This window comes from Haliotis rufescens, unplaced genomic scaffold (assembly GCF_023055435.1).
Source record: "Haliotis rufescens isolate VD_foot unplaced genomic scaffold, xgHalRufe1.0.p SCAF_5, whole genome shotgun sequence".
NCBI lineage: Eukaryota > Metazoa > Mollusca > Gastropoda > Lepetellida > Haliotidae > Haliotis > Haliotis rufescens.
The window spans coordinates 55,115,198-55,176,145 of record NW_025964223.1 but is presented as its reverse complement, the minus strand read 5'-3'; the positions used below and the strand labels follow the sequence as shown (position 1 = coordinate 55,176,145).

General features: G+C 39.5%; 3 protein-coding genes across 8 annotated transcripts; 1 reads left to right on the top strand and 2 right to left on the bottom strand.

The window, feature by feature from the left end:
* Positions 1-710: 710 nt before the first annotated feature.
* LOC124127624 lies at positions 711-17,965 on the bottom strand. 3 transcript variants are annotated; one of them, XM_048384108.1, is made up of 6 exons: positions 17,913-17,965; positions 11,606-11,921; positions 11,213-11,335; positions 8,572-8,604; positions 1,807-8,226; positions 711-1,707 (listed from the first exon to the last, which is right to left on the bottom strand). In XM_048384108.1, the coding sequence occupies exons 2-6, from the start codon at positions 11,907-11,909 to the stop codon at positions 1,217-1,219; spliced, it is 7,371 nt and encodes a 2,456-aa protein (XP_048240065.1). In that variant the 5' UTR covers positions 11,910-11,921; positions 17,913-17,965; the 3' UTR covers positions 711-1,216. The 3 variants fall into 3 exon arrangements, with proteins under 3 accessions (XP_048240065.1, XP_048240063.1, XP_048240064.1); XM_048384106.1 differs by having other exon boundaries at positions 711-8,226; XM_048384107.1 differs by having other exon boundaries at positions 711-8,226; positions 11,213-11,332.
* A 3,683-nt stretch (positions 17,966-21,648) lies between these two features.
* LOC124125780 lies at positions 21,649-40,028 on the top strand. Of its 4 annotated transcripts, none has more exons than XM_048384112.1 (5): positions 21,649-21,712; positions 23,117-23,266; positions 23,600-23,695; positions 32,603-32,626; positions 35,292-40,028. In XM_048384112.1, the coding sequence occupies exons 2-5, from the start codon at positions 23,140-23,142 to the stop codon at positions 38,225-38,227; spliced, it is 3,183 nt and encodes a 1,060-aa protein (XP_048240069.1). In that variant the 5' UTR covers positions 21,649-21,712; positions 23,117-23,139; the 3' UTR covers positions 38,228-40,028. The 4 variants fall into 4 exon arrangements, with proteins under 4 accessions (XP_048240069.1, XP_048240067.1, XP_048240068.1 ...); XM_048384110.1 differs by having other exon boundaries at positions 32,603-32,644; XM_048384111.1 differs by having other exon boundaries at positions 32,600-32,626.
* An 11,348-nt stretch (positions 40,029-51,376) lies between these two features.
* Positions 51,377-53,178, bottom strand: LOC124125803. Its single transcript, XM_048384114.1, has 4 exons — positions 53,121-53,178; positions 52,835-52,912; positions 52,526-52,610; positions 51,377-52,027 (listed from the first exon to the last, which is right to left on the bottom strand). Exons 2-4 carry the CDS (start codon positions 52,894-52,896, stop codon positions 51,821-51,823), a joined length of 354 nt encoding a protein of 117 aa, XP_048240071.1. The 5' UTR covers positions 52,897-52,912; positions 53,121-53,178; the 3' UTR covers positions 51,377-51,820.
* Between the last annotated feature and the right edge of the window lie 7,770 nt (positions 53,179-60,948).

The window sequence follows — 60,948 nt, the reverse complement described above, 5'->3', positions numbered from 1 at the left end:
GTGTAATTTGAATTCAAAGTTTTATAATAATTTGCTTGAGTTCAATCACATGACTCGAAAGCGTGCACAAGTGCATTGTAGCGTCGAGCTAAGAACTGTAAACATAGCCGACGTCCGTTATTGTTAGTTGAAGTGTTTTCTGTCATAAAAGTTGCAACCCTTTTTCCACAACTAATATTAGATGCCTGCGGTTCTGAAATAGTGTGCTCACTGAGTTGGTTGCACGTTAGGATAGCGCGTAACCGTCGTGAATCGACGACCTGGGGCGTGATATGGCGGCGCCGTGGGACGAACATGGCAACACTGAGCAACATGACTGGTGTACATGTGGTCATAAAACTCTTCAGGAATTGTTCATGCCTGTGCGAACAGACAGCCATAATTCCTTGGACATCAACGCCCGCCTCGGACAACTTTGTGTTTTCGGGAGTGTGTGTGTGTGTGTGTGTGTGTGTGTGTGTGTGTGTGTGTGTGTGTTAATTTGAACAGCACCATTACGTCAGTTAATTATGACGTACCTAAAAAGTATATTTTATGGCAGGATTAAGTACTTGCTTGCTTGTTTGTTGTTTAACGCTGCACTCAGCAATATTCCAGCTATATGACGGCGGTCTGTAAATAATCGAGTCTGGCCAAAACAATCCAGGGATTGACATCAGGAGCATCGATCCACGCAATTTGGATACGACGACGTGTATCAACCAAGTCAGCGAGTCTGACCACCCGATCCCGTTAGTCGCCTCTTACGGCAAGCATAGTCGACTCTAACGGCAACCATGGGTTGCTGAAGACCTATTCTACCCTTGATCTTCACGGGTCGCAGGATTAAGTCTGGGAAGACAATAACGTTGCCGATACTGTGGCTTATCTTTCTCAGATATGGAATGCCATTTTCCAGGCCTTCAACATCTTTAACGTTTACTGCCCCCATGAGGGCCTGAAACAAAACACAAGGTGGACACACTCGCTACTGACTGTGTGAAAGTGCCCCTGAACCCCATGTGTAGTCGCCATATTGCTGAAATAATGCCGATGGGATGTTAAATGTTAACATTGCTCTGTCCTTGGGATATATTTTCATCAAAATATTTTGACCGATGTTCTTTGCATTTTCATTCTATTTCAAAGATAAAACTGTTTTGGGTGTTCGATGTGACTTGTCTTTTTCAGTCAGATAACTGACAATGTAGATATTGCCAAGTTATCTGAAATTGTCCTATGTGATTTTTACAGGAACACCTTTTTGATGAAGATACTTGACAATCTCAATATGCCCTTTTTCAGCTGCAATGCACATTAGTGATTTGCCATGGCTATCTGCCATATTAACATCAGCACCACTCTCAACAAGATACTTGAAAACCTCAGTGTGTCCATTGGCAACTACAGTGCACACAAGTATATTCCAGCAACTGTCTTTCATATTCACATTAACACCTCTTTTAGCGAGATACTGAAGAATATGAAGGTGTAGATTTGCAACTTCTGTGCAAAGAGGGAAGTTACCATATGTATTCATTATCTCAAGGTAAACCCCATAGTCTAAAAGATACTTGACTATCTCAATGTTGTCATTTTCTGCTGCAGTGTGCAGAAGGACAAGGACATACCGAATCTCAACAAGAAAACGGACAATATCAATGTGTCCATTAACGGCTGCACTGCAAAGAGGTGTGTGCCCATGTTTACCTGTATTTACATCAACACCTTTCTCCACAAGGAGTCTGACCATCTCCGTGTTACCGAGTTTAGCTGCACTCTGCAAAACTGATGTCCAGAATGTATCTGTTATGTTTACATCAAAACCTTTCTCCACAAGGAATCTGACCATCTCAGTGTTACAGCGTTTAGCTGCCCTCTGCAAAACTAATGTCCAGAATGTATCTGGTATATTTACATCAACACATTTCTCCATAAGGAATCTGACCATCTCAGTGTTTCCACGTTCAGCTGCCCTCTGCAAAACTGATGTCCAGAATGTATCTGGTATATTTACATCAACACATTTCTCCATAAGGAATCTGACCATCTCGGTGTTTCCACGTTCAGCTGCCGTCCGCAAAACTGATGTCCAGAATGTATCTGTTATATTTACATCAAAACCTTTCTCCACAAGGAATCTGACCATCTCAGTGTTACCGAGTTCAGCTGCCCTCTGCAAAACTGATGTCCAGAATGTATCTGGTATATTTAAATCAACACATTTCTCCACAAGGCATCTGACCATCTCAGTGTTTCCACGTTCAGCTGCCCTCTGCAAAACTGATGTCCAGAATGTATCTGGTATATTTAAATCAACACATTTCTCCACAAGGCATCTGACCATCTCAGTGTTTCCACGTTCAGCTGCCCTCTGCAAAACTAATGTCCAGAATGTATCTGTTATGTTTACATCAACACCTTTCTCCACAAGGAATCTGACCATCTCAGTGTTTCCACGTTCAGCTGCTCTCTGCAAAACTGATGTCCAGAATGTATCTGTTATGCTTACATCAACACCTTTCTCCACAAGGAATCTGACCATCACAGTGTTACATCGTTCAGCTGCTCTCTGCAAAACTGATGTCCAGAATGTATCTGGTATATGTACATCAACAGCTTTCTCCACAAGGAATCTGACCATCTCAGTATCACAACAGTCAGCTGCCGTCCGCAAAACTGATGTCCAGAATGTATCTGGTATGTTTACATCAACACCTTTCTCAACAAGGAATCTGACCATCTCAGTGTTACCGAGTTCAGCTGCCCTCTGCAAAACTGATGTCCAGAATGTATCTGGTATATTTAAATCAACACCTTTCTCCACAAGGCATCTGACCATCTCAGTGTTACATCGTTCAGCTGCTCTCTGCAAAACTGATGTCCAGAATGTATCTGGTATATTTAAATCAACACATTTCTCCACAAGGCATCTGACCATCTCAGTGTCACTACAGTCAGCTGCACTCTGCAAAACTGATGTCCAGAATGTATCTGTTATTTTTACATCAACACCTTTTTCCACAAGGAATCTGACCATCTCAGTGTTACTGCGTTTAGCTGCCCTCTGCAAAACTGATGTCCAGAATGTATCTGGTATATTTACATAAACACCTTTCTCCAGAAGGAATCTGACCATCTCAGTGTTACTGCGTTTAGCTGCCCTCTGCAAAACTGATGTCCAGAACGTATCTGGTATGTTTACATCAACACCTTTCTCCACAAGGAATCTGATCATCTCAGTGTTTCCACGTGCAGCTGCCCTCTGCAAAACTGATTTCCAGAGTGTATCTGTTATGTTTACATCAAAACCTTTCTCCACAAGGAATCTGACCATCTCAGTGTTACCGAGTTCAGCTGCTCTCTGCAAAACTGATGTCCAGAATGTATCTGGTATATTTAAATCAACACATTTCTCCACAAGGCATCTGACCATCTCAGTGTCACTACAGTCAGCTGCCGTCCGCAAAACTGATGTCCAGAATGTATCTGTTATGTTTACATCAACACATATCTCCACAAGGAGTCTGACCATCTCAGTGTTACCACGTTCAGCTGCCCTCTGCAAAAATGATATCCAGAATGTATCTGTTATGCTTATATCAACACCTTTCTTCACAAGGAGCGTGATCACCTCAGTTTTACCACGTTCAGCTGCCCCCTGCAAAAATAATGTCCAGAATGTAGCTGTTATGTTTACATCAACACCTTTCTCCACAAGGAATCTGACCAGCTCAGTGTTACCACGTTCAGCTGCCCTCTGCAAAAATAATGTCCAGAATGTATCTGTTATGTTTACATCAACACCTTTCTCCACAAGGAATCTGACCATCTCAGTGTTACCGTGTTCAGCTGCCCTCTGCAAAACTGATTTCCAGAACGTATCTGTTATGCATACATCAACACCTTTCTCCACAAAGAATCTGACCATCTCAGTGTTACCGTGTTCAGCTGCACTTTGCAAAACTGATGTCCAGAACGTATCTGGTATGCTTACATCAACACCTTTCTCCACAAGGAATCTGATCATCTCAGTGTTTCCACGTTCAGCTGCCCTCTGCAAAACTGATGTCCAGAATGTATCTGGTATGTTTACATCAACACCTTTCTCCACAAGGAGTCTGACCATCTCAGTGTTACCGTGTTCAGCTGCACTCTGCAAAACTGATATCCAGAATGTATCTGGTATGCTTACATCAACACCTTTCTCCATAAGGAATCTGACCATCTCAGTGTTTCCACGTTCAGCTGCCCTCTGCAAAACTGATGTCCAGAATGTATCTGGTATGTTTACATCAACACCTTTCTCCACCAGGAATCTGACCATCTCAGTGTTATGACGTTCCACTTCCGTCCGCAAAAATGATGTCCAGAATGTATCTGTTATGCTTTCATCAACGCCTTTCTCCACAAGGAGCGTGACCATCTTAGTGTTACCACATTCAGCTGCCCTCTGCAAAACTGATGTCCAGAATGTATCTGTTATGTTTACATTAACACCTTTCTCCACAAAGAATCTGACCATCTCAGTGTTACCGAGTTCAGCTGCTCTCTGCAAAACTGATGTCCAGAATGTATCTGTTATGTTTACATCAACACATTTCTCCACCAGGAATCTGACCATCTCAGTGTTTCCACGTTCCACTTCCGTCCGCAAAAATGATGTCCAGAATGTATATGTTATGCTTTCATCAACGCCTTTCTCAACAAGGAATCTGACCATCTCAGTGTTTCCACGTTCAGCTGCCCTCTGCAAAACTGATGTCCAGAATGTATCTGGTATGTTTACATCAACACCTTTCTCCACAAGGAATCTGATCATCTCAGTGTTTCCACGTTCAGCTGCCCTCTGCAAAACTGATGTCCAGAATGTATCTGGTATGTTTACATCAACACCTTTCTCCACAAGGAATCTGATCATCTCAGTGTTTCCACGTTCAGCTGCCCTCTGCAAAACTGATGTCCAGAATGTATCTGTCATGTTTACATCAACACCTTTCTCCACAAGTAGCCTGATAATCTCATCGTTTCCACTGTCAGCTGCCTTACACAGGAGTTGGGTCCCATATGCCTCTGCCTCATGCACACTGGCACCTTTTTCTACCAAGTATTGAACAATTTCAATGTGACCATTTCTAGCCGCACACCAGAGGGGTTCGATCCCATATGTATCCATAATATTCACATCAACAACTTCCTCTCCCAAAGACTTCTCACTTTTAGTCTCTCTATTTTCAGCTGTAATGCAGGTATGTGAGTTCCAATATTCATCTGTAATAGTCACATCAGCACCTGTCTCTGCTAAATACTGGACAATGTCAGTGTGGCCATTTCGAGCAGCACAAAACAGGGGTGAGTGTCTGTTTTCATCTGTCACATTCACATCAGCACCTACCTCTACCAAAAACTTAACGATCTTCAAATGACCATTTTTAGCTGCAATGCACAGAGGCGACTCACAATTTTCATCATTTATATTCATATCCTCACCCTTCTCCACAAAGTACTGGACAATGTTGAGGTGACCTTTCTCAGCTGCATTACACAGAGCGGACTTCACAAAGTCCTCTACGTGGTTATCAGTTTGGAAAGATATGTTTTCAAAGAAATATCTGAAAACTTTCAGATGACCATGCTCAGCAGCACAGTAAATAAGGGACTTCAAACTGTCAATGGTAACATGTACTTCCGTATCTCGAATAACACATTTGTTTACGTTGGAAAATTGTAGTAAATATGTCAATAAATCTACGGTGCCTGATTTCACAATCATTTGTAGAGAGGTTGTGTTTTTGTTATTTACATCCAGTAACGAATATCCATGGTGCTGCAACACTGCTATCATCTTAGCTTTGTTGTGTTGATCTATGGCAACATCTGTGGTGGTATGACATCTTTGTAGTGTACAGATCAGAGCAGACACGGCAACGTGCATTGGATATTCGCATTGTAAACCCTGTTCTTTGATTGCCATTATTAACCTGTCTATAGGGGGAATATTTTCTGCTTCTACAGCCAGTGTCAGGGCTGATTTTCCAGTTAGCGTTTTGTCAGTTATATTTGACTTCCACATCAGTGCAATGTGCACTTTTTCGGAACTGTGAAACGAGGATAGTGCCGCATAATGCAGAGGTGTAAAGCCATATGTATCTCCAGGAGAGGGATTTCCACAAAGCCGATACAGGAAATCCAAAGTTTGCTCGGATCCAAACTTTGCTGCAAGATGAAGTGGTGTCTGCTGACATTTATTTTTGCAGTGAGCGTTACCTCCATGGTGAAAAGCAGCCTCCAAAGCTGAGGTATCATTACATCCTGCAGATAGGAGAACACAGTCATCGGTAACATCTCCCATTTCCACATCATTCAGCAATATCAATATGTCCTTTAAATTGAACTGTTCATCTTGTCCATTCGTTGTTAGAAGAAATGTAGGAATTGCATTATGAAATTGCAACAGTATTTGTCTAAACGTCCATTGCATTCTTTTTGGTTCCAATATCATTCTGATTAATCTCTTGAAAAAGTTGAATTGTTGGCGTTCTATGCACAGTGATAACATATTTTGTAGGGTGTCCATGTCTGAATCAGTTTCGTTCATGCAACCAAGAGCCAGATCAAAGAGTCCTTCATGTGCTTTCTCAGCTGCACATGCCGCTATAAAGCATTCTGTTGTTAGCCCAGCATCTTGTTCAATTAGAACTGCCACCTTTTCAGAGTTTGATTTATAAAATGAACAGACAAACATACTGTTTCTTGTCTTTTCATAATGGTCAGTGTCCGTTGCCTTTTGTGAATTGAGCAAATGAAGTGCCAAATCATATGCTCCAGCCATAGTGAGATATGAAGTGATGGATTCATATTCAAATAACTTGAAAGTGGTTTGCTGCAATGGTAGGACCCCCTGGGTGTCCTGGGTGAATATGTTGGTCAGGACTTCCATTGTTTCTTCTGTGAAGTATATGGTTGCAGTAACTACCTGTTTCTCTACTGGGTGTGCTGCTATTCGGGCTTTTATTTCCACATCCCAGTAGGATTTTGTCAGAAAGGAAATGAAGTCAGTATCCTTCAAACATGGGTGAGCAGTTACCAACTGACAGTTGTCAGACAAAAGTTCTTTTGTAATCCTCTCAGCAAGAATATCAAACATATCTTCTGAAACTATTACAATCCAATCACTACGATACCTTTTGTCAGCTGCAGGTTTTGTTCTGACATATTCGAGCAGAGTACTTGTGGAACACATTTGAATTCCCTGTGACAAGCTGTCTTTGCAAAATTCAAGGAATATGACATCATAAATGCAGCGATGTAGGAATGTAAAGTGTTTGTTACTTGCATTCCAGGATAGGTATACTGAACACAAACTGCGTGCTACTTCTTCTATTTTGCGAAGAGTTGGTGTTTGATTCACTGTGCATATTTGAACTACATTATCCAGAATGTATTCATCCACAGTTTGCCTTCGAAAAGGGTCAAAAACTTTTCTTGGCAATACCCCGTCATAAAACATCACGAGTAATAAAACTAGGTATGACAGAGGGTCTTTGTCACGCATGATCCTTACAGAGTCTGCCAAGTACATCATTGGTTCAGTAAAGAAAGCAACACTTTCAGAATGTTTCAGTTTGCTGGTGGCGTACAGATAGCAACATTGTGGGAATCCTAACAGTTGGTCTGTTTGTATGATCTGATTCTTCTGTTCTGCAGTAAGCGTAAGGTCTTTTGCAAAAGTGTTGATATGATTTTCTAAAACACGAAGCTTCTCTTCTTCTGAAAAACCCAAAGTAAATTCTCTTGCAGAATAGTTCTTGAACATTGTATACGTTAAGAGATGGGATTTACAAAGTTGAAAGATATTTGTTCTGGAAACTATAATAAGAGACACAATTCCTGCTTCTACCAGCGGCATCATCATGGGAAACTTTTTCTCCCACCTGGTCTGAAGATCCTGTACCAGATTTGTCTGTCCAAATATGTCATCAATGAGTACAACATACTTCTGTTTCGATTTACGAGATGCAGGAATAAGATCCCACTGACCAGGGTCCGTCAATATCAGTGGTGTGTGGGAATGTTTCGATGAAAAAACCTTCAGCAGAAACAAAGATGCTGTTGTCTTCCCTTCACCGGATCGTCCAGTGATTATCATCCTTCCATGACGCAGCAAGTGATTCTGAAGCTGACTGATTGCATCAGTTTTGACAAGTAGTCGCTCGTCAATGTCGAGAAGTCTGAGTTTGCTCTGGTCTGAAAAATGCAAATTACATGAATAGACAAATTACAAAAATACGATATATGTATAATATCTGACATCATATGTTTTGGTATGATTTATTTGTTGTTAAACGTCATGCTCAGCAATGTCCCAGCTCTATTGTAAATAATCATGTCTGGACCAGACAGTTCAGTGATTCACAACATGAGGATTGTTCCAAGCAATTTGGGCACGATGACATAGAATGAACATTGTCACAATTCGATTAATTTATTTCGTCACCTTTTACAACAGGTATAGGTTGCTGGGGACCTTTATCCTTACCCGGAATCCCCACAGGTTAGTAATAATAATAGCATCAGATGAATAAAACTCACCTATGATTGAGTCCAACACAGATGTGTCCCCTCCTGAATAATAAGTTAGAAATCATGTATCAAACATAAACGTACTCAGATTCGTACACAGATTCTAATGAGCTCACTCACTCCCAAAACGAAAGGAAGAAACACACACAATTCACAAGGCAAATACAGGATTTAGAAATATATAAAATCAAATAGATATGTTAACAATAGTGCTACGGCACTGAAGCTCACCTGGATATGTCAACAGTATACATGTCAACGAATAGAGAGTCTCACCTCTTGTCTTTTGATATCAAATATATCAACTCGTGTGGAAAAACTCTGAAGCATGCCGAGGAGTTTTCCCACTTTTATCAACTTTTTTCAGTTTGTAGACAGTAATAAGCTCTGTCTTAAGTGTAAAACATTACTGGTAACAGCTTAAGTAGCAGAGCCATTTGTGAAGTAACTTCACCAATGACGTCACAGTGGTCTGCAAAGAATTGTGATGGAATTTCATTGCATCAATATCTACAAATGTAGATATAGCTTGAACTTACCCAAGCTATATCTCCCGGGAGCCAGTTATGGATGATAAAGACAATTAAAAGACATTTAATAATATTCCCCCCAAAATAGTATTTAAAATTGGAACGTATGTGTTGAACCATACATATGCCAAATTTACTTACATTTTGAACAAACAAGATTGAGTAATAGAAGTTTCAGCTTGCAGGATGGTCAAAGTGCAAAGGTAAAATATACAGAAAAAATGTTAAGCGCACCCTAATGTATTTCTTTACCGTTTGGTCCCAATTTTTGTAACAGTCATGAAACATAAAATTACGGGAAGAATTATGTTTTCTCGAGATGTTGTAGTCAGTCATGCGTGACGAAAGCTCACGTGCCATGCATGGTATGCTCGTGCAGCATGCTACCTTCGAGTATCTCATGACACGAAGGCGTTTATCAAACGACACAAGATGGCAAATAGTCGGCATAACGCAGGAATGTATTGTAATGCCATTGGTCGGAATTTGGGGTATTATCACTGTCGTAAGCCGTTTGGTCGAGAAACATCCTCATACCGGCGATGTACAGGACCTTTACGCCGAGAACCCTTTTAACAAGTACTCGTCTGAAACAGCTGTGGTTGCCCAATCGTCGGTTCAGAACCAGAACCGTCAGGAACCGGCTGAAAGCAGCAGGACTGAGGGCTAGATGAATCATACAGCGTCCCTTGAGATCACCACCGCTCGTTAAGCATGAGCCGCTCGTTTAGCATGGTTTATTGCGTGACAGAACAGGAATCGGAGACTTTGGAGACGGATCCATTGGTCAGACGAAAGTCGCTTCCTGCTCCACGTTACTGATGGAGGAACGAGAGTTTGGAGGCACCGGAATATGGCCTACATCCCCAGGATCATTAAACCGACTGTTGCATACGGCGGGGGCTCGGTAATGGTTTGGGGGTTTATCTCTCGTGATTGCAGGTTGGATTTGGTCCCCACAAGGGGCAACTTAAGAGGGGCTCAGTACATCCGGGACGTTTTGAGGCCAGTCGTCGCTCCTCATTTTGACAACCACCCTCTTGCAACTCGACCTCAGTACATGGATGACAATGCCAGGCCTCATCGTTAGCATGCAGTCGTGGTTTACATGAGGGCCAATTCAATAACCCTGGCCAGCAATGAGCCAAGATTTGAACCCCCTTGAACATGTTTGGGGTATTCTGGGCCGGCACATACAGGCACGAGATCATCCTGTACACAATTAACGCCCATTGGAAGCAGCATTGCATCAGGAGTGGTTGTTGTTGACCCATCAACAGATCCAACGTCTGACTGGAGGCATGAGACGTAGGGTAGAATGCGTCATCCGGGCACGTGGCGGTTATATACGCTAATAATCTGTTTCACATGTCATGTCATGTAGAGACTTTAAGAAACATTTTAACATGAAACGTAACTCATTTAAATAATCCTGCAGCTCCATACTTTTTTCGAGGTATTGGCTAAGTTAAAAAAAAGTATCTGTGTTACCATGATGTTTTTGTCAGTAAATTTTAATCACAATTCACTAATATATAATCTTTATTTGTTGTCAAATGTTTGTTCTATCCGATGAAATTGGTATTGCCCAGCTCCTGTGGTCAGTCATCCCTTGCCATGATTTTTGCCATTTGTCATGGTTCAGAAATAGGGGTGTGCTTAACCTTTTTCTTTGTGTATATTTTAAAGCGTAAAATATCGCAAAGGTAGAGCACATATATCGTACCATACTACTAACTACACGTGCAAAATTTTATTCCATTTTGAAAACAAAATGCTGTGCAATAGCCTATTTGAACCTTCATAATTTGTCATCATGTGTCGTCATTAGTGGAAACACATCAAAGTAGTTTCAGCTTCATTGGTCTTGTGATTTCTGAGAAGCAGTTCACGACGTACAAATAGGCCACGACAAAAGCTTACTTGACTTTTAGACAGGTATATGGTATTCAAAGTAGACGTCTACCATGTCATTTTAAAATGCTACATTCTGACTGATCCACTAGCAGTATCGAATCTACGTAAGACAATGACTGACTGCGGAAGTAAAACATCTCTAGGATGTTCCTGATCTGAAGAAATACTAACGTGGATTATAATTACAAAATAATGTTGCTGACCTTTGTTTTCCTTGAATGTGACATTCACGCCAGTATTTCCACTGAGATTGAAAACATTGTGAGAGTTCCCTCCCTTGGTGTTAAAGACAGTGTCCTCTGGAATCTGCACATCACAATCCTCTTCTTGAGGAAGTAAAACAACAGTGATTATTTGATTGGTACATTGTGTACAATTAAGGTACAACTGCCACATGAACATTTTGTCAAGAACAGTGATTTTCTGTATGATGAATCACATTTCCGAATATACTGATTATAACATCAGGCTTCATAACCAATAACAATGGAATACGATAAGACAACCTGTTTAAAGATTTCTGTTATACATAAGGTGCCACAATACATTGTGATTTTATTAAGTTTTATGGTCCTGGCGACATTGTGAGTACTTACTTCCAAAGTGCAAGACTCTTCCATCAAGGGCATTTCCACCAACTGTCAACAACCTGCGACCTTCACATAGTTGATTTGTTGGCAGATTCCGGGGAGGAGTATGGACAATGTCTAAAGACACTGCAGCTTCTCCACTGTCAGAGTCACTGCGTGTCTCACAGGCGGAGGTTTCATCATCCTTCACAGGGACTGTTTTGTCTCCACTTTCAGGCTGACTTTCTACTGACATATCACTGTCGTCCTTTTCATCATCATCTTCCTCAGATAGGACGACATCAGGGTCTTCATACCATTCAGGATCCATGGAAAGGACTTCCTGATGACATACAATCTAACATTAATTTGTTACAAGAATAGGTTGTTGTTTTCTGTTAGATCTGTCATTCCTTCTCAATTTTTTTCGCAAAGACAATATCTTGGCTCTTTGGAGTTTTGCTTGTTTGTTCTTTCAAGCCAAACTCTATATTTCAACTAAATAAGAGTGGTCTGTAAATAATGGAGTCGCCTCTTACGACAAGCCTAGAATTTGACTTTCTCTTTCTTGCGTCCACACTAACTAATCATGATGGCTCATTGTCATAGCTAAGTACATGCAGAATTAGTGTATTATGTATTGTTCTAGACATAGTTGCTGAATTTACAATGCCGACAGAGTATTTTCGTTAGTCGCTATGTTCTAGCATTAAATTATTATAGGTTTATCCTGATGTTATTACGATTTAAAATAATTATTTCTCCCTATTTAAGAGTTTTTTTCACTTCCGTTTATGAAATTCAACACGACCAAGTGCAACTGTACGCCAGCGAAGACGATGTGCATTTTGTCAAGAGTTCAAATGTCTTTTCTACAGCGTGAAGAGTTACACCTCATGATTGTATGTACTATACATAATGTGACGAAGAACATTTCGTATATGTCAGTCATTATTTTCTAGTGAAAGTTCATTTTATTAATTAAGCTGTGATATACAGACTGGTTCATTATTGCAGCGCATTATTTTGTTTCTCCCATAACAAGGCTTGATCTTCAATCGCCAGCAGTGGTTTATTCGCAGTGGTTTATTTTTTTCACCCAATCTGATTGGCTGGCTGAGAGTGGAGAGTTGTGTCATCGCGTTTTGATTGGCTGGCTAAAAATAATTGACGGCAGTATTTTCGGATCGTGGGTTACCCGAGGTCGTCTAGTACAGGAAATCCCCAGCTGGCAAAACATTACCGTAGTGACAATGTTTCCATCTCCGAAAGTTGGTGACCGAGAGAAAATTTGTGGGGGTAGAAGGGGTGTGATATGTGGAGATATATCAGAGAATTTCAGCTTCCCAATATACCAGATTCAGTTGCAGAATGAGAAGACGGTAACCGAAGCGAGATACCGCATCGATACTACGGGACCAGGTGAGCAACTACGGTACATTCTTTCCTGGGTGTTTTCAAAGCTAATATAAAAGCTTATGAAACAGTTAATTAATTCATGTAAAAATACCGATGAAATAGTGAAACAAACCACATTGTTTGGTATTTTTTTTAAAAATAACTATCAACCACATAATATATGTGACGTTATAACGAAGTGTTGATCTACAGCCGATCGATCAAAACCATATTTCATGGTTATATTAAAATAATCGAGACTTATATTTCATATTTTAAGAAAATAAACACTCAGATAATTTGGATCTAAAGCAATACTCAATTTTAATGCAGGAAGCGATCAATCTTTGCCGGACGGACCGTACATCTCACGACCAAGATGTTTTGCAACCACAGCAGTTGTTTCCCCTTTCAACAGGTGGAGTTTATCCAGATCAATATCAATCTCATTAAAATCAGATCTTAGTTTTCTTTAGTTCCCGCTATCGCTAAACAAAGCTTTGTTTAGCGATAGCGAGAACTAAGATCTGATTTTAATGAGATTGGATCAAGATAATTAATGTATTTTGGCCTATAATTATTTGGTATTTTTTAAACATGAAGACTTCAATTATTTAAACATACTATCTCAGGACAATTAAGAAACTCATTATGAAAAAACAACATTACCCCGTTCAAACTTGAATGTATTAAGTCTTACCTAAATCTAAATAAACTTTTCTTAACTATTTTGATTTAGCATAGGGAGCAGACAAAATTATGAAGATAAAGATGGTGGGCACCAATCAACCTTATTATGTATTTTTTTCAAAAACATATTTTTTCAACAATGATGTACATTTATGCATCTTAAAATATATTTTGTATTTTAGATAGGATGAAACAATCTCAAAATTAATATCATATCATTAGTTTTAGGTAGACGCTCTAGATCACAGTTAATTATTTTCAGAATTAACACACAATACAGAGTATTAAGACATGTAGAAATAGGTTTGTCTGAAGTATATTCTTTAAACCAAAGATTTATTATTTACCATGATTACTGAAAAAAACACTTCTTTAATAATGCAATTGTTATATTATCATAGCCGATAAGGACCCCAATATGCATAGCTAGCTTAATTTTAATGATAATTATTAAGCATTTCTTGGGATGATATACTGGACATATGACAAAATAAGAAATGTATTTTTATTTCTTATTCTCCCATAACAAAGTTTACAGTGGTTTATTTTTTTCACATCATCTAATTGGGGGCCTGGGAGTGGAAAGCTGTGTCGCTATTTTAATCAGAGACCTTAAATTATTCTAATGTGTAAATTTTCAGGACATGGTAAGTAAAGAAAAACTCAAATCTATGGGTGCTGAAGAAATTACCAACAAGAGGTCATCTTATAACATTTTACCATAAACCTCATTTCTTTACATCAGCTATGTCTAATTTTAATTTTAATACTTTTTACTAAAAACATCACATATGAACAGGTCACTAAATACATGTTTATTATAATGTCTTGTTTTCATGAAGTTAAAAGAAGAACATGTTAATTTTAAATTACATATCATCAGTAAATCTTAACTTCTAATCTCATAAAATAACAAAAGACTAAAGTTTTGAGGTAACTGTTGCAGTAAAATAACAATGTAAACTTACAAGGGTATTAAAATGCAAATATTTGTAGAACTGCTGAAACGATAATTTATTGTTTACATATATCCTATGTATTTATGTTTCACACACAATAAATTATTGTGCTTGTCAAATTCACACTGTTTCTTGTCATTCACAAATATGGGGAAATTAGATGACTCATTTAGTAACACTTTTGGTGTCATGATGTTAAAATATTATGTTCAAAAGAATAACTGTCCACTGAATAAGTTTTTTTTATACAATAAAAACACATGTGCTCACCATGTTCAGGAACAAAAAAAAAGAAAAGATGACATGAATAATAATCATTTTACATATTAAATTATTCACTGTAAAATAAGTTTAAAAGAGGAAGATTACAACCCATTGATGAATTTGAGAAGATGTAATCAGCTGATTAGTTGCCTGAGTTGGTGTTTATAGAATCTTGCCTGATCAATCCTCCTGACAGTTCCTTTGGGCCCTTGTTTTTTGTTAACAATATTTCACAATATATAAAACAATATTTAATTTCCTCTTAATTGGGTTTATAACATTTGTTTCTAGCGAACAAATAAATGAATAACGTATTTACATACACTAAAACGGTGGTCCTATTTAGTGTCGCGTATTGAGAATGACAGTCACGGCGAGACGAATGCAAATAAAGTTATGGGCCGAGTAATCCAAAACCATTAACAAATATCAAATCACATTACTAATTCTCAAAACGTTACTCCCATCAGCTTTTAATAGTTAACAAAAAACATAACATGAATGCTAACAAGTGGCTTACCTGTCACGGAAAACTCGGGTGAGTTGTCTTCGCTAGATCCTTTTTACCTGTTTATGGTGCAGTTGTCTTACTGAGCATATTCGAAAACGAGGCTGGGGGGAATCCCGAGTGGTTACTTAACACGGGAACTCTTCAACTACGAGCTCGACTTTTTATGGCGTAGTGTTATGGGAGAAATAGGCTTAACCACTGTGTTCGGTTGTTACCGAAACATCTACACTCGTGATTAATCTGCCACAATTAGAACTCGACAAAGCCTCATTCTAATCGTGACAGATTAATCACTCATATGTAGATTTTTCGGTAACAACCGAACCCAACGGTTAATCCTCCATATAAACATCTCATTCATTTGGAATTATGTAATATATCACTGCGATAAGAGATGGTGTACTATCAGGAAGTATCATACGCTTCTGATAGTGAAATTCTATTTGTAACCTGTTACCCCTTTCCCTGATAATGGACAGGACTGCAGTGACTTGACTGCCTTGTGTCTGTAGTGTTTGAGAAATCATATTTTACAAGCGCTTGATGTCAGTTTCTTTTCTGTAGGAAAACGCAGGGTCATGAGAGCAATACTTTACAGGCGCTTCAGAGAATGTATAGATTTAGCCAACGTGAAATATGACATATAAAATGTGATAAGACAGAGATTTATTAAAGCTAGTGTTGCTGTTGTCGAAGTAAATACGAAGATCAACATGTGAAAAGATTAAATGTATAGCAGATGTTGATTATTTGTATTATACAGATATGGTATATGGTCTCTGAGTATACGAAGTCATCACTGTTGTACCATTGTTGACCGATCATGAGCATCACTACAAACACAAGACCACTGTTATGTATTGATCTCTTTGGACGTCAGCACGAACGTACACCACGTTCACCAATTGCAATTGTTTGATTGAATGGTTAATAAGTTTGTGTATCTAAACTGGAAAACAGTCAATCCTTCTGAAAAGTAAATTTCATCAGTGAAATATTTTTCATGAATTTTTTTTTTATCATAGCACCAAAAAGTCAAAATGGCATGGATATCCAGGAAACAAAGGCGCACATACATTTCTTCAATATTAAAATAGATGAACATCTGCTTGCCATTAAAGGGACTGAGGCATGGCTTTATGAATGAGGTGCGGGATACTGTAGGCTGCCCATACGTGTAATGTAATATGATAGGTGGCTCTCTGACAGTGATTATCTTTATCATACCAAAGTGGCAAGTAGACAAGAGAAATAGACTTTCACAAGTCTCTAAGGCAGCAATCAACCTTTTAAATAATAATTCCTAGATTAAATAAATAATAATAAGTTGTCCTGTAAAAGACTTGCATCCTCATACTGACCGATTATCTAGACTTGCCTATTATAAGGATAGAACAACCTACACCCATGGACTTATCATTCAATACTAGGAGCAAGGCTAACAGCAGACAGTGGGGTAGACTAACATTTAGTCTCTGAAACTTATATAAAAAATATCCTTCTTTAAAATAAAAATCCCCTATGCTGTGGAATAGAGCTACCTGGAGCTGGCTAGACTTGCTTTTGTATGCGTTTCTAGATTATTATTTTTTCCATAAAATAAATATATTCCACAGTCATGGTGCAGGACTAACAGTGGGGAGATGCTTGAGATTGGGAGACAGGCAGCAGAAGCAAGCTCCCACTGTGTATAAACAAAGAGGTCATTCCAGCCATCATAGTCCCCTCGCCCTTATCAGTAGATTCCAAATCTCATGTCTGCCTGTCACTTACATTTTGATAAACTATTAGCAACAACTTGAAGCAAATTCCACCGTTCTCGGTCTTTAAAGAACTATTATGCTTGGTGTTTGTCGGAACTTGACCCTCCGAAAGCAGCAAGGCACGATGGCAAAGTGACGATTCTAAGATTCCGTCTGACCACATCTGTCCAATTATCGTTATGTAGCTGCATTTGTTACGTGACGAATAGATTGTTGTGTTTTTGGAGAGAGAGATATCCCGAACCATTTAGCGCGGGATACCAAGCAATAGTTTTTGCGTTTGTATTTCCATTATCCTAAGCAAATTATGCCATGCATACTTCACGGTTTAATAAGCAGTCGGTGAAGTTATTATTGTTACCTATTCATTTATAAGAACTGACTATTGGCACATAAATGTTTAATGTTGGATTTGTGTAAAGATGTAAACAAAGGCAATTTCTATTCAGAGACCATATACCACACTAAAGTATGACCGCCACTGTTGCTATTCTGAAATGCGTCCGACTCGTAAATCACGCAAGGCGACATTGTCGTAAAACATGTACCCGCACACAACAATCTTTTGATCGGTGTCCATTTCACCCAGGTGTAGTGTTTAGTCCCTTAGCCGGTTTTTGAGTTGGTTATTCTTGGTCCTATCAGTGACCATATACCGATATGGTCTCTGGTCATATTTGTAAATATCACCACACAAAATCTTCATTACTTTAGACAAAACACAGAGAACCAAGTTTATAACAACTTACCTCCGTGCTCAACAGTGTGAGCCTAGTTCGACGACAGATATACAGCAGCCATATTTGAGGAAAAGAAAGCAGCCCTACGATAGTTACCGCCCTTTGATACCTGAATTTAGCTCTTTGTAATATACTTACACACTATTATATAACATATGTTACATATACACAATTATATTAATAACAGACGAGAATTTACATTTAAATTTATAAACTGTTACAGTGTTTAATTATAAAGTGTGTTTTGAACTTCGAAAATACGTTTCCACTGAAAATATGAAATGTGTTATTCAGGTTGTCCTAATCTTCACAACTCCAACTAGCTAAACAGGCCGAAGTATTGTTCGTTTTGAAACGTCGGTCACAGTGACTTGGGAGTTATTATTGTATTTTGTCAGCCACTCACCATATACAAGTTATTGTGTATGAGCGGAGCATTTAATACATTGTAATATATATGACCAACCATGAGATGAGGGGGGTCATGGGTGAAAAGTAACTTTTTGACTTTTCATTCTATTTTAAAACTACAGTATCTCAGGGACACAAAAGTACAATTCACAAGCTTCAATTCATACTTAAAACAGAGTTACATGTCATCAAAAAAGTCCCATTTTATGTAATAATAGCAGTTTTAATTATTATGTCGGATTAACTGAACGTAGACATGAATGCTGACATGTATTGCTAATGTTTCTATTTCATTACGAACGAAAGAAAAATATAATATTTTGTACAGTCTGAACGCATGGCCATTTTAAGGGAATTTTTCAGGGAATTAAGTTGATAAAATGTCTTCCTCTATGGCGTCACATCACACTTGTATCCTAACACCCATAAGGTCCCTTTTCGACTGGTGGGTCACATATATTTCAGTGTTTTCAGAGATGAAAGATAGGGCAACATAAAACAGTACATCAGTAACGCTGCGTTCAAAATTATACACTTATACAGCGACATGCATGCATGAATGCGTGTGTGTGTGTGTGTGTGTGTGTGTGTGTGTGTGTGTGTGTGTGTGTGTGTGTGTGTGTGTGTGCAGGCAGGGTAACAGCGAGTACCGTCTTTTAATGTCTGTTGGTATGACGCGGGCGGGTATCGAACCCCAGAACTAATTCGGATCCCCATATAGTGGACAATTGCTAGGAAAAAAATAAATTATGAGTTTGGAGTCTTTTAAAAATTCAGTCAGCCCGAACATACAGCTTAAAAACTCAAAGGAACAAATTGAACTTTTAAAGTCTGTGCTTTTAACTTTCGGACGGATAAATAAGAAGACAATCTCAATTACTTTGCCTTTAAGTATATTTATTTATAAATTCATTAAGATTTTAGAAATTCAGTGACAGTTCTCAATTGAAATACATACATACACATTCAAAGTTTGAGGTCGTCATAAACTACCAAATTCTAAAAATATCAATCTAAAACTTCAAGGAAAGTACTGTCAATTTCAGTAGACAAACGTGTTGACCATACATCAGGTAGACCATTACTCTATATACAGGTAGGATTGTCTTTGTTGAAGCCGGGGCGGTCGGGTAGGCTAGTGGTTAAAGCGTTCGCTCGTCAAGCCGAAAACCCGGGTTCGATTCCCGACATGGGTACAATGTGTGAAGCCCATTTCTGGTGTCCCCCGCCGTGATATTGCTGGAATATTGCTAAAAGTGGTGTAACACCATGCTCACTCACTCACTTTGTTGAAGCCGACCTCATGGAAGCGGAAGTTTAGCCTTTGGTCTGTACATACTGGAGGTCGTCGTTAGCAGACAATGCTTTCCCCAGCAAAGTAATGTCACCGAAGTCCTAGACTAACATATAGTCTCTGAAATGAACATATCGTACAGAAAAAAACAGTTGTTCAGTTATCTTAATAAAAATCTAATAAAAAGGGAGCCCAGTGATTCTCTTCATTTTCACTGCAGTAATATAGACTTGCCAAACATTATAGACTTGCATGGGCTGTAGTTGATATAAATGTATCAGGGTCTGTAAGACAGACTAACCGAAGTCCCTTAAGTGCAGCTTGTACTGATCGTTAGAGTGTAAATATGGACACTTCAAACTACTTGAAACTAATCTTGGTATATTGAGGTCATAAACACGTGAAGCTTCGTGGCAACTTTTATCATTGTGAAATGGAGATAAACCATTGGCTAAGGGAAGAGCGCGTCGGTAGGAGTTAAAAAAGGAGGCAGCCCTGTCGTGTAATATTTCAAGCAGTGGTGCAATACATGTCAGCTGGGAAATACCCTCGCAATAACCATAACAAAGTCTTCCGTCTCCCGGAGTAGTTGACACAGAGTAAAGCTTGAGTAAACATAATGTGAAACCAGCTCGCACGGCTAGACTGCCCAGTTAGGTTAAGCAAGCTGAGGATTTTCTTTCATAATTATTTGTAAAACAATCTTTGAAGTAAGCAAATAGTATAAATATGTAGACATTTATTGATGCTGAGGGATGGAGGGCGTATTTGTCTGGTATTTATTTTAATCTAAAACAGATAGCCTCCTTCTCAGGACCCACTAAACTATCATTTTGTCAAGAAGGAGGACAAATTTGATATCGGATTACACCACATTAAAAAGGGTCTTGCTTCACAAGACGCCTATTCGCTTCAGAGGCCTTTGAGGTCTAAGTTCAAGCACAACAGATTGGTGGCTACAGGTTTGAATGCTCGGTGGGATATAGACTTAGCAGACGTGTCTAACATAGCTTCGGACAATGATGGTGTCACGTACTTGTTAATAGCAATCAATATTTTTTCAAGATATGTATGGGTGGAACCCATGAAAAACAAGACCCCAGACTCTGTGGTCAAAACCATGAGGAAAAATATTTGCAACCGCACCTCTGCCCAAGATCATAAGGGCGGATAAAGGCCGTGAATGCAACAACAGAAAAGTGAAAAGTAAAGGTAGTTTAAATACTTCCCCTGCCATCCCTGACAGGAAACTGTATTGGCAGGTACTCCATGCTGGTTTGGAATGCTCAATTCCACTGGCCACAACACTCTTAATAATTTACATGGTGATTTGATGAAGTTTGACATTTCAATAATCGAGTTACCAAAATATTTATTTGTGACTGAGTGATTTGTGTTTTACACCGCTTAGGACCCAAGCGAATACAAATTTATATAGCACTATATATATTATTCAGACAAACGTAGGATTCTAACCCACAACATGACACCATATTAACATGTGATTACCTAACATCCATAAATGAGTGAAATGTATATTCATTTGTCTCATGTTGCCCTATATTTCATCTCCCAATGACACTGGTTGCGCTATATTTCATCTCCAAATGACACTGGTTGCCCTATATTTCATCTCCCAATGACACTGTGTATAACATATGTTACAATGTATTAAATGCTCTCCTCGGTTACTTGTATATGGCGGAGACTATCTGGTATCAACTGGTATGACTTTGTATATGCTGACATCTAACACCACGCAATAGTTATTCACAGGTCACTGTGACCGACGGTTCAATACGAGCAATACGTCAATCGTTTTCGCAATTGACGGAAAGAACAAATGGCAGTCACATGAATACAACCTGAATAACACTTTTCATATTTTCACAGCTTAATGGAAACTTTAGATTTAAGTCTTAGACCGTTTCGGGTTTAACAACATTTTAATATGTTTGTGAGTGTAAATGCACATTCTCGGCTGTTACATAAGAACGTGTACATATATTATTACAAGCAAAACTCAGGTGTCAAAGGGAGGTAACTACAGAAGGGCTGTCTGTTCTATTCTTATATATAATGGAGTATGATCACACCATGTCAGGTATGTGTTGTTGATATACATACGGGTCTTTGTGTATTGTCTAACGTAATGAAGACTTGTTTGAGTAATATTTACGAATATGACAAAATATTAACTAACTGAAGCCCAGTAGCCACACCTATTGTCGCTTTGAATGTTGTTAATACAATGCTGCGAGATATTGCGCATGAATAGTATCGATCGTGTTTTCGAAATCGCTATTCATTACGTCAATTGTTGCTCTCCTTTTTAAAAATGGGAGGCTTTTCCTACTTTCAATATATTGTTGGTTGCTAGGCGGAGTGGACTGAATTTTGCTTGAGGTTGTTGTTACAAAAATAAACATACGGGTTGAAGCTACAACCAGGATAGGGTGGGTGTGGAAACAAGATACTTTCACATATTGGCTTCACGCTGGTCACTTGCATCTGTTGTCACTATTTTCCACGTTTGTTTACTTAAATTGTATCCTCAGATTGTAATCACATTTCGATGTGATTGATTAGCCATTCTGATTTGTGAAACGTAGTTACGAGCAGAGACGAATTGATACGATATCTAAATGCATTGCGTGTTCATGTTTCGTGCAGCAGTTCGATAATGCAATATCATGTCGGGGGGCACCACGGAAGGGCCTCACGCCCGGACCTTAAGCGTGACGTGCGAACACTTCAATCTCTAGGCTACCCTACCTGTTTTGATAATGGAAACAGAACAGAATAATTCTTGATTTGAAAATACATTTGTTTCTTATTATCACGTTTGATGTTCATTACGTTCATGTATTAAACAAAACATGTATATTCTTTGTTTCGGTTGCTCTGAATGTTGAACATAATGATCATGCAGTGAGCTTGCAATGAAAGTGGTCTGGAACTAACTTTCAAAGTAACCATTAACACTGTGCTTTGATTGCGATTGAAATGTTTACTTGAATAATATTTTCTATCTTTTTTTCAAAGTTGATAGGAGTGTCTTCAAGAATATAACAACCCAAAAATATTTAATGTACGGGGACTGCAGATGCCTGCTTGTATTTACCATTAAGCAATGTCCATGATTCATGCCAGAAATTGTGTGGGGCGACTAGGCATTTAGCCTTAAGGTAGTTCGTTTTTCATAACGAACCTGTTTTTTTTATAAATATTTGTAAACATTGTCGTTGCTGTTACAATAGCATAAAATAATGTAAACAAATGATTGTTTTAATTAGACAGAATATTGTTTTCAATCAGCGTTTCAAGATATACATTTGTATTTTGCTTTCTCTGAAAGGACGGTCTAAACCATTTTGGGTACACAAAACCACATGATGTTTAAGAACATCCAGAATGTCAAATTGTGTTTTCTACCATTTTCGGGAACAGATTAAATTATCATAATATCATTTGTTGGGCCCCTAACCATGAAATGTATTCATTGTAGGAGAGGGATAGTATTGCCTCAGAATGGATGCGCCAGACGGTACACTGCAACCTGCTGGATGTACGAGTACGGCACATGGGGAAAGTGAGGACAGCATTCCAACAGACGCTACAGGGGGAGATTCGTCGAGACAGTCGGGTGCACATGCAGGTAAGCATGTTAGAAGTGGAAGTACCTTGACCCTGCATCTCCACATTTGCTGCTAGTAACTTATCAACAAAAATAACATAAGATATATCAACGATGTAGTGGGAATTTACTTAAGTCAAACGTATTATTCAATGAATTAAACCTTTATTTTGTATACACGGTTTGTACGTGTGCTACACGTGGCCATATACGTCTTGATCATATTGGTGGGTTGAAGTTTACTATTGTAATCAAAAGTGCCATATTGGTTACACTGTTACTGTTACGATATATTATTCAATCAAGGATTTTACTTAATAATTATGAAACGTATTTTGTGGATTTTATTTACAGTCCCAACATCTATCACAGTCATTGGTGCATCTCACAGTAATGTGAACCGGAACGTTGCCATAGGCATAAACTATGGGTCTGTTGTACAATCTGGCGGTAAGTCCGTTTACCACATGTCTGTAAGTCTTTAGTCAAGAAGAATGTAGGCCATCGGCCCATATTCACAGTGGTGGTTCATTATCATATGTTTGAAACATTGATATATTGTGGTTGCCAAGATAAACCATGTACACTAGGTAGTGTATTATTAAACCTGAAACTAACAAGAGTCTCTCAAATGGTTTGCATAGTAGACAAACATGGCAGAGTGTTTGATGGCTTCATACAATTGATGTTGATAGGAGAATATTAACATTTTCTTATGAAGAAAATTATATTTTTCAGATACTAATATAATATAATATTAATCTTCTTCATAATTATTTTTGCAATGTATACACCACCTTTATTCTCTATGTATGTTGTAATAACAACCAGTCTCAACCTTAGATGGCATGAACTGCTACGAAATCTTGCTAGTACCAGTCTGAATTGAGAAAGAATGATTTATTTGGAGTAACCTGACCTCACTGCATGTTCACTTTTCTCTACCTTTGAAACTTTGACAGTAATGATCAAACGACGAAATGAGAAATCCTTTCAAATGTCTTTTTGGGGAAACAAAACAGTTCCTTTTTTGTAACAAACTACATATGTACATGGATTCCATAAGTTGAATCTTCCAATAAACCTAATTGGAATATTTTTTACTTATCCTGCATAACTCCTTAAAGGGGAAGTGTACACGCAAAAATCACTTTCTTTCTTTTTCTAAACAAAACGCAATTTTAGAATTAATTAGTATCTGTGTTTGAAAATATACACTCATTTTTTTCACAGTGAAAGTAGGAAGCTCACAATAGTGTGAAAATGATATGCCGTTATGAGGCCTTCGTTTTTCGAGCTAAACAGGCCTGAGTTATCCCCCTTAGATTATGACGTAATTGGTGCTAATTCAACTGGGTCCCTGTCTATTCTCAACGCAAAAGATATCAAGTACCAGTTTGCAGTAAAACAACATGGCCTACGACACACTCCGGCGCAGTGGTGACTCAGCATAACACTATGCTGGCTGGCATCTGAGACGCTAGAATCACACACTTGGACCTACACCACGTGAAGCGGCTCTAACAAAGCATGATGACGTCATAATGTTTATCAATTGGCACCAATGACGTCATATTGCAAGGGGCATAAACCATGGTGTTTTTGTTGTGGAAATAGAACACTTGGTAAATGTGAAAAATATAAATCGTTTAATACGAAAAATTTGTTAATTAATTGTGATATTTTTATATTTTTGTCTATGACACTTCTAGGTTAACACATTTAATGTTGAAAAAGTACAAGAAAAATAGGTTCATTTCCGTGTGAACTTGCCCTTTAAATGTTTAGAAAAAGAAAGAAAGAAAGTGATTTTTGCGTGTACACTTCCCCTTTAATGCATTCGGGGCGGTGGGGTAGCCTAGTGGTTAAAGCGTTCGCTCGTCACGCCGAAGACCCGGGTTCGATTCCCGACATGGGTACAATGTGTGAAGTCCATTTCTGGTGTCCCCCGCCGTGATATTGCTGGAATATTGCTAAAAGCGGCGTAAAACCATACTCACTCGCTCACTCACCTTAATGCATTCACTGCCTACCTTTCGACAACAAAAAGACGGTCTTGAATGGAGAAAGTTGTTTCACATTCCACTCCCTTGCTGTAATACGGACCATCGCCGCTGTCATGTGACCTTGATGACAAGTCACCATCCTCTGATCACTGCCTGTCGCGATCCAGCAAGGACATGTCTCAGCGGAGCTCTACAAATTGGATACTTTTAGACTTTCAGCTTCGGATATAATTCTCAAATTTATTTGCGATAGGAGATGTATTCTCTTCATATTACTTTCACTAATGTGTAGTTTTATGTGGGTTATGTAGGCGTAAAAAGACTTTGTATTTTTCCCCGCCAGGTGCTCGTTGTATCCCGCCATTTTGATTTGTGTTACAATTGTTTGCCTGTAAGGGTAGTCAAATTGTTTACAATTCTCAGCTATGTATTTTTAACATATTCATATGTTTGTAAATACTAGTAGCTTTGGTGTTACATAGAGTTTGCGTGTATCAATATTTGTATACACTTTCAACTCGTAAGAATATCTGCCGATAGAATATTGTTTAATTCTATGGCAATCTTCCAACTCAATCTCATTAACAATTCTCGATTTTGCGTAACTTATGCTTGCGCGTTGTACTAATTGTCGCGGAAAAAATATTCCAAGGATCCTCATCCACGTTGTTTGGCATGCACGCAGATTTGCTCTCCAAACTTTAAATGTAATATTTGTGCACCTCTCTCTCCAGCGAGTTTGGCAAATTATAGACAGGTCATTCACAAATGTATTTTGCAGCAGTCCCGTCGAGTGGCGAGGAAGATGTCACAATCGCTTGAGATTAGCGACGGACATTTTTCTGTCATTACTACCCAGCTGTTATCTTCGATGGGTAATTTGGCTTCCATCGTTCATCCTCCGGCGATATCAATAGTCTCGGAGGCTATTGTGAGTATCGTACCTGCTCCTAAGCTCCTGGGACACCCAGTACTACGATCCCTGCGACGCCGGCGCGAGTGTCTCAAGACGCCTTGATAGGGTAGCGCAGACGCAAGCCATGATCCAGTCATCACGATGATCATTGCGTCTCAAAGGCCTGCGCCGAGCGCACCGCCTCCCTACCACCCAAGTGCCTCTACTATTACAACAGCCCCCGGGCTTACGTGTAACCTGTTACGTAGGCGACGCATGATCAGCTTCCAACGACTTATCCACCGCAGCAGATGTACGCTCAGGGGTGACCACTGTTCCAGAACACGAATTGGATGCAAAACTTTATGCAGTCCATGTGGCAGCAGTCTATGGCACACCTGTATCCTTCGCCTACGCCTACGCCAACGCCTATGTTCAACTGTGGCACAAGTGCAAGCGCCTGCACCGGCGCCTAACGTATACCAAACTCCTAATGTACTGGTACAGCGCATACATCGTTGGGCAGCGCTAGTACGCAAGCGCGAACGTGGAAATCGGCACATGACTCCTTACTACCAAGCGGATCATCAAAGCCTTCTCATAGAGGAGGCGCTACGCGCCGGAGCAAAACCTGATTGCCGTCCGGGCGAGTGTGTCAACATCGCTATGACTCGTCGGACTTATCAAATGGCGAGTATGGCGATTTCTCTGTGGAATGGAATATGCATCTCGACTTAGCGCAAGAACCGTCTCGTGTCAGGGGCGCCCTCCCCTGGTAACGGGGTGGATAAAGGGACACCATATGGTCACATCCTACATCGATTCCGGTGGATCAGATGTTGACAAACATGATGAGTCATTGGACGAGGACTTGCTCCGTCATTTAAGACACCCAAGTTTAGGAAGGATGGTTTTCCTCTCAATGAGTTTGCGGTCGCAGACCAAGCTCATAGTTTGGATGAGGACATACAAAGGATGACAGGCTCGTCAAGGCAAACCACCCTCAAGGTACAAGGTACCAGATTTGCTGCGTTCACAGAAACGGAAATCAGGCGTGAACTGAAACCTTTGTCAGCACTAGCGTTTAACGCTTGCGGTGGATCAGGATCTATCAGAGGATAACCCTATCTGATTAGATCATTTCCAAACTATGGTGGATTTCCAACAGCATCAGATTACCGTCACATGCAGACTTGGTTATTTAGCGCTTTCCAACTGGGACTCTGAGTTCAAGCGCAGGCTGCTACCTCAACCTTGGTCATCTACTTCTCTGTTCAATTAACAAATCACAGACACGCACGCCAAAGTTTCCAATTACGCTAGGGATGAGACAGCGCTCAAGGCTCCAGAGCATGTCTCTCATAGTCTAGCGGGCTGGCAGGTCAGGCAATTATAAAAAGAGGTGATAAGAGGGGTAAACACTGAAGTGTTGTACAGTCACGTCTGGGAACTCCCGCCCCCAGTTGTCCCAATTGTCGATTTCCTTCAGCGGGAGACTGAATCTGTTTTGGAAAAACTTGATGATTCTCAAGGACGATTACGTACTCAACGTACTACGTTTAGACGTAGAGACGTAGAGGTAACCCCACCGTTGACTACAGCTCCTCCGCCTTGGAAATATCCAAGAAAGCAACATCTGCTATTAAAAGGCAATAAGACATACTGTTGGTAAATGGAGCTCTATAGATTGTTTACACCGCAGAGTTAACACCGGGGTTTTATCCTCACATCTGCCTGGTACCCAAGAAGGACTCAGACAAGATGAGAATGATCAACAATCTCTCACGAACGTTACCTAAAGCGTCCACCTTTTTTCCGCCTCACCGGGTGGAGCCAGAACCAGCAGAAAGGCATTCGAATCCTTGATCAGTCTCCACTTGCATATACCTATCCATCCCTCCGACCACAGGTTCCACAGGTTCCAGTTCAATGGAGTTCACTACCAATGGACAGTTCACCCATTTGGCATTTCAGTGGCCCCGTGGCTCTATACACACATAATGAAGTCAATAACTGCGATTCTACACCTGAGGAACATTTGGTTCGAGTCGTCTACAGACGACTGTCTCCTGTGTCGTCAACACATACCATCGTTAGTACACCATCGGGAATTTACCAGAAGGCTACTATATCAACTGGGATAGATAATCAACGAGGCGAAGTCGGAGTTAACTCCTTGTTATCAGTTCCAGTTTATAGGAGGCCTGTTCCAGACAGACAAGGATCTCCTATCAGTACCAAGGTACAGATGGCTAAAGATTTTATGCCTCTTGTCACCTGCACTAGTGGAAACTTCACACAGAAGCATTTCAGTTACTGCTTTAGAAGTTCGGTCAACCATGCCATCGACTTGTTTTTACGTGCCAAAACCACCAACTTATGACGCATGTCTCCCCCCTTATCGGATCCGCAGGCTTAGGCAGTGGATGCATTCAGCATCCCTTGGGAAGGGCTAAAAGCGTACGCCTTTCCGCCATTTGTTCTACTTCCCAAGGTGATACAAAAGATCAAAGAGACAAGGGATTGTGCCCTAGTGGCCGGCGAGAGTGTGCTTCGTTGAACTCAGAAGTCTAGCATAAGATGATCCACCACCCATCCCACAGTTGTCCAACCTACTCATCCACCCTCACAGCAAATTGCCTCACCCAATGCCAAACAGGTTTCATCTGCACGCTTGGTTTGTCTTTAAAGGGGTTAAGTGCTATTCGGCACGGGCAGCTAAAGCTATAGTGTTAGCCCATCGTCCTCCTACCAGAGGATTATACGATAACAAGTGGTAATCATTTGAGACTCTTTGCAAGGCAAAAAACAAGATCCCATAACTGCGTCACCACAATTACTAACCGAATACCTCCTACATTTGCGTACCAAGAAACACTTGAAAGGTAGCACAATTACTACGGATTTGGTTGCACTTAGCTCAGTGTTGGCCGTTCCAGAAAATAGTAAGACTGACCAAGGTGCCGGAACTCCAGGCCCTACTACACTTACTTAAGCTTGAAGATCAGAAGGTTCCAAGTTCCCCCACCCCCTTTGCTTGGGACTTGAACATGGTACTTCGAGGTTTGTGAGGACCCCCCTTCGATGCATCTTCAATTTATGACCTCACCAAGAAAACATTTTTTCTCATGGCATAAGCCACGGCGGCAACAGTGAGGTATCTATACTAGCCACATAAAGAAACTGTGCACGGAGAAAATATAGATATAAGGGCACACCGTCCACATATGAAATATAGGTTTGAACACAGCAATTATTGGAGACATTCAAACGCTCATGCACGTGCCATGCGATATGACGTCATTGATGGGGGCCTATGGACGTGCAATGTGTTACTGCACGTGCATACTGTGCAGCTGTACACAGCATGTGCAACTCAAAATTCGCTGTTACTTTGGAAAGGATGATCTGTGGTCATTCAAAAATTCAAAACTTCTCAGGCGCAGACACAAGCATATCACAAGCAAATCATGCCAAGATTGACAGCTGCACAGCGTCATGAAGCCATTGGAATGATCCGAGCGGGAATGAGGCAACAACAGGTGGCAACACATTTCCAATGCCATCGTAACACGATATCGGCATTGGTGAGGCGTTATCAGAACACAAATGACGTTGCCGACCACCCACGTTCAGGACGTCCCCGAGAAACGACGCCAAGACAGGACAGATGGATTCGAGTTACACATCTCCGACACAGGTTCCAAACGGCAGTAACGACGTCCCCGACAATTCCTGGACTGCGCCGTATCCATCCCAACACTGTCAGGAATCGTTAACGTCAGTACGGGATTCAACCACGACGCCCTACCATACGTCCCATCCTGACACACCGTCATCAAGTCAACCATCCAAGATGGTGTCGAAATCATGTGCGCCAACCTCGAATATGGTGGAGAAAGGTTCAACATTTCCCACAGTGACGGGCGCCAACGTGTCTACCGGCGTTTGGGAGAACGTTATGCACGCAACTGTATTGTGGAGAGGAATCGTTTTGGAGGTGGCCCTGTGATGATTTGGGGTCGGATAACAGCACGGCACCGACCCCCTTTGGTGGTTGTTCAGGGCAATCTCACCGGTGTTGGCTACAGAGATCAGATTCTGAGGCCTGTGGTCATTCCTTTCCTGCAACGTCATGGCCCGGGATTGACATTTCAACAGGACAACGCTCGTCCTCACACGGCTAGGGTCGCAATGGATTTCCCTCACCATAACAATGTCATGTTACTGCCATGGCCTGCAAATTCTCCAGATCTCTCCCCAATAGAGCATGTGTGGGATGAAATGGAGCGCCGTCTGTGTCGTCTTCCACATCCTCCAGATAACGTCCGTGACTTGGCACAGGATTTGAGGAGGATATGGCAGGCCATTCCCCAGGCCTTCCATGCCCATTTGGTGGACTCCATGTGTCGCCGATGCACTGCTGTGATTCAGCCACAGGGTGGTCATACCCGTTATTGACTTTGTGACTTTGTCGTTTGAACCCCTACTCCATTTTGATCTTCTGTCGTCATCGTAACAGATGTTGTTCAGGTCCCGTTGACATTTTCTTATGGTCCGATCATTCAGCTGCTACAGCGTCTGCATCATTTTGTTCTTGCTGTGTTGTATTTCAATCCAGAATATATTTTCTCCGTGCACAGTTTCTTTATGTGGCTAGTATACATGCAATCGACATCACCCGGGTCTGTTTTGAGAATGGGACGCAAGGAGCGGTACATCTCGGGTTGTGCTTCGAATTTTTGGCAAAATATCAATTACCAGGCGAACCCGATCGTTCTTTCATCATCCAACCTATATCAAAGATTGTGGGAGTGGAAGATGAGGGTGAACTTCTCTTGTGCCCGGTGCGAGCACTTCCGATTTTTCATCCCCCGTTCCAAAACTAGGCTTGGCTCGAGGAAATGGTTATTTTATCTACTACGTCCACGATCGAAGTTAGTCGCAACATCATATCTCTATGGTTACGCGCAGTCATCTTTCAGGCTTATGAGATGGCCAAACTTGATCCGCCGAGAGCGAATAATCCCCACGAGGCTCACGAGGGCTCACATAGTATCTGCTCTATTAAAACTATCATGGAAGGATGTTTTTGGAGGTCCGACACAGTTTTTGCTTGTCATTATCTTCACGCTGTGGTTCTCGAGGACGTCAAAGGCGAGCGAGATTTCGGCCCTCTGGTAGTAGCCCAGCAGGTCACCAACCCTCGACGCAAATAATGAACTCGCCCTGTACAGAGCCAGTCTACTTCCCTCGCAGGTCGCCAAGACTAGGCCAGTGGAAGAAATTTAGACAAACCTTTCTTCCAGGCTCTTTGGTAAAGAATTAGCTGTTTAACTAGTATTTCTTTATTACTGAATATGTATAGGGATCTACCCTCTAAATCTTCCGTTCATTCTGTAAGATGATTGAACAACCCTATCGTTTTTTCTAAGCTTTTTCTCCCTCACGGATTAATGACAAACCTTATAAAAGCAAGGGAGTGGAATGTGAAACAACTTTCTTCATCCAAGACCCTCGCGAGCGCTGTCTTTTTGATGTCGTAAGGTAAGCAGTGAATGCATTAAGGATTAATGCAGGATAAGTATACAAATGTAAAAAAATATTTAGTTTTTACAAAACACTTTGTTTCAAATGTTACGAAAGTTCCCAGTACATACATAACTCGTTTTCAACCAAAAGCTTTTACCTACCATTACGAAATAGAGTAAATCCTCATTTGAACTTTGTCAACTTCATTAGAATAATCAATGAAATGCGATCAGGATATCTTTGTATACTGTAAAAGCGTTAAAATTACGGACATTTTACAACTTTTTGTACAGTTACACCAAGTGGTTACACTGAAAACTTAGCTGTTGTCGAAACAAACAATGGAATTTTTAACCCATCAGCTGATGAGGAGATGTGAATAAGATTTATGCATAGTTGTTGTAAGTTTTTTAAACTCTCAAATACGAACACTGTACAATGAAACCCATTTGTTACTCTTTGGTATCTTGCCTTCATGCAGAAATGTGATATTCCTGACTACTTCAGTGGAATCATTTCCGTCCTGATCAACGGGGTGTCTCTAGATCTGTATTGAGGCTGATTGTGTTACGTGTACATGTCAATGTCTCTCATGCCAATGCATCCGATGAATAAAATAGAATGAACCTTCTTCCCACATTCAAGTGGCCACCGTGATAGTACTGGAATACTGTTCAAAGCGGCACTTAACCCAACTACCGCACTCACTCCCTCGCGAAATAGTTATCTACTATTCTTAATGACGTTAGTATAAAGCATTAATTGATCATTCTATTATATATCATGTCTTGTTGATTGAAATAGTGCCGATGCCTGTATATTTATCTTCCAGTCATCTCTCTGGTGCAAGTCTTTCAAGTGTTATCTTCGAAAGTTTTCATATGCTATCATTACCGTCAACATTTTTATGATTCATTTCAGAAGATTCGACTTCAAGCAGCCTTCAGGGTGAGATGGTTTTCTCTGGTCAGTTGTACTCTCTCACAAAAATGTATAGTGATTTCCTTATGAATTGGGAATGAAGGTTTTGTACAAGTGCCAAGTTTGAGTCCAATTCCCAAAGGACCAAAACCATGAATTGGGGAATGTAGTCGTTAAATTCAGTGTTTCATAATTTGGAAAACGAAAATAATACTGATAAAAAACGATGCATAGAAAATTGATGCATATGTATGCACATGCGTAATTTATTAATTATTGACAAATGTTATTTTACTTTCGTGTGAATTATTTGGTGTGTGTGGATATGTATAATGTAATATATGTGTAAATGATGTAGATATGTGTGTGGATATATAAAATTAGTATGTATGTATACATTGTACCGCAAAAGAAACGCCACCCCAAGTAACATTGCATGAATAGTTGTCATTTAAATATCTGGGTTATTTTTGTCCAAGTTTCTAAAATTTAACATTACCTTGTCCGGAAATTTGATGATAAAAAAACAAAGCAGATGAGAATAAAACCGATCGCCCAAACGCATCACGGCAACGGCCATGGTAACCCGATGCATGTGAGTTCCGTGCAAATTCCCCCATTTCTTGCCCTATAAAAATCCACCCAGATCGGATAACATTCATTCGATATTGAATTGCTACCACATGCCAAGATTGACAAGAAATCAGCGACACCAAGCCCTTGGACGATTGCAAGCTGGACAAACCGCCCGGCAAGTAGCCAATGCATTTCTAGTCCACGTAAAAACCATAAACAGGTTCCAGCAACGGTTCCAGACCACCAACACTATAGATGACCGACCATGTTGTGGAAGACCAAGGGTCACCACCCGACGTCAAGATCGTCAGATTGTGCGACATCTTCAAGATTGCTTTGTTACTGCTGTGGAAACTGTTGACAGACCATGGGGACACACCAGCGACACATGAGTGCGGACTCTGTGCGTCGACGATTGACGAGCAGACCCCTCCACTGTCATAGGCCACACCGAGGACCCATTCTGACACCACGTCATCACCGGGACCGTCTTCAGTGGGCAACAGCGCACCACCATCGGTGCAACCAGCAGTGGAGAAGAATCCTCTTCTCCGACGAGAGTCGGCGACGCCGTGGGGAACGATATTCGGATGCTTGTGTTGTTGAGAGAGACCCGTGGGGTGGTCCCAGCATCATGGTGTGGGGTGGAATTGGTCTTGCACAGAGGCTCGGCCCTGTGGTCTTCCAGAACATAGGTCCAAGGAGAGGCAATGGTGTTACAGCAGCTCGGTACATTGATCAAGTCTTGAGACCACACGCCATACCTCATTTGGCACGTCGCCGCAACCACGAGTTTCAGCATGATAACGCCCGTGCCCACAGTGCGAGAACAAGAGACTTCCTCCAGCAGAATGGCATCAGAACCATGCAGTGGCCTGCCCTCAGTCCTGATTTAAATCCCATTGAGCACCTGTGGGACGAGATTCAAAGACAGCTGAATGACGTCCGACCAAGGCCGACAACTGCAGCTGAACTGCGTCAGGCGTTCCTCAGAGTGTGGGCTCCAGTGCCCATGGCCCTTCATCAACCGCCTCATCAATTCCATGTATCGACGTTGCACGGCAATCATCAATGCACAGGGCGGACACACGAGATACTGATTTGTGATGCCATTTTCTCAGAGACTAGTGTTGTGTTTCACTTTAAGAACATTTGACACTTTAATTTAAACCTTGTTGATCAGTTTGATCTTTTTAATATATCTCAGAGTATGTTTACAGTGTTTGGACAAATAAGGTTTCTCATATATCTATCCATGGTGATGTTTCTTTTGCGGTTCAGTATATATATATATACCTTCATGGACATAAATATATTAATCAGTAGAAAGATCGTCCTTTGTTTGCGTATATTTAATATAACCCATGATTGTCAGTGATGCACAGGAATGTTTGTCAGCTGGTATATATTTATAAACATATATATAGAGGATATTATATGAGTGTTCATTTCATACTATGTTTAGTGTCTAAATTACGGTCCTGAGCGAGAGCAATACTGGAATTCAGGCACGAGTGTCGTAAACATAGTATGACCTGAACACGAATATAATGTTCTATTTATTACCGAAGAAGATGTCTTGATACAGAGACGAATTGTAGTGTGTACCTACAAGAACAGCAAGTCGCAACAGCAGCGAAACCACAATTTGTCGAATGACGTCAACAATCCTCAGCTATGACGCCGTTTCTAAAGTAACGTCATTCCGATCTGACGTCATAATAATATTCGAATGATGTCAACAATGCCGCCCGGATGACGGAAACAGTACAGCGTTGTCTGGTGACGTGATGCGACCCTAGAGCACCTATGATTTTTATGAACCCCGATATGTTTGCCCTCGAAGGTAATAAAAATGGTTGGGGCGGTCTAGTAGCCTAGTGGTTGAATCGTTCGCTCGTCACGCCGAAGACCCGGGTTCGATTCCCGACATGGGTACGATGTGTGAAGTCCATTTGTGGTGTCCCCCGCCGTGATATTGCTGGAATATTGCTAAAAGCGGCGTAAAACCTGACTCACTCACTAATAAAAATGGTAATTCAATACCATTGTAGAAGCACTTTTGCTACTGGCTTTTGAAATTTATTAATAATACATACATTCTATTAAATCACAGATGAAACTGAGGAGCTATACGCAGAGACGATATTTATAGAAACTGGGGCTTATCGTGAAGTCTGGAATGCCCTGCAAACAAAGGACCATGTATTTATTTGTGGTTCGCCTGGATCAGGAAAGACAACAATGGCCCACTACATCTCAGGAAAATACAGAGCAGAGGGACACCGCGTGATTTGTGTAGATAAATTGGAGAACTTTAAGTACAACACACCCACTCAAACATTACTGGTTTGTGATAATGTGTTTGGTACTTTTGCATCATCAGCCGATGTTGTGACGAGTTGTGACGCTATGTTTGAATATTTAGAACATCATTTCCAACTTTTGGAAATGGAAAAGGACGTGATGCCTTTGAAGGTCATTATGACCAGTCGGACAAACGTCTGGAATAGTGTCTCTCAAATGGTAATTAAATACCAAAATTCATTGCTGTCACCTGTCATAAATCTGACAATATCTACTCCACTTGATGATACTGAAAAAGAACAGATTCTAAAAAAACATTTGGAAGGATCGCAATTTGATCTAACGCATGATGAAATGTTAGCAGTTGCAAGATTGGAGTACACGACACTGGGATTTCCTTACATATGCCAACTGTTTGTGAAGAATTCTTCTCCAAAAAGAAATGCCTTGGATTTTTTTAAGGAACCGTGGATCTACTTGTATGGTATAGTAGCTGATATCTTTTCAAAAGAAAGGTACAGGGCTGCAGTTCTCCTGCTTATGATACTCAATGAAGGTGGTCTACACTTACATGATCTCTTAGATCCTCAACGGCGAAGGGATTCCGGACTGGATAAAAAGATATCACAGATTGGGGAAATCATGCCAGACGCTAACAATCCTTCTGAAATCAGAAAATCTGCAAGAAACGAAAAAGATACACTGATTGTGCTATCAAAGAACAATTGCGCAAAATTTAGTCACCAAGCTATTCATGATGTTGTGGCATGCATTGTGATTGATTTAAACCCTGTTGTCGCCTTAGAGAACTGCAGTCTAAAGTTCATAGTTGACAGAATTTGGATTTCAGAAACCAAGAATACAGGCATCTCAAAAGATGGTCATATGAATACGTTCCTTATTAATATTGAAGATGATTTAACGGAGAATCTTGTGCGTCGACTTGGAAGAGAAATTACTAATGGTAACTTGTCCCTCTCATTATCACATCAATGTTTTACCTTTGAGGACCTGGTTGACAAACTCTTCTCCTACTTCCCAGCAGATAATATTTTGTTTCAACGTGACAAGGATCGAGGATTCTTATTCTGGTCGTCATATTTGGACACAGGTGCATTTTGCAAATACATTCCACGAATGCAGCTATGTGAATCAGACATCCTTGAATGTTATCTTGGGTGCTGCATGCATGGGCACTTGAGCTACTTAAAAGGGCTCGTTGGTCAATCTGACTCTTTGTTTGACAAAATAGCCACCACAACTGTCGGGGAGATCCTGCGTACCAAAGATAAAACCAGACCGTATCTTCAATCTCTTTCTACAGGAAAGAGTATTACCGCTCCTGCAGTGCCCTCAGACAAAGACTGCCCTCGAGAATATGGTGACAACAGAGATCTGTTAATCCACGTGGCTGCTGCCAATGGGTTTACAGAATGTGTACGTATACTGCTTGACATTGTAGGCACAGCGATTGATGTTCTTGGGGGAAATGGTATGACAGCTCTCATGCATGCTTGCTTTCGGGGACACACTGTTTTGGCCCAAATGCTGCTTGACAGGAGAGCAGATCCAGAACTATTAGATGAAGAGAAAGACAACTGTCTTCATCTCACGTGCAGAGGAGGATGCCTTGACGTTGCTAAATTGCTGCTCAGACAATCTATGGATTTGAACCAAGATGGTGAATATGGAAGAACACCTTTGATGTACGCTTCGTACAATGGACATGAAGATATCGTGAAGTTGCTCCTAGAGAATGGAGCACCCACCTCAGTTGATTCTGGCTCTGTTACAAACAAAGACAGTTGTCTACATCTTGCATGTAAGAAGGGAGAAACCATTATTGTAAAGATACTTCTTGATCATGGTATGAGCATTGAAGGTGTTAGTGGTGAAAACGAAAGAACGCCTTTAATGTATGCGTGTAGGCATGGGAAGTTGGAAACAGCAAAGGAACTAAAACAAAGACATGCTGTTTTAGATATCGTCGATATAAATAACTTTTCATGTCTACACTTGGCAGCAATGAAAGGGCACGTTCCAACCGCTGAGTGGCTTCTACAATCAGGAATCACTGTTAACTGTGTTAATTCAGCATCAAGAACCCCCTTAATGTATGCTTTTCAGAATGGCCATATTGATATGGTAACATTCTTGAGGCAAAATGATGCCGACATGCAGATGGTGGACGATAAAAAAACAGCATGTCTGCACTTTGCAGCAAAATCTGGTGATTTGCATCTGGTTCAACTTTGTCTTGAATTTGATCACAATATCGATCCTCTCACAAAAGAAGGCTGGACTCCAACCATGCTTGCTTGTGATCAAGGTCACATTGGTATTGTAGAGCAACTAGTGAAAAAGGGAGCAGATATCAATCTTGGCAGCGGCTGTTTATTTGTGGCCTGCAACAAAGGTTGGTTCGACATTGTGAAATTTCTAACGTCTAGTAGAGGTGATAAACGCGCTAACATTAACAAGCGTGGACTGAGAAATGTGACCCCATTAATAAGAGCGAGTTACCGTGGATACACAGACATTGTTGATCATTTGCTGTCATGTGGGGCTGATGTCCTGTGCAAGGATGACTATGGAGGTACATGCTTACATGCAGCTTGTGGTGGAGGTCATCAGGTTGTTGCAGAGAAACTCGTGAGGTTCTTCAATGTTGATGAACTTGGTGCCAGTGATCGTGAACTGATTGAACTTATCCGAAGATTTTCTGACATGAGTACAGACAATTAATTGTGGACGGTTGTCTTCTTTGATGATGATGATTTGTTTGAATATGAAGATGACAGTGAACTCTCAAAGTGACATTAGAAGTCATGTTTTCAAAATAACACTTTTCAGTGTACATTTCGGCAGAATGTACGAATAAAAGGCCTATACATAGTGTACATGTGTGATGAAATGTAAGTAGTTATTGATGATGCTTAGTTAATGGTAACTATGTAACTCAAACTCGGACAGGTTCCTAACTAAAAAGCAAGTAAATTGTTATTCTACCATGACATTGATAAATGCTTGATTCTGATTGGTTTAAAAGATGTTTCCTTTTTGCTACTGAAACCCCTTTCAAATATATTAAGCCTTTTCACACAAAAAACCTGCGTATGAATACATGGATAGCATACATATCGATTCATAGAAAATGGCTGCTGATCGATCACCCCCATATATACTGTAAAACATATCTATATTTCCTCTAATACACGCTAGGTCTCTAATACCAGCCAGGTCTCTAATACACGAGCCGAGTAAAGGGCTCTCGCGAAATTAATAGACGGCGTAGTGTCAAATAGAGGAAATACGGTAGTTTGATATCGGACGTTTGGGGTGTTCTAGGCCGCAACCCTGACTGCTTCGATGATGACATTAAAAGATTTAACGAAGGCATATCTTTTGCATACAAATGAAATGTTTATGAAACTGTTAGAAAAATTATCTATAGTGACCATAATCGGAACAATTTAAGCTATTTCCTCATTGAAACAACCGACAATGGAAGTAAAATAAAACATTATAAAAATTGTTTGAAAAAACTTTATTCATGACAACAAACCTTTCTGATCGATATTCGTTGCCATCTCCGTCAACCACCACCGTTAAAATTTGTCAGGAGGGGATTTGAAAGTCCATCAGAAAAAAAAACCCTTCGAAAGTCCACGAAAAACAATGTTCCAACTGAAGTGACAGCTTATCAAACTTGATGAAATTCATTTCCGAACACGCACAATTAAGAAAATCATACACAATCCACTATTTCTGGGACACAAATGTCTAAGTTTTGTCACTATTCGGCTTTAGATCCGTGAAATCTTGAAATTAATAGGTCACACCATGCAGATTCCTCGTTTCAAAATATCAGGCTCGTCTGCAGCCTAAAAAGCGGCTGTTCAGTCATACTCAGTCACATTGGTAATCATATGGATGCACCAGCAGGCTCAATCAATCCCAGATAATCTACCTGTTAATGTTGAACCACATCATAGATCGGGGTTGTCATCTTGCTTCTTTCTATAACTCTTTACCAAGAATGTAAACACTGATTGTCAGCTGTGACGTGTGAGTAACCGTGATGTAGGTCAATTTCTGCCACATCAAAGTTCGGGGTGGAGAGCCATTTATTTTGATTTTATTATTGTTTACTGGGGGTAATTGCTAACTAAATAATAACACTTACACATGTTAAATGTACAATAGAATGTTAATTCATAAAGTTTGCTCTAGAAATACATTCATTTAGCATTTTAAAACCTTTTTCTATTACCCGTCACCCCTACAATGGAAGTGATGGCATGTTCGATTTCCAAGAAATGACCGCTCGCACAAAATTCCGAGAAATGACAGCCAGTCCACAGTGTACAACAGTGTACAAAAGTTTGGTGGAAAGTAAAACATCTCTCTTTGGACTAAGTTACGAGTGTTATTTGTCAACTTCTTTTGAAAAAATACGTGTTTTGAACACTTATTATGAACTACTCACGACTATGGTGTTTTTAATCTTGAACTTTAGTAATAATTGTTACATATATAACTACCTGTGACCACTTTTCGGAATGTTCTAAGATTGCGGGCCTGTGCACCTGTGTTATTACGCGTTGCAAGAGAGCGCCGTTTTCAAAGCGTTGTTGCCGTCATGGTAGAATGGAGATAAACCTACTGTGTTTTGAAATTTGATGTAGTCCCACTGTAGAATAGATACCTCTTTATTATAATTCGGAACCTCGCGCTAAAGCGAAAGTTAAAGCGCTCGGTTCAAAATTATAATAAAGAGGTATCTATTCTGCAGTGGGACTACATCAAATTTCAAAACACAGTAGGTTTATCTCCTAATTGATATAGGCATATTTCATCCATGATAACCGTTGATATTACACTTCTCTCACTGTTTATGAAAATATACCGTAACACGTTTAGGAAAAGATTTACAAAAGTCTTTATAGAATCAAAATGAGTAAAAAAAGCATCTTTTGAAAATGATTACAATAATTTGTCGTTTTGTTTTAAAGTTTTACATGTTAATATAGACTTCTCTTGTGCAATCTACCAAATAGTTCCACTGAAATCACAATGTCGAACCAGATCTAAATGTAAGAAGAAATTCAAATCAATTTCTTTCACCATATTCCGATCCATGTCCGTGACAGAGAGATGATGTTTTCTTAACTTATGCACAACCGTGGGCCAAAACATGCCTTATCATACATTGTGCTGTAGAAATAATGGTCAAAACTGAAACCCAATACTTCGCAAACATATATTGGTCATCGTTGTTCCCCCTTTATTGCGTCCCATTTTGTTAAAAGAAAGACGCGAAGCTCTATGGAAAATCTCTCCTGAGAGAATGAATTATTTAGGTTATAAACTTAGGCAAGGTCGTGGTAATATATCACTTCATTGGCCAGAACTATCTTATCTATAATTTTGAGTTCTAAGGTATTCTTTGTATGTATTACCCTATTGCCCCTTCAGATGAAAAATAAAAGAAGGAGGGTCAGCATGAAATAGCCATTTTGTCTAATAATTGATCAGCCTAATAATTGCTGAACTTTATCTTGTCAGATATCCGAAAGTTATTATACAGTGTGTTTACCAATAGTCAGTTTATCATAGTGTTTGCAACATGCTATTGCACTGTCTTCACAAAGCAGACATGATTTATGGATAACCACTTCTTTAATTACTGCAAAGGCGACGTTTCGGTATAGATCTTTATACCATTGTCAAGCAAGACTGAATGATGAACATGGTTTCCTAACGAAATCACAAGTAAAATGTTATTGAAAAAGGCATATTTCGTCCATGATAATGGTTATAATACATAACGGTCCATGATAATAATTGCTGAACTTTTTCTTTTCAAATATCGAAAGTTACAGTGTGTAACCAATAGTCAGTGTATCATAGTGTTTGTGACATGTCATTGGAATTCTTGACAAAGTAGACACATTTTATGGATAACAACTTATTTAATACACTGGTTTGGATTCTGTTGTTGGGGTTCTGGAGACAAGGACAACTAAGAAGGGTAGTTGGTTGTTCTTTTCTATTTTGCTGGTGAACTGTACTCGGGGGTGTTGTTTGTTAAGATGTTGCCAATCAATCAACAGGGATCATGGCTATTTCATCCCTTACTCTACTATAAACTCATTAAGCAATAACCACTCCGTCTATGTATACTTATCCTGTATAATTGGCTTCCTGTCTTATTGGCTTCCTCATCATGTGTTCTGTGTCCATCATGTTGTTACAGTAGTACCCTTCTGTTGTCATTACTTAACCTACTTATGTTAATCCCTCTTGTATGCAATAGGTGTTACTGTTAATCCTCCACCTACTGTATATTATTCTGTACCATGTTCATTTAATCTTGCTTGCTGTAATATTGCTAAAAGCGACGTAAAATAATACTCACTCACGCTTGACAACGGTATAAGGGTCTATACCGAAATGTCGCCTTTACAGTAATTAAAGAAGTGTTATCGATAAATTGTGTCTACTTTGCCATCCGCCAACTTCTAAGTAATGCCTATCAAACAATGCATTGCAATGTCTTGCCACGCACGAAACTCCATTATGTTTGAAGGAGTGTCCTGTTGTTTTGAGTCAGAGAAGTTTGGAATGTTTTACGTGTTTATTGTTCTTTAACATCATGTTATCCTCTGTCAAACAATAATACATTTTTGTCTTTTGAAACGAATGCACTTTTGATTAGTACGCGTTGTTTTTTATGCTATCAAGGAGGTGCACAATGTAGAATGATGAGATAAAATTTGCTCATGACGTTTTACTGGAAATATGTGGGTGTCAGAGTTATAATATGATTTGTTTGTTTGTTGTTTAACGCTGCACTCAGCAATATTCCAGCTATATGACTGCGGTCAGTAAATAATCGAGTCTGGACCAGACATTCCAGTGAATGATATCATGAGCATCGATCCACGCAATTGGGATCGAAGACATGCATCAACCAAGTCAGCGAGCCTGACCACCCGATCCCGTTAGTCGCCTCGTGTGACAAGCATAGCTGCCTTTTACGGCAAGCATGGGTTTTATGAAGACCTATACTACCCTGGAATCTTCACGGGTCGAGTTATGAGAAGGAGTTTTGTACAGTTGTGGTATATTTCACCTGTTGGAATGACCTTTTTACATAATGTTATGGTGTCATTTACACGTTAAGAATCACTATGTTATAATTGTATGGTCATTTCATGTAACATAAAGGGGTTGGCTGTTGGGAAAGGGAAATTGCACCTGGAACGGAAAAATCTCCAAAGTGTGCATGACAGAAAGTAGCTCCTGGGAATGACTATTCAGACATCGTTCTGGGACTTCAACTCATGCGCCAGGAGCTCAGAGACTTGCACACATGTTCAGTGCTTTATTTTGATACTTACATCTTAATTATCGATGTCATTTACAAGGTAAAAAGTAGTTATTTTATTCTTGTGTCGTCATTTTATGTAAAATAATGGGGTTGATATTTCTCATGTATTTAGGATCATTTTTGCCTTCTCAATAATTGTACATAGCTTGTTGTAAATCGTTAGTGATACCGTTGAATAGCTTATGTTCAGCACGTTATTTTGAAACTTACATCTTCATTATGGATGTCGTAGTTAGTTTGCTATCCGTGTTTTCCCTATGTTTAGAAGCACACTTGGGCTAACAGCCCCAGACTATTCTATTCCCCGACAGTCCTCTCTGAGGTCCGCGCGCTGTATATATCTACTTTTTCTCGACCTAGTGTCTTGCCCCCCAGGCGGCGTCAGATCGTTTACAATTGTCTCGTTACTGGGTGATCTCTTCGAAATTCATGTTTTGTTAGTAAGTGATTACGGGACACGTTTCATCTATGACTGAGTTACTCTGGTTGTATTTCTAGCTACTTAGTAAACAGGGTTTCCAATACTTAGTTTATCTAGTAATCCATGAATAACCAACCCTCCTGTGATAGTCTAGCGTTTTGGGAACTTTAGTATTTCATTGCTCAGTAAAAGTGACTGAATCTTTAATCGATGAGACTAGTTTGATATTCAGACGTGCTCGTCTATTTTATAGTCCAAGTGTCGTAAGTTAGGGACTGGTCCCCTGTGTTTATTTCACGTTATTTAACCCAGCCGAAGTTATTCACCCTTACTTACTTTGGAGATTTAACGTGCGCTTTCCGACTGATGCGTATTTCGCACACGGGCCCGGCCAGGCCATTTAATGTGTTTCCGAAAGGGGCGAAAGTGGTCTGTGCAACCCAAGAGGGGGGTTTTAGGGGTTGCTTATATAGAATTTGGGAATTTTGAGATTTGAGAATAGATGCCGATGGGATTGGGGAGGAGAACTAAGGGAGCTGGGTATGGTGGATGTTTGTTTGTTTATGTGATTTTGATTTGGTAGGTTATTGTGTTTTTAGATGCGTTTTATAAGTTCCGTGTTTATTAAGAATACGCCTAAGGCCTTGAAGTTTTCTAGTTTATTTTGTGGGTTTAGTATTGCTTCTAGAGTTAGAGCCTTGTTTAGATTGAGGGTGGTTTGTAATGCGGTTCGATGTGTTAGGTAGTGTGTGCAGTGGATGAGTGCGTGTTCTGGGGTTTCTGGTTGTTTGCAGTGTGGGCAGTTACCTGTAGTGTGTTTTTTAAAATTTTTTAGGTGGTTATTTAGGTTGGTGTGTCCTGTTTGGAGTTTAGTGATAACTCTGTCGATTTTTTTGGAGGGATGGAGAATTTTTGGTTTGGTTAGTGGTTTGCTGAGCACTTTTTTGATTTGGCTATTTGAGTTTAGATATAGGTTATACCATTTTTTTGTGATTTTTTGCTTGTTTACACTTTTAATTTCTGATTTTGAGATGGGTAAGTTTAAGCTTATTTCTGGGATTTTGAGGGATAGTTTAGCTGCTTTATCGGCGTTTTCATTACCGTATATTCCTACGTGGGCGGGTATCCACAAGAAGGTTATTTGTTTGCCTGCCTTAGTTAGGTCGTTGGAGCTTTTAAGTATTTGATTTATTAATTTAGGTCGGTTTTTGGTATTTTGGTTTTGGAGGGCTTGCAGTCCACTTAGGGAGTCGGTAAGTATTAGGATTTTTTTGTGTTTTTTGGATTCTTGATTATGGAGGGCTGAGGCCATGCCCATTAGTTCTGCCGTGAATATTGATTGGTTGTTTGGGAGTCGGAAGGATTGTGTGGTTTTTGTTGGTTGTGTTGTATGGACTCCAAAACCTGTGTGTTTGGAGGTCGGATCTGAGGATCCGTCCGTGTAAATGTGACACCAATTTGGCCAATTTTCGTGTATGTATGCTAGTGTGGTAGTTTTAGCTATGTTTGGGTCGGTTTGTTTATTTATTTGGCTAGCTAGTGTTGTGTCTATTTTGGGTATTTTAAGTTTAGGGGTGAAGATATTTGATTGCTTGCAGTTTTGTTTAAGATTTTTAATTTGGTGTTCATTTAGGTAGTTTGTTATTCTTTGGGATATTGGGGTAAGTAAGGGGTGTTTACGAGCTAGAGCTTGGTTTTTGGGGCTGATGTTTTGGTTTATTAAGTTTTGGATGAGAGGGTTTGATTGGGACGCGGCCCAGAAATTTAAGCTTAGCTGTTCCCTGCGTAGACTTAGTGGCATTTCTCCTGTTAAGGCCTGAAGTGAGGTGTAGGAGGTGCCATGTTGGGTGCGTGTAATTAGTTTGAGAGCCTGATATTGTATTGAGTCAAGTTTTTTTAGATAGAGAGTTGTTTAGGGTGTTGTATATGGCGCAGCTGTAGTCTAGTTTTGATCTAATTAGTGATATGTAGAGAGAGAGGAGGGTATCTTTGGATGCTCCCCAGTTAGAGCCAGTTAGGCATCTTAGGGTGTTTAGGTCTTTGCTGCATTTAGTTGTTAGGTTTTGGATGTGAGCATCCCAGGTGAGATGTTCATCGAAAATAAGTCCTAAGAATTTGGTTTGTTTTTGAAATTTGATTGTTTGATTGTTTAGCTGGAGGATTGGGGAGGCGGGTTTCATGTTTTTATGTTTGAATACTATTCCTGTTGTTTTTTCTGAGTTAAGGGAGAAGCCCCATTTGTCAGCCCATTGTTGTATTTTATTAAGAGATTTTTGGAGTAAATGTTGGACCATGTTCATGCTTTAAGTGCGGATCCAGATGGCTCCATCATCCGCGAATTTTGATGTGTTTACTTTAGGGGATAGGCCCTCGAATAGATCGTTTATCATTATGTTGAAGAGGGTGGGGCTGAGGATACTGCCCTGTGGAGTACCATTTTCTAGGGGACATTGGTCCGATAGAGTTTGGTCTATACCCACGGTTATTTTACGATTGTTTAGGAAGTCCTGGATGTAGTTTATTATCTGACCTTTGAGTCCTATTTTTTAAAGTTTTTGTATTAGCCCATTGTGCCATACCATGTCGAAAGCTTTAGAGAAGTCTAAGAAGATGCCTGTGGTATATTGTTTATTTAGTTGTCCTGTCTTAATATCTTGTTCTAGTCGGGCGAGGTTATCTAGGGTTGAGCGGCCAGGAGTGAAACCGCTTTGATCTGGGTTTATGAAGTTATTTTGGCCATGGGTTAAGTAATGTTGTAATCTATTTTTAGCCATTGATTCCATTACTTTACATAAGTTTGAAGTTTGGGATATTGGTCTATATGAGTTAGCTTGATTAGCTGGTTTATTAGGTTTAGGGATTGGTATGACTAGGGCCTGTTTCCAGGGAGTAGGAACCTGTCCGTTTAGGTAGATGAGATTGTATAGTTTGAGTAGTGCCTGGAGTAGTTTTAGGGGGAGTTTTTTAATTATTTGGTAAGAAGTTAGGTCTAATCCTGGGGCTGTGCCCTTTTTCCTGTTTTGGATTACGTAGATGAGCTCCTCCATTGTGTAGGGTTGATTTATTTCTAGATTGTTATTGTTTGGTTCTTTTGTGGGTTTGTTTTCTGTTTTAAGTTTATCTTGGAATTTTTTACTGAAGTTGGTGTTACTGCTAACGGCCGAAAAGTGGTTGGCGAGATTATTTGCCTTTTAGGCGGGGTTGGTTGAGTTGTCAATGTTAGGGTTTTTTTTATGTCGTTTTAAGCCTCTGATGGCGTGGATTTTGCGCCAGACCATTCTGGCATCTGTACGGTTATTTATACCTTCGCAGAATTTTTTCCAGTCTCTACTTTTGGCTATTTGGACTAGTTTTTGAACCTGGTGGTTTAGTTCGTGGGCTATGTTTAAATATTTGTAGTCGCGTTTTGCTTTATTGAAGGCTGATTTACGTTTTCGTCTAGTCTGTTCTATTTCCTCATTCCACCATGGTACCGTCGGTTTGCCTGTCTTAGATGTTTTGAAGGGGATGGAGGTTTTGGCTGCGTTTATTATATAGTCTGTTAGGTTTTTACAATAGGTTTCTGGATCATTATTTTCTTTTTCGTTTAAGTTAGCTTCGTTGCAGATATCTTGGAATTGGTCCCAGTTAGCTTTATTGTAATGGAATTTTGGTTCTTGGTTTTCTGTTTAGATTGGTACGTTTGTATTTCCTATGGTTATGTTTATTGGGAAGTGGTCACTACCTAGCGGACGTCGTGCACTTCCCATTGAGTACTTTGGGCTAGATCTGAGGTGCATATGGTTAAGTCGATAGCCGACATTTTTTGGTTTATCTTATCGTACCTCGTGGGTTGGTTGCTATTAAGGAGTACTAGGTCGTTTGTTTCTATCCATTCGGAGATTAATTTGCCATGATTATCTATTTTATCATCTATGCTCCATGTAGGATGGTGAGCGTTAAAGTCTCCTAGGAATATAGTAGATTTATCGCTTATTTGGAGTAGTTTGTTTAGATCCCCATACGAGTGTTGATTTAATTATCTCTGGTGTTAACCGCCGCAGCCGATGCATCTTGTCTGTATCTGTCAAAGTGTTGTTTTAGCTACTTTCATTATATTACTGTGATACATTTGCTTAGCTAATATAAGCCGCTTGTGTATTTGCTCCGATGAAATTAATCAGTTATCCTTGTCAGCGCAGATTGGGTTTATTTGACCCCTTATTGTCATCTATTAGTACAATTAGTTGTTATTCTTATACAGTGTGTAAACCAGTAGTCAGTATATCATAGTGTTTTTGACATGTCATTTTAATGTCTTGACAAAGTAGCCACATTTCATGGATCACACCTTCTTTAATACACTGGTTTGGATTCTGTTGTTGGGGCTCTGGAGACAAGGACATCTAAGAAGAGTAGTTGGTTCTTCTTTTCTATTTTGCTAGTGAACTGTACTCGGGGGTGTTGTTTGTTAAGATGTTGTCAATCAATCAACAGGGATCATGGCTATTTCATCCCATACTCTACTATAAACTCATAAAGCAATAACCACTCCGTCTATGTATACTTATCCTGTATAATTGGCTTCCTGTCTTATTTGCTTCCACCTCATGTGTTCTCTATCCATCATGTTGTTACAGTATTACCCTTCTGTTGTCATTACTTAACCTACTTATGTTTATCCCTCTTGTATGCAATAGGTGTTACTGTTAATCCTCTACCTACCTTGTATAAGGATCTATACCGAAATGTCGCCTTTACAGTAATTAAAGAAGTGTTATCGATAAAATGTGTCTACTTTGTCATCCACCAACTTCTAAGTAATGCCTATCAAACAATGCATTGCAATGTCTTGCCACGCACGAAACTCCATTATGTTTGAAGGAGTGTCCTGTTGTTTTGAGGCGGAGAAGTTTGGAATGTTTTACGTGTTTATTGTTCTTTAACATCATGTTATCCTCTGTCAAACAATAATACATTTTGTCTTTTGAAACGAATGCACTTTTGATTAGCAAGCGTTGTTTTTTATGCTATCAAGGAGGTGCACATTGTAGAATGAAGAGATAAAATTTGCTCATGACGTTTTACTGGAAATATGTGGGTGTCAGAGTTATAATAAGATTTGTTTGTTTGTTGTTTAACGCTGCACTCAGCAATATTCCAGCTATATGACTGCGGACAGTAAACAATCGAGTCTGGACCAGACATTCCAGTGATTGATATCATTAGCATAGATCCACGCAATTGGGATCGAAGACATGCATCAACCAAGTCAGCGAGCTTGACCACCCGATCCGGTTAGTCGCTTCGTACGACAAGCATAGCTGCCTTTTACGGCAAGCATGGGTTTTATGAAGACCTATACTACCCCTGAATTTTCACGGGTCGAGTTATGAGAAGGAGTTTTGTACAGTTGTGGTATATTTCACCTGTTGGAAAGACCTTTTTATATAATGTTATGGTGTCATTTACAAGTTAAGAATCACTATGTTATAATTGTATGGTCATTTCATGTAAAATAAAGGGGTTGGTTGTTGGGAAAGGGAAATTGCACCTTGAACGGAAATTCTCCAAAGTCTGTATGACAGAAAGTAGCACCTGGGAATGACTATTCAGACATCGTTCTGGGACTTCCACTCATGCGCCAGGAGCTCAGAGACTTTAGTGCTTTATTTTGATACTTACATCTTTATTATTGATGTCATTTACAAGGTAAAAAGTGGTTATTTTATTCTTGTGTCGTCATTTTATTTTAAATAATGGGGTTGGTATTTCTCATGTATTTAGGATCATTTTTGCCTTCTCAATAATTGTACATAGCTTGTTGTAAATCGTTAGTGATACCGTTGAATAGCTTATGTTCAGCACGTTATTTTGATACTTATATCTTCATTATGGATGTCGTAGTTAGTTTGATATCCGTGTTTTCCCTATGTTTAGAAGCACACTTGGGCTAACCGCCCCAGACTATCCTATTCCCAGGCAGACCTCTCTGAGGTCCGCGCGCTGTATATATATCTACTTTTTCTCAACCTAGTGTCTTGCCCCCCAGGCGGCGTCAGATCGTATACAATTGTCTTGTTACTGGGTGATCTCTTCGAAATTCATGTTTTGTTAGTAAGTGATTACGGGACACGTTTCATCTATGATTGAGTTACTCTGGTTGTATTTCTAGCTACTTAGTAAACAGGGTTTCCAATACTTAGTGTATCTAGTAATCCATGGATAACCAACCTTCCTGTGATAGTCTAGCGTTTTGGGAATTTTAGTATTTCCTTGCTCAGTCAAAGTGACTGAATCTTTAATCAATTAGACTAGTTTGATATTCAGACGTTCTCTTCTATTTTATAGTCCAAGTGTCATATTTTAGGGATTGGGCCCCTGTGGGTTTTTTTTACGTTATTTAACCCAGCCGAAGTTATTCACCCATACGAGTGTTGATTTAATTATCTCTGGTGTTAACCGCCGCAGCCGATGCATCTTGTCTGTATCTTGTCAAAGTGTTGTTTTAGCTACTTTCATTGTATTATTGTAATGCATTTGCTTAGCTAAGCCGCTTGTGTATTTGCTCCGATGTAATTAATCAGTTATCCTTGTCAGCGCAGATTGGGTTTATTTGACCCCTTATTGTCATCTATCAGTACAATTAGTTGTTATAAATAAACCTGTGAACGTATTACCACCTTTTCATTATTACTTTATCTTGTTTAATGACACTCTTCATCACTGGAGCAGAGCTCCGTGGCAGTGATGACTGCTCGCTGCTCGTTCTATTCCATTTCTGTGTCCATCTGGACCCCTATCATGTTCAACTGTCTGTGACTACTTTACAATGGGACTCAAAAGACCAAATACACTCGCAATGAACTACTCAAACAATGTACTACATGTTCACTTTGTCATGGCCACTCACTCACCCTTCCACAAGGCGTATCGTGTTTGGTGGTCAACTATTTCTTCCATTTGGGTGGCACAATTAAAAATGTGATACAATAACTGATAAAATGTATCACTTTAAAATTAACCACCATATGTCAGAAAGAGAATGATGGAATATTTTATGTCGACTCGTCATTTAGGCCATCCCTAAGTCTATTTACCACTTTACAGTGTGGGGGCACGGGTGGCCCAGTCGTCTTACGCGCCGCGATTCGCTGTTCAGAGTTGCGTCCCTTGGGCAGGCTAGAAACCTATGATTCGGGGTTCACCCCGATTATGTTTCTAGGTTTGTCAGCACCATACCCCTGCTCGTGGGTTTCACCAAAGTGGTAAACGTCTGAGACCTGCATCACTCCGGGTTTTACATTAAGGTGACAGGCAGTGATATCATTTCATTTTGCATTGTTTCAGACTTTCCTCCCGCATTCAGCCCCGTTAAATCCAACTCACTCACTCACCGGGATTGGGATATAAGCCGTGCGGGCCCAAGGGACTTAACTCTGCACAGATAATTGCTGCGCCTTAGAATACTTTGCCACCCGTGCACTCTGCCTTGTGCAGTGAGGCTGTAGATAAAGTACTGGTATTATGAATCATAATATGTGTCGGCTAATGAAAGTATACTGGGCGTTCAATATATGAGCGATGCCTTCCATATGAGTTTCAAGTACGTATATTATGTGCGGGGGCAACCTTGGTGTTCAACAAAAAACATGATCAGGTTGCGACGGTTAATTTATGTATCAAAGATTAGTAATTAGACAGCATACATGCAATGGATGTCGCCTGTAATAGTTAATAATATCTATATTGGTAACATAAAGAATACTAATTTTTCACGATTTGGTCGTGTATTAACTATACAACTTCGACGAAATATGAAAAACGCGAGACACAATAAGTAATTGGAAAGGTGTTTGTATCATATGCAAATTCCGAAGCATCCCTAAACCCACTTGGAATTCACCAAATCAGGTGACAGCTAACCCCACCAATATTTATCTACTTTCATCCTGATCCCTCATTCTATCAAATGCAGTACAACTAATTCTCTGCCTCTAGCTACCCTAAATATGCACTTCCGTTTAATGACATTACTCCCGGTTCTGGAAAACACGTGCGCAATGCAAGACAACAGAAAAACAGAAAGTCTCATGCATGTATAATAAGACATTGACATCATTTTCACTTGATTGTATTATTTCCAGTTGCATTTGTTCTTACAAACATGTCATATAAACACAGGGGTTGCTTCAGTACACAAAGAATTAATTACCTTAAGAATTACCCTTAGGGGCACATTACCAAATTGCGTCCAACTACTGTGTACACAACCTCCAATGTTAATTGTGTTTCAAGAGCATTCCAAAGGCCAGTCCAGCATAAAAACAATAAATATCATGTCTCTAGCTTGGAATTCAATATAGCAATCTCTTCCCCATTTACAAGGAGCTGCTTAATCTATGCATAACATACAGTAAAATGTACATATTGTAATGCATGTCAGGTAACGCCTATGCATGTAGAAAACATATCACGACCAGGCATGCTCCTGTGTTTAGATCTGACTGGGATCATGCGCTGATACCACTGTCTGACTAAGTTATTTCTTGTAACTGGACAGAATCCCGTTGTACGGAAGGTCCGAGCACACTCTCTGACACCTTGTCCCATTGTCGGGGTCACCATCCGATATATCTGTACGTACAAGGTATTCGTTCACTAAATCTGGTAAACCAGAAAATGTGTGACCTTGGAACGTCAAACACAGACTGAAAGGATTGGATTGTACTGCTTGTGATGGATGTCCCTGCAAAAAACATGAACGGTGTAAATACAATGTGATTACAATACGGTGATAAACATGATTTGCGGGAGTTAATGAGTCTTGGATGCCCCGAAAGTGTCTTTGGAACGAACGGCGTAAGTAAGAGGTTTCAAATGTTAAGCTTTTCGCGCACACACAATGACACGCGCAAAACTGAAAACAGGTAATTCGGCATTGCAACAATTTAAATACAAAACGGTATAGGTACTTTTTCGTAACAATTTCGTTCTGGGCGTATACAAACAGTCGAAGAGACCCTTGGTGATTTCTGTGTAAGAATAAAGGTCCTAATCAACGAAACCGAAAACGTATTAGGTGATGAAAAGGATCGTGTAGTACAATCGCATTACAAACAGATCCTAGTGCTCGCTACCACTATACAATGACCATAGAACATCCTATTGTAGGTCATGTCAGAACGACCTTCAACTACTAGAGGATATTATACGAGGATGTTATGAACACGCCAACCAGTCTGACCTCGATGAGGAAATGTTCGATGGTTTCATCAGCCATGACCAGTGACAGCACAAAACTTCCTTCTTCCCTATGAGTCGCGCTCATTCTGTGAAATAAAAGGTAAACATCTGCTGTAAACATGATGATCAAAGATTTGATGGTCGGCCATATTCTGTCATTTGAACTGTTTGCAAATACACTGTGAATGAAAGCGCAGTTACATACATGCAAACAGGTCGTTCAGACAAATGTTGAGGTGCTTCCTTTCGTACGTGACATTTACAACATGTTTAACAATGCTGCTTTGAAAAAATACTGTTTTTGAAGTACCTGATCATGAATGTTCCTGGTACTTTCCCATCCAACTTTCCTTCTGCCTCATCTCTTGACATTTCTCCAGCGAACCAGCTGCATTTATAATATATGATTATGGTTGTGTCTCCATCTTACAATCAAATGGTTTCATTAGTACGAATAAGTTGACATTGTGTACTTGCTTCTGTTCTCTTAACCTCCTGATATTTTTTGTGCTCTGTTGTTTTATTATATTGTGATGTTTAACATAATGTTTTTGTATGTATTTGGAATCTATACATGTAAGCATGACATTTCTCACCACAATTTCCTCGTTGATCTTTTAGGATTCTTCCAAAACGAGTTAGCTACCAGTCTGTCCAACTGCAACATGTAAATCATGTACATACACACTTAACCGCTTAACCTGGATAATTAGTCAAAAGACTTTAAATATATCTGCGTACACATCGTAGAGAGAATGTTTTATATATACTGTTCAAACAAAGTTAAAGAGCCCGATTCTTTCATATTACTCTTCTTAATTTGTCTTTGTTTAGTGTTCCTTAACTTCATGTGTGTGGTATACCATCATCCCGTGGCAAGGGATATTGGTAGATATAACACTGATCTATAGATGTAAATACATTTGATGATGTATCTGTGTGTTTTAAGTTGATTTCGACAGCCCGGGCCAAGTCGGACCGAGCACAAGCCAAACACTTCTGAAAGAGACTATGTTGAGAATGTAGAGGGAAAAGGGCTTCACTTTGAGCACCTTGTTTTCTTTAAAAACCGCGATCTGAGACACTATAAAAAAGATTTTTAGGTAGATATAATACTAATCGATAGGTGTGAATCCATTTCATGTTACATCTGTGAGATTTAAGTTGATTTTGACAGCCCTGGCCAAGTCGGACCGAACACTTGTGAGACTGTTGAGAGTATAGGGAGAAGAGGTCTACTTTAACCAACGTGTCTGCTTTATACACGATGAACAGTGACATTATTAAATGGTATTTACATAGATATATAGTACTATCCTATAAATATAAACGCTATGCCGACAGATGGAAATTTGTATCGCGATAGCTAGAAGTATTTGTTACGTTAAAAATCTTATTTCGTTTAACGATTGCTCTTTTACATGTTACCTAGGTCAGCGCCGCTTACACACGGCTCCACTTTCTGGTTTTCAAGCGATTTACTCCGAAATACCTAATTATGTTGCACGTTTTTGGTTGGTGATTGTTCAGTAATGTCATGTGTGTATGTTGCATCAATAATATGTAGGTATGATCGCCGATAATGAAGTAATTAGCCAATAACACTTTGGCCCGTCTTGTCCCGGCCCGGCCCGACTTTTAGGCAATGCCCAGCTGCCTTGGTAATTAAGGGCTGGAATGTTTTTGTGAAGGCAGTTAGAGCAGACGAATTTTCCCCCTCGCTGTATAATGACGGTCGCTAACCATATATATGTATTTTTCGTGTTTTTGGCTTGATTTGATTGTCAATTGGTGATAGAAAATGTTCATTTGTGAAAGCAAACCCTTTTTTCCTGAACGTTAAAAGTCAGGAGACTTTGTTTTTGTCTGAAATATCAACGTTGAAATCGTTTATATATTCGGAAATCCATATTATGGTAAATATTTATTAAATGCATATCCTGTTTTGTATATATTTATATATTATTATGTCAATATGGACAATGGTAAAAGTTTAAGTGCTATTCGAAAATGTATGTAAATCTGCTTCGTGATGAATGAAGCATGGCAATAAATGTATGCATCTGATTCTTCATTTGTTCTGTATTCTTTGATGAGAATGAGTTTCGTTAATGATGATCACTCTCACAGATTATTATTTGATAAGAGGATAGGACTTTAACTGGAGAATAGTTATGAAAAATATATATATAAGCATAGGCTGTATGTGCACATGTTGTGAAACTGATACCTCATTGATTTGATAATCGGGACTTGGAAATCATAGTCTGTCATTAAATTGATTTTAAGATATATGGTTTTGACTGTAGTACGTCCTGACATGATAATATTATGTTGTAAACAACTTATCTTATCTTATGTTAAGTAAAACAATTATTGATAACTTCCTGAATTCCAATTGTTCAATGAACAGAATTATTCAAAGCTCTGGCGTGAGACAACAATAAATTAGATGTTACCAAAGATTGTCCATTTTATGATCTTAGGCACATGTCGGCGCACTTACATGTGAGCCGTCTAGACGACTGTCTGTTTTATAATTAAATGGCAGCTGCCATCCAGCCGAAAACTTAATCTTGAGACCTATTATTGTCTTGTCGAGTCAAGTGCGGGTCTCTCTCTCACCTTAGGGAGAATGCGACTGTAAAAGCCCCTCGCTAGACAGACAAGTAGTGAATGTTTGAGATAAGTTTATTATTAATTATATATAGTTTAAACTCAATAGATAATTCATAGTCTTTTTATTGTTCAAATTACTAATAAAACATATTTTAACTTGTTCCTTCTAAACATACTTCCAAACAATTCCAAACAATTCCAAGTCATTCCAAACATTTCCTGTGTTGGAAATATGTTTGGAAATTTTGCCAATCCAATTTTGGATTTTCCGTAAAGATCGATCCTTCCAAGCTTTGGAAAGGTTGGAATGAGCGATCTTTCCAAAGCAATCCAACGTTCATTCAAAATTGGAATGGACGCTCCTTGGTCTTGTGGAAGGCCAGGCCGCCCAAAGTGAAGAAGGCTCCACCAGTCGCCGCCATGGAGATCCAGGAGAGCCTTCGCCACCCACCACCCCTTCGCCCCCAACAGCAGCATTGGAACTCGCTCCCCTCGAATCCAGAGGGGAGGAGCCCTTTCGCACGCCTGAAGGGACAGGACACGGGAGGAAGAAGAGAAAGAGGAAAAGCATCTTCTCCCCTGACTCTTCCCCCCTCCCATCTCCAACTACCAGCAAGACCACGGAAACTCAGACCGCCGCAACACCAGGCCCCTCCCTCAACACCAGCCAAGTCCAGACCGACCCAGTCCAGGAACCAGTTGTTGAGGAAGACGTCCGTGTCCACCTTGCACAGCAGGCCAGCCTCATCCTGGAGCAGCACAAGGTCCACCCTAACCCCTGCTACCAGCACGAAAGCGGCAAGGTCTACCACAGCAACCGCCCACGCCCACCCATGGTGCTGGTGCAGTATTGGGGAGAAGAGAGGTTTGAACACGAAATTCACAGCTACCAGGATCTCTCAGATTTCCTGGTTGACTGTGACCTCCAAGTCAGCTCCCTCTTTGTTTCCAACGCCGCCGCCCGCCTCACCACCGCACTGTTCCAAGCTCTCCCTCCAGGAGAGCTTGACCTAGCCAGGAGGCTCCTGGCTGGGGAAAAACAGTAAGCTCCAGCTTCCATCACCACACCAGCTCGCCAGCCGACGCCGTACCTTCCCACGCTTGACCCCCTCCACCCACCCCACCCAAGCCCAAACTTTCCATATTATTACATTCTTTTTAACTTCCCAGTCCCACCCAGCCAACTCCAACCCCCTTAGCTTTATTAGATTAGATCTGCTTTTTTATATTTTTTGGGGTTGCACTTCTGATTTATTCACTACGCTCCCCCCCCCCCCCCCCCCCCCCCCTCTATGTGGTATAAGTGCTTCCCCGTGTGCGATATACGCTAAATGTAATGTATTACATGCGGAAAGCGCACGTTAAATCTCCGATTAGTCCAGTCCAAGTGCGGGTCTCTCTCTCACCTTAGGGAGAATGCGACTGTAAAAGCCCCTCGCTAGACAGACAAGTACTGAATGTTTGAGATAAGTTTATTATTTATTATATATAGTTTAAACTCAATAGATAATTCATAGTCTTTTTATTGTTCAAATTACTAATAAAACATATTTTAACTTGTTCCTTCTAAACATACTTCCAAACAATTCCAAACCATTCCAAGCCATTCCAAGTCATTCCAAACATTTCCTGTGTTGGAAATATGTTTGGAAATGTTGCCAATCCTATTTTGGATTTTCCGTAAAGATCGATCCTTCCAAGCTTTGGAAAGGTTGGAATCAGCGATCTTTCCAAAGCAATCCAACGTTCATTCCAAATTGGAATGGACGCTCCTTGGTCTTGTGCATGATCATTGTCTGAATCATCTATTGGTAAATAATATGTAGAATCATCCTCTATGTAACACTGTTGTACCAATCAATCTTTTATTTGTACTTGAGGCCCCAGGCCAATATACAAAGTATACAAAGTTTACACAAAAATACAAATTATACATCAAGGTGATGGCGGTATATCATACTTATATATTCAATGATAACAGAGTGTACAGTAATTAATGATAACATGCTCTCCTCACAAGTTTTCTACTATAGCTGGATCATAATCATTCATTAAATTAACAAATCATTTGGATGTGCATTTCCTAAAATATTTCTTTGGTACAAAAAGATTTCTCAAATCATTAAAACATGGGCATTTCATTATTATGTGGAATTCATCCTCTAACTCATTTAAATTACAATTCTGACAGATTCTTTTACTTTTTTCAACATTTTTCCATCTTCTAACATTTATGCTAATGTTTGCACCTCCGGTTCTTAAAAGAGCTAAGTATCTACTATGCATTAAATAGTTTTTGCAATACACATATGGTTCAGCATTTAATGAAAATTTGTATTAACTGTAACTATCGAATCTTGTGCTTTCTCTTAATTGTGCTTGCCACGCTTGAAAAGAAATGTCTCTTAATCTAAGTTTAATCATACTTATTAATTAATCAATATTACCTGACATATGTATTTATCTAAGCCAATTTTTTATACATTGCACAAATGAATCAACATATAACGGATATCTACCACATTCTCCCATAGCCATAGCATTTGGAGTTTGTGACGGTAAACCAAGAAATCTTTTACATGCATAATTGTGAATTTTCTCAAGTGGATCAAATGCATTGGTGCCCCAAATATCTGCACCGTATAATAAATAGGCTTAATCTTTACATCAAATATTCTAAAGAATATGTCAGAAGACAAGCACCCAAGTTCATTTAAAGATCTTCAAATTTCATAAAGTGCTAAGTTACATTTTTGGCATGTGTATTTCACTGTTTTTATCATATTCATATTTGAGTAAAACATAACACCCAAATATTTATAGTGTTTTACTATTTCGACATTTTGGTTATTAAAAGTCCATCGTTCGTGTTTTTTCAAACTTTCATATTTTCTAAATACCACTATTTTTGTTTTGTTTAAATTAACTGTCAATTTACATTGTAACAATACTTATTGAGGGTATTTAATTGGTTTTGTAAACCTGAAATGGTATCTGAAAACAATACAATATCATCTGCAAATAAAAGTATCAACAATTCTATATATTCAGGAAAAAGTTGTACACCTCCAATGTTTCCGTTGTCTAAAGTATGAACGAGTTCGTTTATATACAGAGAAAATGATAAAGGGCTTAAAACACCCTTGTTTTAAAACTGTGTGAGATTCAAATATATCTGAAAATTTTCCATTAGACTTTACGGTATTTCTAACCTTTTCATACATAGATTTAATGACATAAAACATATTTCCTTTTAGACCTATATGTTCCAAGAGATATAATAAATATTTTGTATCTACGGAATCAAACGCTTTTTTCAAAATCCATGAAAACGACGTAGAATCCATCTTTAAGCTTGGACAAATGCTTGTCGATTAGAGCATTCAAAACAAAAATATTATCAGAAGTAGAGTAACCTTTGCGAAAGGCAGCTTGTTCCTCCGATATTTTCTTAGATATATTTGCCCAAATTGTTAATCTATTATTAATGATTGATGCATAGAGTTTGCTTAATACATTCATTAAAGGGATGCCCCGATAGTTATCTGGCTTTATTTTGTCACCACTCTTATGCAGAGGAAGAATTATATCTATGTTCCAGGTATCTGGAAAAAGTCCATTTTTAAAGAGATAATTAAATAAATCAAGGAGATAAGGAATAAAGTAACATTGTCCTGCTTTCACATATTCCTATAAAATTTGATCTAAACCTGGAGCTTTCATATTTCTAAGATTGCTGATAGCTTTTACAAGTTCATCGTTGCATATTTCCCTGTTATAATCATCATCAAAATCCATTTCCTATTTGTTTGACATACAAATGTTGATATCACAATCAATCTCTGTTTGGTCACTATGCAGTGTTGAGAAATGATCAAACCAATCCGTTATCTTTATATTACTTCTAATTTTTCGCCAAAACGTTTTTCCGTCTTGTTTTACTAAATTATCTACATAACTTACAGTCTGTTTTCTAAATGTGATGTGTTTTTCGCTCCGCATAGCCTTATTCTTATTTCTTACCGATCTATATTTTCTTAACAGTTGTTCTTTGGCAACGTAGTTTTCTAAGCGCACGTCTCTTTTCTTCCCTTTCTACACTCGTAATCAAACCACGATTTTCGGCTTGTATCGTTTCGACATTTAACAGTTTTACGGAAACAACTGCTTGCTTTTCTAATTACATTAGTATAAAATTTAATTCAACTGATTCGTTAACATTATGTTATATGATAGAATTAGCATATTCTATTTGGTTAAGAGATTCGTTAGATGATATATTCAAAGCAAACTCCCCTGCTTTATCATCACTCCATATATTTTTTTCCATATAACTGCTCGAATTCTCATCAAATAATCCTATTGTTTTCATAACTAATTATATTGGTAGATGACTAGATTCGGTCCTTTTTTCAACATTACTTTCTTTTACATAATCATTATTTTCTATAGACGTTAAACAATAATCAACTAAACTACTCCCGCAACTCCCATTAAATGTAAAACTACTGGTCTGAGACTCAGTGCCACGCCTCCAATTGAGAATGTAAATACTAAGGGATATGCAGAGATCAATTAAAGATTTTCCGAAAATATTTATGACGTTATCCTCAGATATCCTTTCATCCATCTCTAACTTATCTACATCATCTCGCTCTGTACTATCTTCTAGAGTAGGAAACACTTACTGTAAATTAATTTCCTGTTCTAACATTCAGATCACCTCCTATCAATGATATAGGATCATATCTAAACTTAATAGCTTGGTGTTAAAGCAACTCTTCTAATTCAATAATACCATTTTTCTCAAGTTTGTAGTCATAATATCTGGAATATTGTGGTGGTATATATGTACATCCATACAACACGTCACAATTGTGACAAAATAAATCATGACTAAACTTCAGGAATATACCCAAATGACAAGAATGTAAATGTGAAACACAACTACTTATTTCCTTTCTAGCCAGAACAATAATTCCTATGGCATATCTGCCCGTATTAACTTTGTCTGTAAATCTCAATGCTGGCTGTATATACACAACACAGTTTTCAAAATAATGAGTCAAGTCAAAGTCATGTAACCATGTTACCATCAAACCAATCACATCGTATGATTTAACGAAAGAGTTAACAGTTGCCTCCGATTCATCTGCACGCACCTCTATGTCTATAACCTTGTCCGACAACGTCGACATGTCGTCTTTGAACGTGCAAATCTCCTCCGTTAAACAGTCGATGCTACCACGAGCGCCTTTAAGTTCTTTTTTTCATGTCGAATAGTTCGGTTTTTAAATCAGATCTTAAGGATTTCAACTCGTCCATTATCTCATCTAATGTCAGCGGCCATGGGTTACGTCCAACGTCCCCGGAAAACAATAACAGTTCTCTGTTTAAGTTTACGTTGACTCCACACAACAAAGTCGAAAAGTGGGTCAGTGTTACGCCGGCGGTCGTGCTGCACGAGAAGTTCGGACCATCACTAAGCATGGCATGTGTTATTTTACAACAGTTTTCATGCCAAGCTAAATCACTCCTTTGTAGATTGTTACAAAGGATAATGCACATTTGGAATGCATTTAGCACGAAAGTGAAAGTAATCCCGCAAATGAGTAAACGGTAAGATAAATCCAAGGAGCGTGTCCATGTCGTGTCGGACTGATACCTCTCAACTCGATCAACTTGCCTGAGTCCAATCGGCTGTTTGAACCCACCTATCCTTGCTCGCCACACATCAATTGTCACTCCCATGATTTTAGCGTAGTTTCCAATTCATAGGCCGCTTTTAACTTTTGATTAGTTGCA

Bases quoted from the DNA above. Each gene is read 5' to 3' on its own strand.
- LOC124125803 (XM_048384114.1), bottom strand. From the start codon at position 52,896: ATGTCAAGAGATGAGGCAGAAGGAAAGTTGGATGGGAAAGTACCAGGA. The intron at 52,611-52,834 runs GTACTTCAAAAA...TTTATTTCACAG, and splicing joins CCAGGAACATTCATGATCAG to AATGAGCGCGACTCATAGGG. The intron at 52,028-52,525 runs GTCAGACTGGTT...TGTTTTTTGCAG, and splicing joins TCGAACATTTCCTCATCGAG to GGACATCCATCACAAGCAGT.
- LOC124127624 (XM_048384106.1), bottom strand. From the start codon at position 11,909: ATGGATCCTGAATGGTATGAAGACCCTGATGTCGTCCTATCTGAGGAA. The intron at 8,605-11,212 runs GTCAGCAACATT...CTTATTATTCAG, and splicing joins CACATTCAAGGAAAACAAAG to GAGGGGACACATCTGTGTTG. The intron at 8,227-8,571 runs GTGAGTTTTATT...TGCATTTTTCAG, and splicing joins TGTGTTGGACTCAATCATAG to ACCAGAGCAAACTCAGACTT.
- LOC124125780 (XM_048384109.1), top strand. From the start codon at position 23,140: ATGGATGCGCCAGACGGTACACTGCAACCTGCTGGATGTACGAGTACG. The intron at 23,267-23,599 runs GTAAGCATGTTA...TTTTATTTACAG, and splicing joins ACAGTCGGGTGCACATGCAG to TCCCAACATCTATCACAGTC. The intron at 23,696-32,599 runs GTAAGTCCGTTT...GATTCATTTCAG, and splicing joins GTCTGTTGTACAATCTGGCG to AAGATTCGACTTCAAGCAGC.